This window comes from Carica papaya, chromosome 7 (assembly GCF_054855325.1).
Source record: "Carica papaya isolate Zhongbai chromosome 7, ASM5485532v1, whole genome shotgun sequence".
Taxonomy (NCBI): domain Eukaryota; kingdom Viridiplantae; phylum Streptophyta; class Magnoliopsida; order Brassicales; family Caricaceae; genus Carica; species Carica papaya.
The window spans coordinates 5475820-5547908 of NC_142315.1; the positions used below are offsets into that span (position 1 = coordinate 5475820).

Here is a 72089-nt window from a genome sequence, read left to right on the forward strand (position 1 = left end):
AAAAAATTAAAATTAAAATTAATTATTTTGATGCTTAAATTCTTTCATTTTTTTTAAATAAAAATGAAAATTATTGTTTCAATTATGAAAAAATAAAAATAAATATTTTTAATTAATATAAATTAATTATTTTAATTTAAGTCAAAACCTTAAATTGTTTCATTTTTTAAAATCTTTTAATCAAAACAAAAAAAAAAACTGATAAAGTACTCAACACTTAATTATATAGTAAAGTTTATGATGCTTTACACATATGTATATAATATATATATATATATAGTTGTTCATGTAACATTAACACTCTTTTTGATAGTGGTGAATGATAAAATTTTAATGTACGATAGTTTATGAGTGTAAAAAAATCATATTTGTTTCAACTTTCAATGGTATCAAACGATATTTGATTGACAAATTTGAGATGAATTTTAAAATCATCGAATCGGTTGTATGTGATTGATAGATTACTTTTTTTTTCCTTTATACTCTTATATAATATACTTAAATTTATTTTTATTTTTATAAATTATTATTTATTTTATTAAATATAAAATTTTAATTTAATTATATGTAATAATTATTTATTTAAATATAAATATAATTATACTAATAAATAATTTATTTTTTTTATTATATATAATTTATTATTACATATAATAGGTATAAGTAAATTAGTAATTTTATTGAAAATACGATCATATTATCCTATCATCAAAATAAAAATATATCATTAACATACATTAATATACAATCATCCAAATATAAATTTTTTTTGTTATTTACATCTTGTGTTATTGTTACATATTAATTAACTATCATTAAAATTTATCCAAACATAGTATAAACGTCTACTCTAGTATATGTATTTTTTCGTATCACCTACATTGTTTTATATTCTTTTTTAAATTAATTGTCGCTTTTGATCCCATTATTTAGGATTTATTTTTTTAAAGATAGATATTTGTTAAATAATTATACGACAGACAAATAATTTTCAGAAATTTTATTATTATATTTTTATCATTAAAATTCTGTGAACAACATATGTGTATGTATATATATATATATATATTCTCTAGATGGTAAAACGAGCATGAAATAGAGCATTGAATTATTGAACCTCCAAATTGAGACTTGTGGATAATTTTATTAATAATTTAAAAATTAAATTTAGTAAATACCCCCAAAACTACTAATATTTTTATCTTATAAATGAATTTTTTTTTTTTTTTGCTCCATTTTGTTCGAATCAAATGAAGCAGGGCATGGGGCGAAGTGATGCCTATTTTCTCAGGTAGAATTCCAGGCCGTTCGTTCTCCGTTTCAGGCGGAGTTGTTGGGATGCCGCAAGGCCTATACAACACATGCAAGATCCAGGCACTGTAGAGGTCGATGCCCAACTAGTCCAATACTGCCGAGAGAGGATGGCCGATCGGAGCTGGGCTTTGTGGTGGATGACTGTAGATAGATGCTGGATCGACCAAGGAATGTTTTCATCTGCATGCTTTATACCCCCAATTTTCACGTATGGGATTTTATTTAATTTATCTGATTTGAAATGAAATGTCGTCCATTTTCCAAAATAAAAGTTGTACTTTTATAAAAACATGTTTTATTAAAATAAACACTCAAAGAAATATGAACTGGATGTGTGAATGCTAATGAACTAATGGGTATAGGCCCATGAAATTATATACAACGACTCCATGCACATTCCACAAAATAATTCCCTTCTACTTGATTAAAACCGTACGAAATACCTAAGAAGAAAAAGAACAGTTTCGCAGATTGTGTTTGCGAAGAGAACAACTAAGAAAATTTGCAAAGAGAAAAAGCATGACAAGGGTGAGAATGTACATTCAGACCAGAGAATGGATCTCACCAGGCATAGCCACGGAGGAAATGTCAGTTTGATATTCCATTATACAAATAAACAAAACTACCTTACATATGCACATACATCCACGCACACACATATATATATATATATATATATACGTGTCTCATGAAATCTCGTCTGCAGGTTTTTGCCTGTTATCATCTCTGTCTTGGGTGGTAGCAGGAATAGCAGTTTGATCAATGATAGAGGTATTTCTAGACAAAGAATATGAAGCAGAAGATTTAGGGTGATAAGTAGTTATTCTTTTACCCTTTCCGTCATAAAGAACTGCATCGTCTTCATCTGCAGGTACTCTACATTTCTCTCCTAATATAATCGGCCTTATCAAAATCGAATCCTCTGCTTTCAACTTTCCTTTCTTTCTCTGAAACTGATCCTGAACTTTCCCCATCGACATTGTTCTCGGAACTTTCACGCTCAAAGACGAGCTAAGTTTTCTGGTCGACGATGAAAAGTTATTGCAGGAATTTGTTTCTCTTAATGTCTTCAATGCCGGCGGCAACGGCAACGTCGTCGTTTGATCTTTCGTTTCTTCCGATCTGTTTTTCGTGATACTCTCGTTTGCTTCTTCTGGTCCAGATCGAGCTTCGAGCTGCGGAGGAGGAGGAGGAGGAAGGATGGAGGGGTTCTCCGGAGGTGCAGGAAAGTTGAGGGGAGAATCGAGTGGTTTAATGGAAGGAGGAGAAGATGGATTGGAGGATTTCTTACGATAACCACATAAACCGGTGAGGATGGCGATGGCGGCAGCCATGGCAGCGGCTAATAGAGAAAATGGTAAAGGAATTGCAGGGTGTATTATTAATGGATTGTCTGTTAAAGGAATTGTTCTTGCCATTTTTGTTATTGTTTCGTACGAGTGCTGGTGGTTGATCTGGAAAACTGAATTTGACAGAACCCGGAACCGATTGCTTGAATTCAGGATTTGCAGAGGTGAGAACAGCTAGGGGTTCTTCTTTTTTCTGTTTTTTTTTTTTTTGTCTCTTTTCCGTTGAATTCCGAATTTAGTAATATTTCTTTAAATGGCAGTTACCATGTTAGTTAACCATGCACAAATTTAGTAATATTCCAAATTTAGTAATATTTTAATATAATTAATTAATTAATAGTATAAAAAATTTTGAAGATAACATATGAGCCACGCGAGTTTAAACTTTCATGTAGAGCTATAAAAATAACCACTATCTTTTAGTAAGGATAATCGGTTCATGCAAATCGATTTAATTCAATAAATATTTAGTTAGAGATAATATTTTGTACGTAAGCTTGTTTAATTTAATTTATTAGAACCTAATCCCATATTATTTTTCTATTAAAATGTGAATTTGAGTCCGAGTTAAGTCCAAGTTAGTTGAATTCGAAGTTACCCTTTTAATATTTGTATAAAAAAAATTATATTTTAATTATTTATTTATTTTTTGATATATTTATTTTATTTTATTTTAATTAAAAAAATAAGATATTTGTCAAAATTTAATTTGATTAAATATCAATAATGAAATTATAGGAATGGTTGACATTGTAACAACATATTAACTACATATAAATCTATTAGTAGATAAAAAATTTGTGTTAATAACAAGTTAAACCAATCTCAACAAAAAGTATGCAACAGTACAAAAAGTTATTGGTAGTTCTATAAAAACTAATATCTTATTGCTTCAAAAAATAAAGAAAAATTTATAAATAATATACTATTATTCTGTAAATATAAAAGAGCTTATTGAATTTATAACATTTGTCGAAATAGATATTATATAAAATTCGTAATAAGAAGAGTATTAAATATATGTGTATTATAAAAATTGTATATATTTAAAAAATCAGCACCATTTTTTTAAGTTTAACATTTATGTAATTGAAAGAAATTCAATAAAACAACATAATTTAGTGGGTCAAATACCTTTAAAGTCTAACTCATTCATCTACTATGTGAACATTTTATTATTTAAATTTATATATATATATATATATATGTTTGTTATCAACTCACAATTTGATATTTGCAAAGTATATGTTATAATTTATTAAACCCAAAACAAAATCAATTTAATTCTCAATCCCAAACTCTTATTTCGGCCACATTGAAGATTGTACAGCCCACATCAAATTACCCATTTGTAATCCATTCGGCCCAGCCATGCTCTGAAAACGACGTCGTTTTGTTAATGTTAACACGACACCGTTTAAGAGGACGTAAGCTAGGGTCTCTTCGCTTCTAGAAAGCTTGAGAGAGAGGCTTGAGCCGCCAGCGGCGGCTATGGAAGAGCACGCTCGTCCTTTCATTTCATTTTCTTTTTGTTTTTTTTTTCTTTCAAGAATTTGTTTTCTATTTTATTTTGTAATATAGTCTTTTGGAATTTTGCCAGTGATTACGAAATGATTAAAAAAAAAAAAACATGGGTTGGAAAAAATGGTTAGGGATTTTGCTTGAATTAATTTCAACTTATATTAGGTAGATTTCTATTTCTTGATTTGGGTGTGATTAGAATTTGAATTTGAAAAAAATTCATATGATCCGTCTCAAATTTTACGTGTTTAGTTATTTTAAGTAAATTAGATTTTTCTTTTTTGAGTTTGAATGTTTTCATTATGATAAATCAAAATGATTTAGAGATGGTATTTTAATAGAATTTAGATCGTGGTGGTTAAATAATTTTAAATTATTTATATTTTGAAATAATTATTTAAAAATAAATAAATACTTAATACGTTGGATCTTATTATGAATATTATTTTAATAATGTCGTCGTTTAAATAATTTTATAAAATTTATTATTTTTTTGGGATCTTATCAAATACAAAAAAAAAAAAAAAATAAGACAGTTGAATACTTGAAACACTAATTTTGAAATGAAAGATAATAGAAAATAATTTACTTGATTTACAAATTGAAGATTTAGTATATTGAATTGATATTTATTAATCTCTCTCTCTCTCTCTATATATATATATATATAAGATTTTAGAATGATTTTACATAAATTAAACGCATCCCTTAAGTATTTTAAAGATCATTTTCAATTTTATACAATTAATAAGGAATCACTTGATGATGGAGTACTCTATTTTATTGAAATAGAAACATTAATATAGTTTATTAATATTATTGAATATGATATAATATTTTTTTTGTAAATTTGTTAGTAAGATATAGTTTTTCTTCTACAAAAAGGTATTTACATGAGGTTACACATATTTTTATTTTTAAAAATTAATAAATAATGACTTATATAGATCAAAAGAATGAGTAATTCAAATAGAGTTATACCACAAAGAAGCTATTTATTCATATATGGTGGTACAAATATCATTATAATTTATGAAATAAATAATAATTATTACTTATTAAAATTACATGAAGTAAAACGAGAATATTTATGGTTAAAATTAATGATTCAATGTATTCGGGGTTGTATGTAATCTACCTTTAAAAAATATTTTACAAAAATAATGTTACATATATAACTCAACTGCCAGGAGAACACATTAACCATATAGAATAAAAGATATTTCGCTAAAGTTTTTTTTCATGAATAATTTTCATAAGAGAGATAATATTGAAGATAACCCGAGCCCGAGATCAATTTCAACATTTTAAATATATAAAAAATTTATTTTTAAATTAATTTATTTTAATTTTTATTGAATTTATGAAAAAAAAATAGATTATGGATAAAATTGAAGACAATTCTTAGAAAAATAAGTGAAAATTTAAGTTCAGATGATATTTTTGAAAGAAAAATTAGAAACTGGGAGTCAGAGTGAGTGTAAATAAGAAAAATTTTGCTACGTAGGACTGCTCAGTCAGCAACCCCGACGAACCAGAGCATGCCACGTGGCAAGGCGTGCCGATATCAATGCCACGCAGGTGATCCGAGTGCTTTGCGATCGAACGAAAGATTGATCCCTCGCGCGTGGATGACCCCGATTTGTTCATCCTTTAAACGTGATCGGATGGTCGAGATCAAATTGTGATGAACTGTTCGGATTTATTTTTTATTTAAACGCGATCGGACGATTGAGATTAAATGTGATGAACGGTCTAAATTAACGCGAGATAGATATAAATATTTCATATTACACTGAACTCAAACCCTAACTACTAGCTTCCCGCTAAAGAAGAAGAACCAGTCGCCGGAGAAGAGAGCCGACCGCCGACTACCGCCACACCGAAGCCATCTTCGACTGCCAAAAAAGATAAAAATTCTCCTACCAACTCGAAATTCGATTCTTAGCACCCCTATGGCCATATCGAAGCAAAACAAATAACTAGTGAGTTAGAAACTGCAGGTAAAGCTCGGTGACGCTACCGCGGGAAAAACCCACAACCTCCTCTGATGAGCCCTTTTCCGTTTTTCGTTTTCTGTTTCGTGCAATTTTTTCACTGTTGTGTTCACCATTCTGGTTTTTACAGGTTGACCAAAGAAAAACTCTCAACTGCGAAGGTGAGCCGGCAGAGCCGCCGCACTCGAAAAATTCCACCATTGGTAGGTTTTCGTTTTCTAATTTTTTCGACTAATCGAGTCTCATAACATATTTTTTTCCCAGAAAAATGTGTAAAACTGTTCGAAATCGGCCAAAACTAGCAAAAAACAGTTAGGCCGAAGCAAACCGTCGCTACAGGCAGTGGTGTCGTCGTGCCGGAACTCCACAATTGGCTGAAAAGGATTTTTTACACCAATTTTTGATTCCTAGAGTATTTTTAGGTACGTGACAAGTGTTTTGGACTATGCAAGGATAATTCAGGAAACCCAGGGATCGCCAGTAGGTACAGTAGAAAATTTAATAGTTCGGGCACCGATTCGGATAAAGATCTTTCACTATTTTCTCCGTTACGATAAACCGAGGCTTAATAATTTATAATTGAATGTTTTTATGAAAAATTAGAGAAACTTAAAAATAATTACAAGTCACTAGTGGAGTCAGAACCGATTAGTTCACGCTCATTTTGATTTTCTGTTCATTTTTCTGTATTACCTATATCTGTTTACTTTATATTGTGCATAACTAAATTGATTATTTTTAGGGTCTCTTTGGTTATTTTGTTATTTGTTTCCCTTGCATTGCCTACCAGTATCTCGGTTATTGGCTATTTGAATGTGTTAAGCTATATTATTATTTAAACGAACGGTCAATATAAAATGAGATATGATTATTACATGGTTGATTGTTATGCTGATGGAAATCTGTATAGGAAAGAATTAATGGGTACTCGAGAAAGGGCAGATAGGCTCGAAATACCGTGAACGTTATCTCAGTCAGACGAGGCTGTAAAGTCCCTTACCAGTAAGGTTTGTGAGATATGGTTCACCTTCATACTGGACAGGGTATCGAGGTAGTGAAATCTTTGGCACCCATTACCGAACGGGGTATGGAGGCGACCGATTAATTGCTTAATTGAATATTAGGTTCACGAGTAGGAGGACATCCCTATGAACCCCCAAGGGTACCAGTAAATAGGTAAAAATGTAAAATGATCATTTTTTTTATCATATTATATGTGATAAATAATAGGGCATGAGTATAAGTTTTCATAAGTTATTATTGGAAAAAGACTTGTTACACAATATAGAATAAATGACTTTTTTATAGTAAATGAATTTACATAAAATTAAGAGTTTCATTGGTTGTTTTTCTGATTTTTACCAATTTTTAATTTTCCATATCTGTGATTAGTGTGATATTCTTACTGAGTTAGTCTAACTTACCCATTTATTAATTATTTCAAATCAAGAGGAGTGAAATCTAAATTTTGATCAATGAAGGGGTTGCGAATAATTCACCACTCGGACTCCCTTCAAGAACTAGTGAAGGTTGTTTTAGAATTGGTTAGTTATTTGTCTTTCATTTATTTCTTTGATTTTCGTTTATTCTTTTAAAAGAGACATTTTCGTATCCTTATTGGGCATTCTAAAGTAGTGTGTAAAGAATATAAATCCCAACACTATTATACGCTTCCGTATTTAATTTATAACTTTATTTCTATTTAAGTTTCGGGCCTTTATAGTTGGTATCAGAGCCGCGTTTCTCATAACTATTCCTTACATAAAGACTTAAAAATACCAAATACGAACTATCGTCTAACCCTTCATTGTGAAAAATAAGTACAAAGACACGAGGAGATGAGGTCTCTTACTGAACAGGGTAGCGCAAGACAGGTCACTTCGAGAGGATGTCGATTAGCTTTTCGAGATTTTAGAGAGACTCATATCTTCCCAGTAGGAGAGAGAAGAGATGAGGGAACTGTCTGAACCTCTACCACTTCCACAATATGAGCCACCCCTACAACGAGAGGATCTAATGCCACCTCGATGCGACCCTGCTCCTCTATCATATCATCTGACACTGTCACAATACAATTCGGAGCCCCCAACCGTATCATTAGGCACCGTTGCAGGGCCACTCAGTCCCTCCTTAGCAACATCTAGCCCCTCTTCCATATGACTCGATTTCAACCATGATGGACCTAATAGAGATTAACATGGGGGACCCTGGTGTATTTTTAAGAATGAACTGGTTAGCAGTGTATCACGCCACCGTGGATTGTTTTCACGATAACAATTATATTTAAGCTTCCTAACGAAGAGTCATTTATAAATTAATAAAATATTTAAACATTATTCTCTCATGGCAATTTTTCTATTACAAAGTGCTTTAACTCAGATGTTTTCTCTAATTAGGCAAATCTAAGAAAGAAATTTACATTCGAGAGATTTCGATAGTCCGAGACTTCCCGAATGTGTTTCTTGATGAACTACCCGGGCTGCTAGTGGATAGAGAAGTTGAATTCACTATAAATCTTTAGTCATGCATCCAACCTATCTCAGTTGCCCTTTACCACATGAGTCGTGTTGAGATGGATGAGCTGAAGAAATAAATTAATGAATTACAGGATAGTGGGTTCATCTGACATAGTGTGTTCCCTTGGAGTGTTGGAGTCACATTTGTAAGGAATGGGGATGAGATGTTAAGGTTATGTATTGACTACAGAGGACTGAACAGGGTCACGATTAAGAACAAGTACCCCCTCTCCAGGATCGATGACCTTTTTGATTAATTGCAGGGTACCGAGGTCTTCTCTAAAATAGGTCTGCATTCAAGTTACCATCAAGTAAAGATCAATGAAGAAGATAATCTCAAAACAGTTTTTTAAATCAGGTACAAACATTATGAGTTCTTGATCATGCCATTTGGACTAACCAACACCCCAACCATCTTTATGGATTTGATGAACAGAGTTTTCAGATAATTCTTAGAAAAGTTCGTCATTATATTTATCGATGATATTCTGTTCTATTCAAAAAGTAGAGAGGAACATACTTACCATCTGACTCAGGTTTTGTAGGTTCTCAGATAAAAAAAGTTGTATGCAAAGTTGAGTAAATTTAGGTTCTGCCTCGAGTAGACTACCTTCATAAAGCACATCATATCAAGGGATGGAGTATTAGTGAACCCCGAAAAAGTTGAGGCAGTGCTTGATTGGGAGAAATTGACATCGGTTAAGAAGATTTGTAGCTTTCTGGGAATGACAGGTTATTGCTGCAGGTTTGTAGAAGGATTTTCTAACCTAACTACTCATTTGACTCGGCTCACAAAGAAGAACGTCTAGTTTGAGTGGAACAAGAACTATGAAAGGAGGTTTTCAGAACTAAAAAAGCGGTTGATTACCGCACCCGTGTTGACTTTGCCGAATGGTACAGGTCGATATACAGTTTATAGTAATGTCTCCTACTTGGGGTTGGGGTATGTTATGATGCAGTATGGGAAGGTCATACCCCATGAGTTTAGACCATTGATGAGTCATAAGAAAAACTATCTCACCTATAACTTAGAACTTGCTGCGATTATCCACGCCTTGAAGACTTTACGCCATTGCTTGTATGAGGAAACTTTTTAGATCTATACCAACCATAAGAGCTTGAAACACATATTCACTCAAAGATCTCAACTTACGTTAGAGACGATGGATAGAACTCCTCAAGGACTACAATTGCAATATTTTGTATCATCAGAGCGAGGGCAATGTACTAGTCGATGCACTCAATAGAAAAAATATAGGTATGTTAGCTCACCTAATGGTTTCAGAATGTATGATAATAGGTATCGCACAACAAATACGATTTTAAGACCTGAATAGAGTTACATGTTTGGCTCACCTGACTGTTCAACCAGAGTTAGTCTAGAGAATACAAGAAGTTCAATCCGCCGATTCTACCCGAGTAACTCTTAAGAAAGATGTAAAATAGGGAGTAAATTTAGAATTTCGAGTCTCTGCTGATGGGTTACTCAGATTTTAGGACATGGTATTTGTTCCGTGTGACAGTAAACTGAAAATGGACATCATGATAGAGGCTCATAGCTCACAGTTTGCCATGCATCCCGGAAGTGTTAAAATTTATCAAAGTACGTGACTCCCATTTTGGTAGAACATAATGAAAAAGGAGGTAGTCGACTTTATTTTCAAGTATCTAGTGTGTCAGCAGGTTAAGATAGAGCATCAGCACCTAAGCGGCCTACTTCAGCCATTACCGAGTTTGGAGTGAAAGTGGAAACATATCACAATAAATTTCGTGACAGGATTGCCTAAGGCACACTCGAGACATGATGTTATTTGGGTAATTATTGACCAGCTTACAAAGTCTTCTCACTTTTTGGCCATCAAGATGACTGACCCATTGGATAAACTTGCAAGAATGTATATCTGGGAGATATTTAGGTTACATGGAGTGTCAGTGACAATAGTATTCGACAGGGACCTCAGGTTCATTTCTTGATTTGGTCTAATTTCAGCAAGTCATGGGAACGAAACTGTTTCTTAGTACCGCATTCCACCCTTAGACTAATGGACAATCAGAAAGGACAATTCGCACACTGGAGGATATGCTCTGAGCTTGTGTTCTTAATTTTATGGGCCATTGGGATGATCATTTATCCTTAATAGAGTTCGCATACAATAATAGCTACCAAGAAAGTATCGCCATGGCTCTGTACGAGGCGTTATATGGCTGTTTATGCAGATCGCCGATCTGTTGGGAGGATGTGAGTGATAGAAAATTATTTAGTCCAGATCTTGTGGAGGAGACTACAACCAAAATAGTTAAGATCAGGAAGAACATCCAGATGGCTCAGAGCATGTAGAAGAATTATGCAGACACCCGAATGATGGATTTAGAGTTTGAGAAATGTGATCGAGTGTTCCTCAAGGTCATCCCTTTCAAGGGAATCAGTAGTTTTGGCAAGAGGGAGAAACTAAATTTTCGGTTTATTAGGTCATTTGAGATCTTAGACATAATTGATACTGTCGCCTACAGACTGACACTACATCCAGAACTATCCAGAGTCCATAATGTGTTTCATGTGTCATGCTAAGTAAGTATAACTCAGACTCCTCTTACATATTGGCCCACGAGCCCCTTTTACTCTAGGAGGATTTGTCATATGAGGAGGTACTAGTGGGCATTGTAGACTAAAAGAGCATAGTATTCTGCAACCAGAAAATTCTCTTTATTAAGATCCTATGACAAAATCACACACATAGAGAGACCACATAAGAGCTAGAATCAGACTTCAGATTCTAGTATCCCCGATTATTTGATTGAGTGAGAGGGAGATAAATTCGATGGACCAAATTTCTTTTAAGGGGAGAGAGTTGTAATACTCGAGCCTGGAATTTGGCTCAGGATTAATTTCAACATTTTAAATATGTAAAAAATTTATTTTTAAATTAATTTATTTTAATTTTTGTTGAATTTATGGAAAAAAATATGTTATGGATGAAATTGAAAATAATTTTAGAAAAAAAGGATGAAAATTTGGGTTTGTGTGGTGTTTTTGAAAGAAAAATCAGAAACTGAGGGTTAGAGTGCAAATAAAAAAAATTTTGCCATGTAGGACTGTCCAGTCAGCAACCTCGACGAACCAAAGTACACCACGTGGCAAGTCGCGCTGATATCAGTGCCACGCGGGATGTCATGTGGGCAATCCGTGTGCCCCACGATCTAATAGCCCAGGATCAATCTCGCGCACGTGGACGACCTGAATTTGTTCTTCTTTTAAACGTGATCGGATGGTCAATATCAAATCGCGATAAACGGTTCAGATTTATTTCATCTTTAAACGCGATTAGACGGTCGATATCAAATGTGATGAAGGGTACAAATTAACGTGAGATGGGTATAAATATTTTGCATCACACTGAACCCAAACCATAGCCGCCAGCCTCCTACCGGAGAAGAAGAACTAGTTGCCAAAAAAAGGAGTCGACTGTCGCGGCACCGAAGCTACCTCCGACCGCTAAAAAATGTAAATATTCTCCTACCCCCTCAAAATTCGATTTCAAGTACCCCTATGGCCATATTAGAGCAAAATGAATGACAGGTGAGCTAGAAACCATGGGCAAAGCTCGACGACGGTGCTATGGGCAAAGCTCGGCGACGGTGCCATGGGCAAAACTCGCAACCTCCTCCGATGAGCCCCTTCCCATTTTCTGTTTCGTAGGATTTTTTTATCGTTGTGTTCACCGTTCTATTTTTTACAGGTTTACCAAAAAAAACTCCAAGCTGCGAAGGTAAGCCAGCGAAGTCGCCACACCCAAAAAATCCTATCGCCTGTAGGTTATCGTTTTCTGATTTTTTCGGCCAACCGAGGCCCTTAATGTATTTTTTACAGAAATATGTATAAAGCCGGCTGAAACTAGCTCAAGTTGAGGCAAACCACCACGCGGCCGGTGGTGTCCTTGCCGGAGCACTACGCTGTCGCTGTGTCGGAATGCCAAAATTGGTTGGAAAGGATTTTTTACACTTATTTTTTATTCCTAGGGTATTTTTAGGTACATGACTAGTGTTTTGGATTTCGCATGGATAATTCAAGAAACCCGAGAACCGTCAATAGGTGCAGTAGAAAATTCAGTATTTTGGACACCGATTCGAGTAAGGATCCCTCACTCTTTTCTCTGTTACGGTAAATTAAGGCTTAATAATTAATAATTGTATATTTTTGTGAAAAACTAGAGAACTTAAAAATAATTATAGGTCAGTAGTGGAGACGGAACCGGTTGGTTCACGGTCGTCTCGATTTCCTGTTCATTTTTATGTATTACCTATATCTATTTACTATTATACTGTGCGTAATTCAATTGATAGTTTTTAGGGTCTCTTTAGTTATTTTGTTATCTGTTTCCCCTGCATTGTGTGTAAGTATTCCGGTCATTGGTTATTTGGCTGTGTTAAACTATATTGTTATTTAAATGAACGGTGAGTATAAAATGAGATATGATTATTTAATGGTTGATTGTTATGCTAATGAAAATCTATATATGAAAGACTTACTGGGTACCCAAGAAAGGGTGGACGAGCCCGGTACATAGGGAATCCTACCGTGAACGTTACTTCGATCGGATTGGGATGAAAATACCCTTACCAGTAAGGTTTGGGAGATATGGTTTACTTTCATATCGGACAGGGTATCGAGATGGTAGAATATTTGGCGTTCATTACCGAACGGGGTATGAGGACAGTCGGTTAATTGTTTAATTGGATATTGAGTTCACGAGTAGGAAGACATCTCGATGTACCCCCAGGGGTACCGGTAATTGGGTAGAAATATAAAATGATCGTTTCTTGTCATCTTATATATGATAAATAAGAGGACATGAATATGAGTTTTTATAAGTTATTGTTGGAGAAAGACTTGTTACACAATATGGAATAAGTGATTTTCTTTATAGTAAATGAATTTACATGAAATTAAGGACTCTATTGTTTGTTTTTCTGATTTTTATCAATCTTCAATTTTCCGTATCTGTTATTAGCGTGATATTCTTACTAGGCTAGTGTAGCTCACTCATTCATTAACTATTTCATATCAAGAGTACAAAGATCTAGATCCTGATCAACAAGGAGGTTGTGAATAATTCACTACCTGAACTCCCTTTAAGAACTAGTGAAGGTTGTCCTATGATTACTTGGTTATTTGTTTTTCGTTTATTTCTTTGATATTCGTTTGTTCTTTTAGAAGAGACATTTTCATAATCCTATTGAGTATTCTAAAGTAGTATGTAAGGAATGTAAACCCTAACGTTATTATACGTTTCCGCATTTGATTTATGACTTTATTTTCATTTAAGTTATGAATCTTTGCATAAATAAATTCATATTAACATCTTATATATTTTAGAAATTAATATATTATATTTGAAATATTATGTATGAAATAACTAATATGATATTTTTTATTAGTTATTATTTTGTTTTCTTGACCAAATTTTGTCCTACTTGGTTTTTTTGGTAAATTTTTTAACAATGTAAGTTTTTTTTTTTTTTTTCCCCTAAGAAATTATAAATTTCTATTATGTTTCTTAAAAAGGTTTTATAAGGTACATTTTTTATATAATAGACATCTAATAATGAGTATTATGAACTTATAAATTCAATAATTTATAGATATCAATATAACTTTTCCTTCCATAAGCTTTTAGTTTTTAATTTATTTCATATTTAATTCATGATATTATATGATCATATGTATATAAGATGGTTTGAAGTATTATTGAATTTAAAGAAAAATATTCATCCATTATATTATGTTATTTTGTAATTACTTTTGAGTTTCATATCATATTTTATTTAAAATAAAAAAAAATATTTCTGAATGAATATCATACATATTATTTATATATATATAAATTAAATTATTTTAAGAAATAAATCATTAATCCATATTACATTTTTATGAGTATTTTTTAGCACCTTATTTTTTTATTATTTCAACGATTATTTCATACCCAGAATATGAATTAAAACAAAAAAGAAAAGATTTGTGACAGTGACAAAAGAATCATCCTGTTTCTTTTTCTCAGCCATTTTCTCTGCAAGGCATATTTTTTAATTCTTCTAGTCTCCTCCCACTTTCAGAAGATAATATAATATAAATATATATTAATTTGGCAAATTGTGTTTGACTTGGGAAAACAAATAATTTCGCTTTCTAATATATATATTATATTTACTCACATATATATTACATATAAAGAATATTAAATCCAAAAGCCGACAGAGAGACGTTGGATTAGAAAGGGAATGGAGCATGTGGGCTTCTCATGTTTGCTTCTTCTGGTATATAAGACCCTTTTATTTCTGCAATTTGTATTTCCTTTTATCATTCAATTTAAGATCGACCACAGTCTGGTTTTCTATTTCCGTCTCTTTTATTTATTGATTAATCTTCCAAAATTTTTGGAGTAGTATCCGCAAACTATATATTTTCTCTGCAAGGTTTGTTTCCTTTTTCTGCTCGTGTGTGTGTGTGTGCGCGCGCGTGTGTGTGTAGATATATAAATTTTGTGGTTTGTGTTTTGATTTTTCTTGCAATGGTCTGCGACTGAATATTGCAAAACGATAGAGATTTTGAATGGAAGAAGACAAGACTCGAATCAAGTTCAAGAGGGTTTGTGTGTTCTGTGGAAGCAACTCCGGCCACAGGGAAGTCTTCAGTGATGCTGCTCTTGAATTAGGCAATGAACTGGTTTGTTATGCTATCTGGGTCTGGTTCACTTTATGGTTCTTCTTCTATTGGGACTATGAATTTTGCTCACGATGTTTGTTTTTTGTCCTGAGATGGTTTCACTGTGGTGCCTGACCCTACGGAGCCTTGCTTATAGGATGATGTGATATATATATATATATGTGTGTGTGTTTGTGTGGGTATTTGTTTAAACAAGATTAGCTTCTTAAAGACTTTTTGAATGCATCATTGAGTTTTATGACTTGCATTTGTTCTCTTTGGTAATCCTACTGCTTATGGGTTTGGGGTGCTCATTCTCAAAACTCTGGCCATTCTTGTATATATTTATCAGCTTCAATTGGGTATTCTATTATAAAATTTGTTATAACCTATTTACTGAAATGGATCATCAATGTGCCTTGGCTTCTCCTCTTAATTAAAATGGTTGCTTCTGGTGAAATTTGTTCCTGCCTTTTTTTTTTTTTGTTTAACTTTTGTTTAGTTTGGATTGCAGGTGAAGAGGAAGATAGACTTGGTCTATGGTGGTGGAAGTGTTGGGTTGATGGGTTTGATATCCCAGAGAGTGTATGATGGCGGTTGTCATGTTCTTGGGTAAATTGCAAACTTTAAAGCTCATTACTTTTTTTTTTCTTTTTGCCTTTTTTCAATATCAGATAAGGCAAAGAAAATATTTCCTTGGCCATCTTCACTAAGTTAACGGCCACTTTTCACATTCAGGATTATTCCAAAAGCTCTCATGCCTCTTGAGGTATTTATGTTCTTAATATATGGAACTTCTATTTATTTATTGATTTGTTTTCTATTTCCTTAAAAGCTGAGGGTCTGTCAATTGAAGTCACTATTGCTTGAGATTTATGTGATTCTGACATGCATTCAAATTTTTCTGTTCTATTAAATGATCTAGTATTATTCTTAACGATGCAGCACAAATGCTTGATGTTGCAAATTGATATTAATAGGTACTGTATCATTTTATCAAAAAAAGAAACTTATCAGCATTCAAGTTTCTAACGGGATAAATTTGGAGAAAAAATATTCCCTGCCCTCTACAGTGTTAGTTCTAGCCTCAATGGTTGAAATGCCTGCATACTTGAGTTGCAAATTTGGTGGGTCAATAAGTTTTAGTAATAAGCATTTGAAACTTGACAGATATCTGGCCAGACTGTTGGAGAAGTAAGAACAGTATCAGACATGCATGAGCGTAAAGCTGAGATGGCCCGAGAGGCTGATGCCTTTATTGCTCTTCCTGGTAATGTTCTTTTTGTGTTGTTCTATTCAATTCCTATTCAATTCTTACTATTTCTTTTTATTTAATTATTCGGATATCCTGGAGGTAGGAATATGCTGTAGTTTTCATGTATGTATACGTTCCACCCGGAGCTTGAAATCCTTGAAGATAAGAGTTCCATTCTAAAAGATTGAGGCCTGGGATGGAATTGATTTATGTCTGAAACTTATGATGCACTTCTATATATCAGGTATATGATAGTAATTAAAAGAAAATAGATGATATTTAAGTGAGAATTGAAGCAAAAGAATTATTAAAATTTTGGTTAATAGCTAAAAGAAAAATAAGTCTTAAACAAATATATCTGTAAATGTGTGTTTGGTTGTGTTTTTTAAGGTCAACAGTCTTCTAAACCCCAATAAGTAACAGAAATAATCTCCATTATATGCTTAGCACCAGTTTTTGGCTTTACTTGGTTAACATTAACATGAGTTTGTTGTTTCAGGAGGATACGGAACCATGGAAGAGCTACTGGAGATGATAACCTGGTCCCAACTTGGAATTCATAAGAAAACAGTAAAGTTCATCAATCTGCTAGGAAAAATAGTTATTAAGCTTGTCCTTTGAAGGAGTAGGCCAGGCAATACATATTAAGTTCATAATTTTCTACTACCATTTACAGGTGGGTCTGCTAAATGTAGATGGCTACTACAATAATTTGCTTGCATTATTTGATAATGGTGTTGCAGAAGGTTTTATCAAGCCTGGTGCTCGGCATATAGTAGTCTCTGCTCCAACAGCCAGAGAACTTTTGGAAAAAATGGAGGTATAAACTGTAGCAACCTTTTCATTCACTATCCTAATTAATTTCAGGTTAGCTTGTTCCCGGGAAGAAAACATGATTTGAATAAGGGTAAATGCATGGTCCACCGCCAGTTGCAAGCTTAACTGTCACATGTGCTTCACTGACGTATTGTTTCTTGAAAAAATGTTGACTGAAGTAGGCTACTGTTAGAAAATTATCCAATAAAACTTGGCTGAATTACCATTAAAGAGACATAAATCTGCTTGTTAGATTTGTTACCAGATGAACATTAAAATAATTAATTTAGAGGGGAATTTTTATCATTTTTTCTTCTCAAATGAACGTTAAAGAAAAGGGGACTTCTTATGTCCATGCAATCATTTCATGTCTGGTGCTCTGGCATTTCATATTGTTGCAGCAAGAGAGCAATAATTGAACATAATTTTTGTTTTGCCGCTTCCTCTGAGATGCTCTTTTTGGCCTGATTGTGTATATACATTCCATGACAAGCTAATGGATGAGAGTTTCACTAGTGGCTGGGGGGCAAATATTTTTCATGCTTTGCATAAAGATGTTTTCATTGTGAGAAATGGAGTCTTGCATAAATGAAATCTAAACTTTCCCCCCCTTTTTGCAGCAATACACTCCTTTCCATGAACACGTTGCTCCTCATGAAAGCTGGCAGATGGAGCAACTTGGTAATTATCCAAGGTAACAAAAAGGCGCTCTGAAGGGTTTGTGGTATCTCTCCTCAATTGCCTCCTGATGTGATTCATCATTATTTGAGTTGGTGTACGATGGTCTATTTGGATGGGGCCCCTTAATGTCTATTACCATGTACTTTTTCATTGTTTGTGGTTTGAATTCTATTTTAGATGTTTACCCCGTAGTCCCAATTTAGGAGCAATTGCTCAGTCAGTCATAATAACTAGTTACAACATAATAAAGGGCAAAGATACTCTGAATTGCAAATATATGCCAAATGTTCTAATGTTCAGTGAGGTGGCCCCAAACTCCTTTGGAAAAAACTGGGTTAGTTGGGGGCAACTCGGATTTTTAGCAGAAGCTATAGAATCCCAAGCAAATGATTTGAATTATTTTGTTGAGATTTTGTAATTGATGTTTTGTTTTATTTTTACCTAGAACCCCCTATCACAACCAACATGTTAAATGATCCAAGGAAATAATTAGGATCTCTTTCAAGGACTGTCTTGAAAGAGTATACTGCCATGGACCTACCTCTTTCAAGCTTGCAAGAAAATAAGAGAAAAAGGTGAAGGAAGGTAGAAGGAGAACTTGGAAATTGCGGCTGCTTGGTTCTATATCTTGGTACTTAGTCCACCTTTACAGGGGAATGGAAGTATGCTCTTCAAAGAGCTTTTCCTCTCAGCAATTATTCTAAAGTTAGTTTCAGAAGCTTACTTTATGCAGAACTGTATTTGTAAAAGGTTGCAGATGATAGTTTAGTTTCAGAAGCTTACTTCATTCATGCTATAAAAGAGAAAATATAGGCTTCCTCCTCTTTTTCATTTCAAATCAAAATACGTTCTTGACCAGCTAAGAGTAGGAGTGTCCCAACTGAACCATCTTGCCTGTAGGACAACCCTTGGAAGAAAGAAAATCAAGTTATTGCTGCCAAAAAAATAATGTTACAGAGGAATAGGACCTATATTCTTTTATTCAGAGGTTAGCATCTCCTTGTCTCTAATCTTCTGAATCAGACTGATCTGTCATTTTTGCATATGCGTAACTTTCTTGGGTAAGCTTTGGCCTTATTTGAAGGTGCCAACTGCAACTCACATGGAACTTTAGAGGGATAAGGTATTGAGGGGTCCTAATGCCTGTGGGGATGTTAATCATTGCCATGGCATGTCACCCATCAACTAACTAGTAATATTTTATGCAGTATATAGCATAAAAAATGAGAGTATTGTTGATGGAGGATGTTGCTTGTGAAATATAAATGATCGTATAATAGATAGTTATTGCACTTGTTTCCTTGACAATGGTTTTCAGCTCTTGAACTTCCATAACATCATTTACTTTAAAATGAAAAATAAATATTTAGAATTTTGTTTATATGATGAAACTTTGCTGCTGCTACTGCAGCAGGAGTGGTTCGTGTTGAAAATCATGGGATCCTCCTTTTTTCTTTTCTTTCTCATTTCATAAGAGGTTTTCTCTTTATTCTGCAAGCTCCTGGTAACACTTCCAGACACATTTTTATTAATCCAACTAAAATTTTCCATCGCACTGAGAAAGGCTTGTTTTTTAAGAGCTTTCACCTGGTTAGCGTTTTCCACTCTGTATACTTAATTCTTGAACAGGACTTTTTCATCTCATTAATGTAAGTCCTGCAATAGTAAATTTTAGATTTGAATGTTAAACATATTCATAATTATTGGAGTTTGTCGAATCTTCCAATAAGAAAAGCAACTAGAATGTGTAAAGAAAAGTATGATTTTCAAGTTGTGAGAATGAAAGTTTTTCTCCCGAGTTTGATCTCCGGATTATAGTCGTAAGAAAAGATGACACAATCCTTTTCGAGAAAATCCCAGCGTTCAACAAATCAAGCAACATATGAACCAATAGACCAAAAATTGGAAAGCTATATCATGTGTCCACTTACTAGTTCTTGAAGCAAGTTCTTATAAGTTGTTTACTTTTAAAAGATGCTAATATTACCGAATCCGATTTTCCCAAGCTTATGAAGTTGGTAGAGCAAAATGAGGCTTCATAGTCAGACATTTGAGGACCTCAAGTTGTTGACAAGATGATGACTACCTTGCCAAACATATGACTTGGAGAGAAAAAATCCATTCCAACTCTATCCTTTTGTATATCTATATTTATTTTTATTTAAAATGTAAAATATAAATATTTGAACTAGAAATCTTAAACCTATTTTCGTTTTTCTTCCATTTCAAATCAGTAGCCATTGGTAGTACACATCTGCTTCTCCTCCATCAACCACTGATGCATCACCTTCCTCTTATTCTCTTCTTCAACATCTCATCGGCTATCCTTGTCCTGTTTTCCTCCAATTAATTTCACTCTTCTGCAAATAACATTCATTAACTGTTTGATGCATCTCCTTCATCAACCATTACCTCCATCTTCTTCTGTTCTGAATACGACTGCAATTAAGATATGCATGCTCGAGAACCAAGTATTATACAGATGTTTTTGATGAGTTACGATGATCTGGAGACATTTCTTCTTATTCATAGTCTATGACGAAATCAACTTCTCTTCATGTTGTTAGTTGCAAATATGCTAACATGTAGCAAGAGAAAAAGAACACAAGGATAGCTATTAATTTCTGCATGAGGCATGTAGCTCTAGTGTTTCAATTGGCGCCAGCAGCTACCTCCTCTTCCTTTTCGTCTTCAACGGGGATGCTATCGGCTCCCCTTCCTCTTTGTCTTCAGTTCATCTTCGTCTGTTATTAACTCCTCTTCCTCTTTCGTCTCCAAATCTGCAGAAATATTTCTCTTCCTCTTCCTTTTGTTATACCCTTTGCATGGAGGAAAGAAATTCTGAAGCCAACTGATGCCTATTTTTATTTTCTACACCACAAGAGAAGGAATAAAGAAAAAACGTTCTTCATTGCCACTATTTTCAGTGGAAGTTTTACCCATGTTGTAAATTCTCATTTTGCCAATTTTTTTTTAATATAAATTTTAGCATACAAAATATGATATGATTTGATGATCAATAAAACCAATAGCATCCAGAAAATTCTTTTTAAAAAAATCAAATTCGCCGGAGATCTTGGGTTATTCTATGTGTTGCAGGTCAGAGTTAATTCTGAGTTTAGTAATATCCATTCTGAACCTATTCCAGTGTTATTTACAGATTTAATTGAATACAAAATTTACTAAAACTTTTATTTAATTATTTTAAATAATATAAAAATATTTTTTTAACTTAACTTACCTAAATTGTATCCATATACTAATTTTAGTACCTAATTATAATTAAAGAAAAATTAAACTAAGGCTATGATAATTGATGCAAGGATTTGAAAAATAACATACACAACAACATTATCAGTGTAGTAATAGAAAGAATCTAAATGAATGTAAACGAAAAAAAAGAAAGGACTAAGTATGGGCAGCTTCTCCAAAAACTTATCCTCAAGCTTTCTCCTTGGAGGGAGATGATAACAAATGATGCAACGTTGCTGCTTGAATAACCGCGCTTGCATCTGTATCCTTCGGTCTGGCAGAGACTGATAGTCTGCTGCTCAACCCTCGACCAACACCACTCCTAAAATATCGCAGTGAACGTGAAAGGTGGCGGACCAGCCGGGATGAACTCACAAGTAAAACCACGCCGAACATGATAAGTAGCCTGCAAGAATCTTTCATATGAACATTTTCATAGTCTAAATGTGAAGCCTAAGACTATTCCGCCCATCATATAACGTGTCTGGACTTCATTTTGTAAATGAAAAAGTTTTAAAGTTTTATTTCTAAATTCATGTATATACATGTTTTTATTCATTAATGTTAAGAGCATTATATTTATGTAATAATTTTCAAAAAAGTACTAAAAAACACTAGACCATTTAAAAACTTTCTAATTCCATAATCAAATTTATTACCATTCTCTTCACCGTTAACTTTGTATCATTTAGTGATAGAACACATATAAACTTCAAAAATGAGAATTAGAAAATATTTTCATACACCAAAAAACACTCTAGTTTCCCATAAAACCAAAAACTAGAGTTTATAGGCACATTATTTTGGACTATCACAAAGAATTTTACTCAAATATAAATTTCAATCAAGTTAATGACCTCCTGAAATCATATCATATAAGTTTGATAGGAAGCAAAGAGTAAAAGTGCGACAGTAAATTATATTGAGACATATATTACCATCCAAGCAGCAGGGAAAATCGTGCCAATGGTGATGAAGGCAACTTTTCACCTAAAGCAAGCATACCAGCAAGCACACCAGTTATAATTGATGCTACAGCGGCACATGTAGATACAACAATTGCCCTCCCATGTTTTAGTCCTCGAGTCTGTTTAAAGTCAACAAAAGTACGATAGTTACCCTACAGTTTGATGAATTCTACAGTTTATGTCCTGCATTTTGAAAATATACACTCATCCTCCCTTAAGATGCAAAACACTCTTAATTTACATAAGATTATTAATTTTTTAAGCTATTATTTTGTAATTTATTTGTTTGTTTACTCTTAAAAAGCCCAGACACATTTTGCTGTCTTTAATGAACTGAGGATTTTTCTTAAAAAATGACAGAAAGATGAAACTACAAGCTACTCAATTTTTCCTGAAAGGTATGGAAAATTTTATTGTATTTGCAGATTCAAAATCCTTTACCGCCCCTTATTACATTCACATGAGACACCAACAGTGATCTAATCATTAAAGATCAAACCATAGCCACTGAAGTAGAAAAAAGAAACAACAATGATTGAACTGTAGACTACATCACATGGGACGAAACGAAACCTTAAGGTTTATTATTTTTAAATTTTAATTATTAAATTACATGCCTAATACTATATAATTTAAGAAAAATAAACATTTACTTCTCTCCTATTGTGAGCTACTAGCTAGATTTAAGTGGTCGATTAGATACTTTCTTCGGTTTTTCTTTAAATTGTGATCCTAAATTTTTTAGTTTAATATACTGATGTTTTATGTAATAAAAATTTTAATATTAATTTATATTAATATAATCTATTAACAATTTATAATTAACATATCATCTATTTTTTATATATATTAACTTTTTGATTTTTTTGTTAAATTAACTTTAAAAAGAAGAAAGAATATGATATGTTAAAATTCTTAGAAAATATTTAAAGATATTTAAGTCTTTAACTCACTTTAATACATATATATATATATATTTAAGAGGAATAAATTATTCTATTTTAAAGTACGTATATATTTAATCAATCTTTATTATGTTAATGTAATTTTACAAGGGTTACTAAAATTTTCTCATTGAAATAGTTCAATAGTATCCCAAATGCCCACGAACCAAGCTCCAAAAAGGACCGATTTTCAAAGGTCGAACCAAGTCAATTGATATGTAATGTAGGACAAATAGGATTGATTTTTCCACTTGGGTGTTTAGGGACAAGAGCTTAGATATTAAACCCAAGTTTTCTTACATATCATATTTAAAAAGTTTTGAACATCATAATTAATAATTTGATTGTATCATAAAATTAGGAAATTGAGAAATTCCCGAAATATTTTACTGGATAACTAAATTCTGCTTAAAAAAAAAAAGGAATAACTGAATTCTGCTTTTCTCTATAAAAAAAAAAAAAAAAGAATAACTGAATTCTATCTAAAGAAAAGTAATTACAAAAATATTTATAATTTTTCCTAAATATTTTATACTGATGGAATTAAACTAAAAAAATACTAGAACTATTAAGATAGGGGATATTTCTAATAAGATTAGAAATATTACTTTTAATACAAATAGAAAAACTAAATATTAATAAGAATAAACTCCTTAACTTACTAAAAGTATAACAATAGATGCCTAAATAGTATACTAGTTTTATGTTTGAAAGAATTATGATTTATAACCTATATAGGCAATCTAAAGGTATTCTATTCTATATCATACTGTGCACTTGGTGCACAGGTGTAAAGTTTGAAAATTAAGTTTAAATGTCAGTACTGCAAACATGCTCTCTTCACACAAAAAATTTCACCAGCTTATAAATGACTAAAGAAGCTATTTCAAGTACATCGGCATAGATATGGGAGAAAAACTATAAGATGTTTGATACCTGGTAGTAAAATCCCGTTCCACTACAACATACACTGAAGGAGATGAATATTGGAATTAACATCTTGGAGAAGCCCTGCTCAACAAAGATAAATCCCATCTTCGATACTACAGCTGCCATCCTGCATTTGGAATAGTTTACGTTACACTTTGGGATATGTAAGACACGTAAACAACAGCAGAACTTTTGTGATTTTGCATTTAGAAATTTTATCACTGCATCTCAAAAAGAAATATATTTTTTTTTGAAATATCAAATAGAAATATTTTGAATACCTAATACCTGTAGTCGACAAATAATTGCATTAATTGGAACTCAACATTTGTGCACAATTTACGGCCCAATAGAGAGCCACTATGAGGTTGAGTTTTGACAGATTCAAAGAGCAGGCTATTAATCTTTTGAGGGCTACTGAATAGAAAAGAGGGGTAACATCAAGGTCTAAATGACCAAAGTCATAGGGAAGGAAGAAAGCTGCAGCAGATTAGATTCATCAAGTTGAGGAGATTGTAGAATTCTGTTAATTATGAAAACTGAAGCAGACCAGGGAGGTAGGGGAAATATTGAGTTCTTATGTTACTGAAAATAATTTGATTAAGTCTGAGGGGCTTGAATGACTTTAATATTGGAGCAGTCATCAAGGTTTGCTGTCCAAGGGAATCCAGATTTAGCATGCTTTCAAGAACTAAATTGGGTCCTCGTCAGACTCCATGGCGCATGGGTTGGGGAAACAAAAGAATGTTGGCTGGCAAAACCTTCCTGCAATGGGGGCTTCAGGAGGAGTTATTGTTACATGAGATAAATGCAGGTTTGAGTTGGTGGATTGGAAAATATAGAAGTGTTCAGTTACTTGTGTTTTGAAGTGCAAAACCTCCTGGTGGATGTGGATGTTATTGAGGGTGTATGGTACAGGGAAGGGGAGGGGAAGAAGAAAATATATTAAGCTCTTGCACCACCTCTCTTCCTGCAAGGTGGATCCCCCGGATGGGATAAACCTTCATGGACGTTGCGAAATACCCATTGCTCATCTACGTGAGGAATTTTTTCCATGGGTGAGATTTGGAAGAATAATGCTTTGGCTAGAATTGCCCTTTTAACCTATAGAAGCTATTAGAGGTTGTTATTCTCATTATTCATAATCATCCGGAGAGGGGGAAGGACCTACACAAGGATTGTTATTTGTGTCAAGGGAAAATCGAGATTCATCATCTGATATTGTGGTGTCCTTTCTGTTACTGCCTGCATGGCTTTTCATTTTCTTAACTTGAGTTGGGTTGGTGTTGGATCTGTTTAAGTTATTGGCTTGGTAGAGTTTCCAAGGCAATAATAGAATAAGGAAGCTAATTTTATCTCTTGTTCCCTTTGCTACTTTGTAAGTTATTTCGAATGAGAGATGTAGGTTTTTCTTCTGACAGACTGAGAGATGGTACCAAAACCTTTGTTGTTCGTTCGAGAGTCATCCTCTCTGTTCATGAGGGATTAGGAGATCTCAAGGATATACTGATTGACCTATAGATGTCTTACATATATGAGCAACCCCTTGGTACTTTGTTTATATTATCTTGTACTTTCCTTCCAAAAAAGAATCTTCAGTGCACTGATCGAATGAACATTTTCCAAGAAGCATACAGTAACAATATCAACAGCCTACAGAGCTCTGTCATAGACACTCGATTTGCCTCAGTCATTGCAAACCATGTTCTATTACCAGCTCAAAGTCTGGCATGTCAATAAATCCCCACCCAAAATTTAGTCCATAAGAAATCATAAATTTTAGCGGAGGAAAATTCCAGATAAAAGAGTTTTATGTGAAACATTACCCAAACAAAATGCCAGATTCCAAGCCATATATAATTTCTTCAACAACTTCATATTCTACCTGCACAGCAATGTAATTCAAAGAAGTGGGGTTGGTTGTGAAGCACAAAAAAGAAAAGGATAGTACTACCTATGCAAATGATATTAATAGAACATGGGACATAAGTGAACCAGAATTGTACCATCTCCTGTTCTCTTCGCTGCCGTTTGAAGATATGAAGCCACCCATTTAGGAGTACCTATTCAAAAAAATTAATAATAACTGAACAGTCAGAAGCATCACAATCACCATCCTTAAAAATAAAGCACAACTACTGAGGGATTCATCCGCATATGATAATAATTTCAGTAGCTAGGCAACTAGTGAATGCCAGTTTCAAGCCTAGTTCTTCCACACCAAAAGCCAATGTTAAGAAAATAAGATTTGCCCCCCTTCCATCAGGTCCTCAATATAGAAAAGAGTTCAATAGTTGATTATCCGCCAAACAGGTTCTGTTTTTAATTGAAGTACAACGAAATAGATCCTCCAAATTTACTTCCTCATTGTTTATGAATGTATTAATAAATTATACCAGGAGATGGAGAAGTGGGGGGCTGGGAAGTGGCAACAATCTAGATATAAACTAATTATATTACTAATCTTCATCAATAAAACATATTTCACAATAATATCCATGTCATGGAATTTGCAATGCCAGAGCTCCATGACATGGATATGATTGTGAAGTGTATTTGTATAGTAAGTAGGGCAAGGGATATATCAGTAATATATCCCTCTCATGTAATTAATAGTGTTTTCTTTTGTTGTTCAACAAACCTTTATACACTGGGCCCTATTATTCAAACAAATTCATAATTCATTATCCATTTTGAATAAAATCTCCCTATTATAAAAACCATAAACTCTTTTACAAACTCTATTCAACCTTTATTGCCAAAATAAGAAAGATTTTAGAGAGGCAAGGCTAGCCTTCATAGCCGGACACCTTAGTCCAGCTGCCAGCCATACCAGCCGCTGGCCACCAGCAGCCAAAACCAGCCTTCATCATCATCAGCAACGCTCTGCAATGCTGTCCTCTGCAGCCGCCACCAGCCGCAGGTCTGTCCCTCTGCTGATATACAGCCAGCCTTCACAATGCAGCTACCCTCTGTTGCACAAACCCTGACCAGCAGCTTCAGTCACTCGAGCAACCCCCAGCTACAACTACTCAGCCACACCACAGCCATTGACTAGCCGCTAAAACCCTTATTTTTAGCTTATTTAATAGGCCTTCACTGCCTCAAGCTTTTAAGATTATATCGGAAGTTACATCCCAAAGTACTGAAACAAATCTCCACATGGGAAACTCAGCATAGAACTATGGTGAATTTCAGCAAATCTAGGTCACCTACCACTTCAACGGCAAAGATTACTTGAGTTGGTCACAACTGATTCAAACCACTCTCAATGGCAGAGGAAAACTAAGCTATCTCTTTGCCATTGGATCAAAGCCAGAAGGTCTCACTTTCAATGCTTACGATGAGGAGGATTCTATGATTAAGGTCTAACTCTGGAAGTCTATGGCACCAAAATTTAGTAAACCAGTTATATGCCTACTTACAACAAAGGAAATTTGGGATTCAATCCGAGAAACATATTCCAAGGAAAAAGATACAGCCTAGATGTATGATCTAACCATCAAAATCTGGACAGCTAAATAGGATAACGAGATAGTCATAGCTTCTTATAGGCTTATGGTAAGAACATGATCAATATCACAGTATCACTATGAAGAATAGCAAAGGCGCAGCAAACTTAGAAAGATCCATTGAGAAAGATAGCACATACCAATCTGTGGCAGGAGTTAGTGAGGAACATGATCAGATGAGAGTTCGAGAAGGAAAAGATGTCATCCCTAAATGAAGTGATATCCTTAATTAGTGCAGAGGAAGAAAGCATATGTAGAGTTATGGTTGAATCTTGCACAACAGATGGCTCCATTATGATTATTAAGGGTTCCAAACCACACTAATTGGGGAAGGAACTAAGTCACAGTGCAACCTCAGCTACAGGCATGGAGAACAGGAAAAATCGCTGATGTACCTTCTACGAGAAACCAACATACACAAAAAAAATTATCGGAAACTTCATGAAAAGCTGACCACCTTTATCAAGGATTGGGAATACAAGAAAAATCAAGGACAGGTACATGTAACCTAGAAGAGAAGAATTCAGAAACCTGTGATTTCAATGCAGAAACTGAGCAATTGTGGACCAGACTTGAGCAACTTGAAAAACCTAAAGATAGATGTCTCATAACACATTCAAGTCCATTTCCTATTTCCCATGGTTTAAACGCCTCAATAAATCCTTTGCATTATCATATATTGTTGACTCAGGAACAATCGACCATAGGATCAACTCCTCTAAATTGTTTAACACTTATACTTCATGTCCTAGCAATAGGAAGATTACTATTGCTGATGGTTAACTAATTATAATTGCAGGAATTGGAACTATAAAACTTAATCTCCACCTAACTCTTAAGGATGTTTCCATTACCTAAATTGTGTATAGATCTTGTATCAATAACCAAATTATCTTATTAACTTAATTGTAAAGTGATTTTTTTCTCTTTTTTGTGAATTTTAGGACCAAAATTACGGCAATATGATTGAATGTGCTAAGGTTAGAGACAAGTTAATACCCACCAAATTCGGGCACTAACCAAATTATCTTTTGACCTTAATCCTCACCTTACTCTTGGGGATGTTCTCAATGTCTCTAAACTGTATAAATCTTATATCAGTAACCTAATTATCTCGTGACCTTAACTGCAAAGTAATTTCTTCTCCTCTTTGTAAACTTTAGAACCAAAAATTTGAGTAGGATGATTAGATGTACTAAGTCTCAAGACAAGTTATACTTCCCGAATACACTTGATGTACCTGGCTTCATTCTTCCTACCAACACATTAGATAAGCTACGATTGTATCACAAGAGACTAGAGCACTCTTCTTTTTTCACCTTCAAGGCCATGTTCCCTCTTTATTTTCTAATTGCAATAATGAAAATTTCCATTGCTATGTATGTGAACTAACTAAACATTGACTTGTAACCATTGTTCCTAGTAATAGAAAAAGTAATTTTTTTTTTCAACCAATTCATAGTGACATTTAGGATCTATCTAATATTCCTAACATCTCTAGGGTACTATGGCTTGTTTCTTTTATTGATGACTATACTCGGATTGTTTGGCTTTTCCTACTAAAATCGAAAACTAAATTTGATTGTATTGTTCCCTAGTTTCATATCATAATTTAAACACAATTCGGAGCCACAATTAAATGATTTATATTTGATAATATCCAAGATTATTTTAACCAAAACTTGACCTACTACTTTAAAAAAGAATAAATTGTTCATAAATCTTCTTGATTCCAAACTCCACAACAAAATAGAGTCAGTAGAATGAATTTACTCGTTTACTACTACAAGTGCCTTGTTGTTTCAAAACCATGTATCTAAACATTACTGGGGGGGAAGTCGTGTTTAACTACCATAAATGTTATCAACCAGTTACCATCTGGAGTACTAGACTTTCAAAGTCCGATGTCAGTTCTAACTATATTCTTTCCAAAGGCATAAGTCACTAATAACCTTATCTCTTGTGTCTTTGAGTCTATTACTTATGTTCACATGCATCAGTCTCAAAGAGGAAATTCTGACTCAAGAGTCATCAAGTGTGTCTTAATGGAATATTCATTCACTCAAAAAGAATACAAGTCTTACCACCCATCCACAAAGAAATTTTATGTATCTGATTGATGTAACCTTTGTTGATATGGAATTTTTCTTGGACTAATCTTATCTTCGAGGGAAGACTATACTGGAAAATACAAGAGACTCAAAAGACTCATCTTTTGACATTCCTTCCCTGCCCTTAAAGCATTTTGCTAATACTATTTAAGCTCATTATCTCACCAGAAGATCAGAACCCAGAAAATAATCTAAGCCTTAAGCCTCACATGATGAGCCTGAACCTCAATCCATACAGGACCCACATTTTACACAGGTGCATTCAAGAAAGAAAATCTTTGACTCTGGTCTAAAACAGGTTCAAGAATCTAAGCCAGGTGTTGGAAATGAGATAAACTTTGAGAATCACTATCCCTTTGGTAATGATGTCTATTGCACTTAAAAAAGGGACTAGAGAATGCACTAAGCATCCACCTTATCTAATTTCCTACTTCGTATCTTTGGAAATTTTTCTCCAACTCACAAAAAGTTTCTTATGAACTTGAATACAGTATCTATTCTCAAAATATTATATAAGATTTCAACTAATAAGGAATAGAAAAATGATGCAAATGTTGAAATGCAAGCAGTTGAAAAAACCAGACCTAGGAAGTGATGGATCTACTTAAAGGCAAAAGATCGTAGGCAACAAATGAGTGTTCACTATTAAATATAAGTATGAAAGAACTATTAAAAGATACAATGCAAAATTGGTGGTCAAAAGATATGCCCAAACCTACTAGTGACTATCAAGATATCTTTGCACACATTGCAAAGATGAATACGACATGTGATCCTACTATCCCTAACTGCTAACTTCAACTGGCAATTACAATAATTTAATATGAAGAATGTCTTTCTGCATAGAGAATTAGAAGAGGAAATTTATATGGAGACTTCCCCCAGGTTTGCTAAAGGAGAAGAGAAGAATAAGATATGCAAACTAAAAAAAAACACTATATGGACCTAAACAATCTTCTCGAGCATGGTTTGGGAGATTTGCCAAAGTGATGCTATCCATGAGCTACAAACAAAGTCAGAGAGATGACTTCCTATTTATCAAACACTTGGAGTTATGAGGAGTCACAGCTCTACTGAATGATATAACTGTTACAAAAAATGATGAATGGGAGAAGATGATCCAAGCAAAGACTAGCTAAAGAATTTGAGATTAAAGAATTGAGAAGATTAAAATTTTCTCGGGATAAAGATGGCCTACTCTAAGTGTAGAATACTAATATCTCAACAGAAATATATTCCAGATTTTTTGAAGGAAAGTGGCAAACTAAAATGCAAATATGCTAATACACCAATTATTCCTAATCACAAATTGAGACTTGCAGAGGAAAACCCAAAGGCGGAGAAGGAAATGTATCAAAGGATAGTGGGGAAGTTGATATACTTGTTATATACAAGGTTAGATATTGCAAATGCAGCGAATGTAGTGAGTTAGCTCATGCACAAGCCCAGAGAAATGCATAAATAAGTTGCCTATAAGATACTCTATTATTTAAAGGGTACTATAAAAAAGGAAATAATGTTCAAGATAAATAATGGGTTGCTCCTTAAAACATGTAACGATTCTAACTATGCAAGTTCCTTAGTCAATAAAAGGTCATCTGAATACCACATATTTCTTGGAGGTAACCAAGTGACTTAAGAAGTAAGAAGTAGAATGTAATATCCCAATCCAGTGCCAACTCAAAGTTTAAGACCATGGCTTAAGGGTATGTGAGATAATAGTTGAAGATGATTTTGGAAGACTTGAAGATTCAACGAGAGATACTTATGAGACTCTGTTGCGAAAATAAGTCAGCAATTAACATTACCCACAAACCCTGAACAACATGACAGGACGACTAAAATTAGTCGACACTTTATCAAGAAAAAGTTGGACAATTAATTAATATGCTCATTGTACATGCCTACTACTCTGCAACTCACGGATGTTTGACCAAAAGTTGAGTAATCCTAGGTTTCAAATTATTATTGGCAAGCTGGGAATTGATAATATCTATTCACCAACTTGAAGTAAAGTGTTGAGAAGTATATTTAAATAGTAAGTAGGGTAAAGGGTATAGTAAGAATGTACCTCTCTCATGTAGTCAAAAGTGTTTCCTTTTATTATTCTTAAAACCTATATATAATGCGACATTATTCAATAAAATTCATACTTCATTTTTTACAGATATCACTTCAAGATGATGAGCTTCCTAATCAATATGGGCAAACATTTTGCCCAAAGGTTTTATAACTACATCACAGAATATGCAATGTCAGAGTCGTAAAAAATTAATATTACATGTGCACTCAATAGATACCTATGAAATATTACAAAATATTATATGTCACGGTATCATTCTAGCAGATGGCACGTAGGAAAAGGTACCTACAAACAAGATGGCAACAAGCAATGCTAGCCACAGTAACTGGAAAATGGATATAGAAGATGCTTCTTGCTCCTCTCCACCAGCACCAACTCCTACAAAACAGAAAGAAAAAAGCAAATAAATTATAATTCCATATAGCCCAAAAAATTATTAGAGGAAACATTAGCAACTTGTCATTATGAGGCAGTTGTACTTTATTTTTTCTCTGAAGATCATACACTAAAAATATGCACAAGAAGACTTCCACCGGAGAAGAAGTCGACTGATCTCATTCATAACAAAGGATGGTTACTATCCTCCCTTTTGATTCAAATTTAAATTAAAATGGCAATATTTTGGATCAGTGAATACCTACAAGATGAATTCTGTGTATACTAATCAACAGCAAGAATCATGAGAAACTTACATTACCTATGGTGCCAATACCAGCCAAAGTAATTGCCATCCAGTCAACTGCATTCATGACCTCCTTAAGATAAAAATGGGAAAATACAGAAAGAATTGCAAGTCCACAGCCAGAAACTGGTTGGATAACAGATACCTGAGAGTAGTACACTTCCTAAGTTACAAATTATGCAGAAACAAACACAAGGCGGTGATAAAATAAGATCACCAATAAAATTTTCAGAATCATGACCAAGATTCTTGGTTGCTAACACCCATAAAATAGAAGTCAAAACTAGTCTTCCGCTGATACTCCAGTTCTCATTTCAAATGTTCGCATGTCAATTATTACAATATTTATAAAATTGACTGACAATAGAAATATGAAAGCTTTTGATGCTTGGGTTTACTTACAGGAGCTTGGGATAGTGCCCTCAACATCAACATGGCTCCAAAAATATCCATCAGGAACCCTATCACCCAAATTTTATTAACAGCATAAGCCCTGATCACCTGGGGGGAAAAGAGAAGCATGTTAAGTTGGCGAACCTTCACAGCAAAGATTTACTCTGTTCCTACCATAAAAACAATATAAATCGTTTATCTACTTTTACGGAAAAGTAAATCATTTCTCAACTGTAAGGAAGGAATCTTCAATCAATATCTCCACCAGTCAAGAGCAAAAATCTTCTAATTTATAATTAATATGTTGCTAATTAATTCCCCATCAATCTTCCCAATTATGTCCGTTATTTCTATATTCTGTCACGGAGTAATTCATGCAACGCTCCTTATGCTGTAAAATCCTATACAAATACCTAATCGACATTAAAGAAAATATAACTTCCTGCGAACGATACTGAAATTAGAATAAAGAGGAAAATCAGAATTTGGTTCAAACTTCAAACTTCCAACACATTCACAGTATGTAAAAGATAAATATAAAATTGGATATCCGGCTAAACTGTAAGATATACGATTGGATACAGAATATGCGTGATAAAAAAAAAAAAAAAGAAAGAAAGAAGAAAATAGGGAAAAAGAGATGCCTTTAGCTTGAAGGAGAGAGGAGGCAGGATTACGGTGCCTTTCTTCTGCAAAACTTTTCCGATGTTGTTACCGGCAGTTGCCGCCAGCGTCAAGCAGATCGATTCCCACATCTCTATTCCCCGAAACCTCCCTCCCCTTTCCCTTTTCTCTCTGTTGAAATCCAACGAGACAGAAGAAATTAAAAAGAAATACAAAGTTGATGAAGCTTTTTTTTTTTTTTTTTTGGGAGTGGAATGAAGCCAAATCAATTGTGGTTAATTGCTTATTTACGTTAAATTATCCCACGGTTAAAAAAAAAAAAGAAAAAAAAATGTTCTATTTTATTTTACACCATCAATAAAACAAGTTTTTTGAAAAAAAAATAAATAAAATAAGTTTAATAAAATTATTAAAATCTTAAAGTAAAAATTTAAACCAAATTAAATACTATTTTAATCTCTAGATAAGGTAAAAGTTATTATAATATTTTATTAATTAAATATCTCAACTAAAATAATTCGACTCTCATATTAATAATGTACATAAAAATAATAGTAAATTAGTGAATTTTTAAGTTTTAATATTTATCTTCAATGATTAATGTTAAATAAATAATTAAAGTATCACTGTTAATTTGTTCAGCACTTAATATTTTGATTTAATTTTAACACTAAAAATTATAATTTGATATCCATGGAATATAGACTATATTAATTGATATATTAGAGTTAAATGGACGAGAAAAATTAAGTGCAATCAACCTTAAGAGCTTAGGAAGCTCTCAGTCAATTTCTTGTAAAAAATAAATAATATCTAAAACTAATTTATATATTTCTTTTAGTTTTACTCTGCTAAATTTAACGTGATTCATACTTTTCTTTGAGTGTTTGTAAGTATCTCATAAGCTCTCTTTTCTTTAACACACTTATAGGATCATTTCGTCATAAATTTTAAGAAAGAACTCTCAAAACTAGGGTTAAAATCTAAATATTGCATGTGTAAGACTAGTGATATTTAATTTTAAATAGTTTTTTCAATAGAATAGAAACGAAGATCTTGTGTGTGAGTGATTTGGGATGAGGAAGATTCTTTTCAAAACTTGTGTATCAAAATCATATAAAGGGGAGGAGAAAAAGCAAAAAAAGAACTTGTCTTCTCTATAGGTTTTTCTTTCATAGGGTTTGGTTATATTAAGACACAAAAAATATAGATTTAGTTTTGTCTTTTAGATATATATTGATTTTATGTCTAGAAAATTATAATCACAAATTAGTTTGGCAGTTTAAATTTCAATTGAGTGTTAAAGTTTACTTTTAAATTGGTGGAGGAATGCTCGAACAAATATTAGGTGTCTCAATATAAAGGCTCGAAACCTTAAGAATATAGATATATATTAAAATAGCGGAAGTAAATAATAATTAGGATTTACATTCCTTACACTGTAACTTGGGATGCCCAATAAATTTATAGAAATGTTCTCTTTTTTATAAGAGTTAAAATAACAGAACAAAAATGAAACTAAAATCTTATGAGGTTAACCTCCACTAATAATTTTAATGGAATCTAGGAGGTAACCTTTATTTGCAACCCTCCTGCTGTTCAGGATCTGAATCTTAGTTTTCTTGATCTAAAATTGTTAAATAAGGGGATGAGTTATAGTAACCCAGTAAGAATATCATACTAATAACTGACATGAAAAATCAAATGTCAGTAAAAATTATAAAATAACTAATTGAGCCTTTAATTTTAGTAAATTCATTTAACATAAAATCATTTATTCTACACTTACCGTCACGAGTTTCTAAAATCGACCTATAAAGACAATAACTTAAATAACATTATGATTTCATATACAAATGAACAAGAAAAACGAATTTCTTTTTTACCTGCTTACTGGTACTTCTGGAGCACATAAAGATGTCCCCCTACGCGTGAACCTAATATCTAAATTTGTCAATTAACTGGTCGTCACCATACCCCATATAGTAATAGGCGCCAAATACTATCGTTTCAATACCCCGTCCAGTATGAGGGTGAGTCATATCTCCCAAACCCTTTTCAGTATGGGATTTCTCAGCCCCATCTGACTGAGAAAATATTCACAGTCTATGTACTAGGTCCGTTCACCATTTCTCAAGATATCCAGTAAGTCTTTCCTACATATATTCACACTATTAACTAATTACCAGTTAAGCACCAATATATCATATTTATATATCAACGGTAAATCATGCAAATAGGCGATACATACATAAAGAAAAATACGATTGAGACATTTATTGTAAAACGAATCAACAAATGAAGGCTATGCAGTTAGGTGAACTAAATAACCGAGAACACAATTAAAACTAGCAATTTAATGCAAACAACGTAATAATAAATATTTTAACCAGTACAATGGAAAGTAAACAGTAAAGTAGGACAAATATGAACTGACAGGTTTCAGCTCCACTAGTGACCTGAAAATATTTTTAGGATTTTCTAATTTTCATAAAATACAGTATTATCAATTGTTAAGCTTCAATTTACCGTAATAAGGAAAAGGGTGAGAGATTCTTACCTTGGATCGGTATCCAAAGCACTGTACTTTTCACTGCGCCTTTTGGCGGTCTTTAGATTTCTTGGATTTTTCTTGCGAAAATTAAAACACCCGTCACGTGCCCAAAAATACCAAAAGGCCAAAATAGGCGTTGAGAAACTTTTTCGGCCAATTTTAGAGTTCCGGCACGATAATGGTTCGCCTCGGCATGACCAATTTTGGCCGATTTTATACGTAAACCTACAAAAAAATAAGTTAGGAGGCCTTGGTTGGCCGAAAAAGACAAAAAGCCAAAACCTTACCAGTAGAAGGTCTCTGGGTGTGGCGACTCTGCCAGTCCTTCTTCGCGGCTGAAGTTCTCCTTCAACTAAACTGCACCAGAAAAAGATGGTGAACACGATGGTAAAAAAATTACACAAAACAAAAAACAGAAATGGTCTCATCAGAGAGGGTTTTGAGTTTTGGTTGCGGCGGCTCGGTCGAGCATTGCCCGCAGTTTCCAACTCATTCGTCAACCATTTTATTCTGATATGGTCATAGGGAGACTCATGATTGAATTCCAAGCAGGAAAGAGAAATGTTTACTTTTTGAGGCGGACGACAGTGGCTCCGGTGCAGCGGCGGTAGCGTCCCTCCGCCAACTAGTCTTCCCTTCAGTCGTCTTTTTCTTCTTCTTCTCCAGCTGAGTGTCGATTAGGATTTTTGTTCCCTATGAAGAGGAGTTTAAATACTCATCTCCATCTGATCCAAGCCGCTTGTTCGAGTCGACATGAAGTGAGGAGGACCATTCGATAATTTTTTATTTAGGTCGATGGCGTGGACGAATCTGGATCATCTATCACGATCAATCTCGCCAATTCGATCGCATCTAAAAAAGGAATGCATCTGGGTCGTTCGTGCGCGCGGAATGCGATCTGGGCTATCGGATCGCTTAGACACGCGGATCGCCCACGTGGAACAGATGCTAGTGTGCCCTCCACAGGCGTGTCCTGGTTCGCCGTAGCTGCTGATTAAGCTGTCCCATGTGGCCAAACTTTTTCTTTTTGCGATTTTACCCCTTATTTTTATTTTTTTTCGTCCTTAATATATTTTTTTCTCAAAAATTTAACAAAATTAAATTATAATAAATTTTAATTATTTATATATATATAAATAAATAAAAGATTATCCCGGGCTAAAATTTTGGCCCGAGTGTTATAACTCTCTCCCCCTTAAGAAGAAATTTGGTCTCTCAAATTTGTCACCCTCTCATTAGTTAAACAGCTAGGGGTATTGGGGTATGAAGTATGATTCTAGCTCCCAAGTAGCCTCTTCCTTTGCGTGATTCAGTCATAAGACCTTGACGAAGGAGATTTTTCTATTACGAAGTACTCTGCTATTCTGGTCCACGATGTTACCGGTACCTTCTCATAGAATAGATCCTCCTGCAGTAAAAGTGGCTTGTGAGATATGATATGTAAGAGGTCTAGGTTGTGCTTGCAACATAGACATATAAAACACGTTATAAACCATGGATAACTCTGAAGGTAGTGCTAGTCTGTAGGCGGATGTATTAACCCTGTCCAAGATTTCAAACGGTCCAATGAACTAGATATTTAATTTTTTCCTCTTACCAAACCTGCTGATTCCCTTGAAAGGGGTGACTTTAAGAAATACTTGATCGTCTTTCTCAAATTCTAAATCTCTCATCCGGGTGTTCACATAACTCTTTTACCTATTCTGAGTTGTCTGGATGTTCTTCCTAATTTTAACTATGTTGACTGTAGTCTCCTCTACAAGATCCGGGCCAATTTTTATCACCCAACTCGTCTCAGCAGATCAACGACCTACAGGATCGGCCATACAATATCTCATATGAGGTCATGTTGACACTTACTTGGTAGCTATTATTGTAAGCGAACTCTATCAAAGATAAGTGATCATTCCAATGGCCTCCAAAGTCTAGAACACAAACTCGGAGCATATCCTCCAGTGTGCGAATTATCCTTTCTGATTGTCCATTGGTTTGAGGGTGGAATGCAGTGCTGAGGGACAGTTTCGTTCCAATTGCTTGCTAAAAATAAGACCAAAATTGAGAGATAAACCTGGGGTCTTTATCATATACCACTGTCATTGGAACTCCATGTAGCCTGACCATCTCTCATATATAAATTTTTGCTAGCTTGTCTAAATGGTCGGTCATTTTGATAGCAAAAAAATGAGAGAACTTGGTGAACCGGTCGACAATTATCCAGATAGTATCATATCCTAAGCGTACCTTAGGCAACCCTGTCATAAAATTCATGGTGATATATTCTTATTTCTACTCCGGGATTGGTAATGGCTGAAGTAGTCCACCTAGACGTTGATGCTCTGTCTTAACTTGTTGACATATAAGGCACTTGGAGACGAAATCAACAATTTCTCTTTTCATCCTGCTCCACTAAAAATGGGGTCGCATACTTTAGTACATCTTAGTACTTTCGGGATGCATGGTGAACTTTGAGCTATGGGCCTCTGTAATGATGTTCCTTTTTAGTTCACAGTTATCTGGTACACACACCCTATCCTTGAACCTGAGTAACCCATTGGTATAGACTCAGAATTCTAGATTTACTCATTGTTCTGTATTCTTCCTGAGAGCTGCTAGAGTGGAATCGGTTAGTTGGACTTCTTTTATTCTCTGAATCAGTTCGGGTTAGACAGTTAGATGGGCCAGACATGTAACCCTCTTTAAATTTGAAAGTCGTATCTGTTGTGTAATCCCTATTATATTGCATTCAGAAACCATTAAGTGAACCAACATACCTGCACTTTTTATGCTGAACACGTCGGCTACCACATTACCCTTGCCCGAGTGATATAAAATCTTATAATCATAGTTCTTGATAAGCTCTATCCAACGCCTCTGATGCATGTTGAGCTCCTTCTGAGTGAATATATGCTTTAAGCTCTTATGATCTGTATAAATATAAAAAATCTCCCCATGCAAGTAGTGGCATAAGGCTTTCAAGGCGTGGATAATAACAACAAGTTTCGTGGGTGGGGTAATTCTTCTCATAACTCTTCAACTGCCTAGACCCATAAGTTATAACTTTTTCATGCTACATCAGAACATAACCCAAACCTAGGTATGAGGTATCACTATACACTGTATATCTACCTGTCCCACTAAGTAGAGCTAACACGGGTGCGATAGTCAATCGCTTCTTGAGTTCTATAAAGTTCTTTTCGTAATTCTCGTTCCACTCAAACTTGACGTTCTTTTTTGTAAGTTAGGTAAATAGAGCGGTTAGGCTAGAAAACTCTTTCACAAACATGCAGTAATATCATGTTATTCTCATAAAGTTATGGATCTTCTTAACTGAAGTCAATTTTTTTCCAACCAAGTACTGCCTCAACCTTTTTAGGATTCATTGACACCTCATCTTTTGATATTATGTGCTCCATAAAGGTAGTCTGCTTAACCTAAAATCCACACTTACTCAATTTTATATATAATTTTTTTTTCCTGAGAACTTATAAAATTTGAATCAGGTGATGAACATGTTCCTCTCTACTCTTTGAATAGATTAAGATATCCCACAATGATGTATTGATCTAGGAATTACCTAAAAATCATGTTCATCAAATCCATAAAAATAGTTAGCGCATTGGTTAGCCCAAATAGCATGACTAGGAACTCATAGTATCCGCACTTGGTTTTGAAGGTTGTTTTAGGAATATCTTCTGTCCTAATCTTTACCTGATTATAACTCGAATGCAAGTCTATTTTTGTGACGACCCCAAAAATATCCAAAGGAAATAAAAGATAATTAAAGTGCGAAAACGTAATAAATGTTCAGGGTTTATATTCCTTACACAAATAACTAAAAGTACCAAACAGTATTACAGAATTCACCCTTTGGAAAGAAACACAAGAAATAAAGAAATGAATAGAAAATAAAGAAATCTACCATCTACTCGCAATTCTCTTGCGGATCATGCTCTAGAACCTGGTCCTCTTAATCTGAAATAGTTAAATAAGGAATGAACTACACTAGCTCAGTAAGGATATCACACTATATCACCGACACAGAAGTAAAGGTTGGTATAAAATAAAAAAAATACTAATGGAGTACTAAATTTAGCAAACTCATTTATTAATCATAAAAATCATTTACCGTTCACTTACTATAGTGGAATTTATAAAAAAGTATCTATATAGATAATAATATTATACAGATCATGATTCTATATATAATTAGCAATCATAACATATATTATAAATCTATATCCATCATTAATAAATCAAATAATAACGGTCACTCTTTTTACCAGTTTGCTGGTATCTATGAGGGTTCCTAGGGATGTCCTTGCTACACGTGAATCCTTTCATTTAACATTCTCAATTACGGGTCATCCTCATATCTCGTCCGGTATGAGCGCCAATTTACCAAACCTCAATACTCCGTCCGGTATTATGGTAAAGTGGGCCGTCCCCATACCCCGTCTGGTATGAGCATGAAGCAGGTCGTCCCCATACGCCATCCAGTATGAATGCTAAATTATCAAGTCTCCATACCCCATTCGGTATGAGACAACGTTCACAGTAGGGTTCCCTATGTCCTCGATCCGTCCACCATCTCTCAGGATATCCAGTAAGGCTGTCGTTTCATCTATTTATTTCATCACACAATTTTTACTGTTTAACCTTCATTTTTTTCAATTCAGTAGTAAACATATAGAATAAACCATAAATGCATTCAAAGCTATAAAATCAATTAATAAGGTACTAACATGCATTTAAATTGTAAAACAATCAATAAAGCAACAGTAGAGAATTTTCGGTTCTGACTTCATTAGCAATCCGTAATTAATTACACACATTTTTTAAATTCACACAAACATTGTATTATTATTTATTTAAACTTCAATTATATGATAAGGAAATAGGGTGAGGGATTCTTACTTGATTCGATGCCAAAAAAGCTAAGCTGTTCAACTGCGCCTACGGGCAATTCTCGGGTTCCCTGAATTTTTCTTTAGGAATTGAAACACGCCAATAGTACCTACAAATATCCTAAACAAACAAAAAATTAGTCCCAGTGCCCACTTGGCCAATTTTGAAGTTCTAGCATGGCGGCTTCGCCGTGCTTCAGCGACAGTGCCGCCACCCGCGACAGCAGTCAATCTCAGGTAAGCTATTTTTAGCCGATTCTGCATTAATCCCTATGAAAAAACATGTTAAAGGGCTTCGGTTGGCTGCAAAAACACACAAAACCTAAATTCAATGGCGGCATGGCTCTCCAGTGCAGTAGCTCCGCCGGCTCATGTTGCAGTTGAGTGTTTTGCTCCGGTCAACCTGTAGAGAAGGACACGATGATTACAACGGTGGAAAAATTACACATAATGGAAAATGGAAGGGGCCTCATCGGAGACGTTTTGTGAAATTTCTCGCAGCGGCACCGCCGGGCTTCGCCTACATTTTTCAGCCAATTGGCTGGTCTTTTTACTCTGATTTGGCCACGAATGTGCTTAAAATTGAATTTCGAGTAAATAAAATTTTTTTTACTCCGATGCAGTGGCGGGTGACGGCAGTCTCCTTCTCAGCGGTCGGGTCTTCTTCTCCAGTGAGAGATTCTAGCAGCTAGGGTTAGGGTTTGATGTGAATGGGGGTTATTTATATCTGTTCGCTTTTGATCTAGACCGTCCATCACGTTTGATCTGGACCGTCCAATCGCGATTAAATAGAGAGTGAATATGAGCCGTTCATCGCGATCCAATCTGGAACGTCCATCATGATCTAATTTGGATCGTCCGATCGCGTTCAAATTTGGCTATCCGATTGTGTTTGGGGAGGGAACACATCTGGGCCATCCGTGCGCACAGGAACGGATCTGCACCGTTCGATCGCGGGCACGCGGATCGCCCGCGTGGCACCGCATCAGCGTCTGCTGCCACGCCACACGTCCTGATTGATCGGAGCTGCTGACTGAGCGTCCCACATGGAAAAACTTTTTTGAATTGCAATTTGACATCTGATTTTCGATTTTTCTTTCAAAAATACCCCTAAAATCCAAATTTTTACTCCTTTTCTCCAAAATTATTTTCGATTTCATCGTCCTTCAATTTTTACTTCATTTTTATCCTAAATTAAATGAAAAATAAATTAAAAAATTATATTTATTAATTTTAAATTAGACACAATTTTATTTTGGGGTGTTACAACTATTTTTTTTGTGTTAAAATTTTGGAGAAAACTTAGGCACCCTATAACTGATCGAAAAGATCATCAATTTGAAAGATAGGGTACTTGTTCTTGATTGTGATTCTGTTCAATCTCCTGTAGTCAATACACAATCTCAAGGACCCGTTCCCCTTCCTTGCAAACATAACTCCAGCACCACAAGGAGATATACTGTGTCAGTTGAACCTACTATCTTGTAATTCTTCTATCAGTTTTCTCAGCCTTCCATCTCTACTAGACTCATGCGGTAAGGGACAATTGAGATGGTCTGGGTGCCAGACTGAAGATCTATGGTAAATGAGACTTCTCTATCTACTGACAGTTCGGATAGTTCATCAGAAAACACATTCAAAAATTTTCGAACCACAGAGATCTCTTGAATACAAATTTCTTTCTTAACTTTGCATAATGTAGAAAAGACAATCGTGTTAAACGTCATATAATGATGTAATTTCTATGAGGGAAAAAATATCTAACGCTTTCATTAATTTGTGAATGGTTCTTCATTGGGAAGATTGAATATAAGCCTCTTATGAAAATAGTCTACGGTAGCGTAAAACGCCATTAACCAGATCATTTACAGAATTATATTAAAATCTCCTGTGTCTATTTTTATTAGGTATTCAATTCTCTATAAGTTATCTCTATGATACAAGCTTTGTACATAACCTCCCCTAGTAGTGTCCCATGCCAAGGATTAGACACAAATAACACATAATCAAGATTTCAAGATAACACATTCAATTTTTTTATAAAAACATGTGAGACAAAAGAATGTAAAGTACTAGTATCAATCAAAACATGTTCAAAGTGGTTACAGATAATGTACATACTCTGTATCACATCTGGGTTGACTTCAGCATCCTGCTGGGTGAGGGTGTAAGCTATGCCCTGAATGGGAGGTTTAGCCTGATTCTGATTTCATGGGCACTCTCTCGCATATTGTTGAACACTTCCACGTATGCAGCAGGTATTGTTAAGGTGATAGCAGGATCGATCTCCATTATCTTTGCCACAGCGCTGGTAAATCCTACCGCGTCCTACTATTGGGGCTTGAGTCATAGGCCTAGATCTCTTATTCTGTTGGATCGATGTAGTAGGTGCTGGTTTGCAGTGTGGAACCGTAGGTTTGAAATTACCCACTGTTTGAGGAAAGATACGAAGTTTCATCTCTATTAGTTGTGCCTTGGCCAGAACTGTTGAGTATGTGTTGAGCTCGAACACATACAACTGTTGCCTGATCTCAAGACAGAGGCCCCACTCAAACTTTTTTACCTTTCTGCCTTCATCCATCATACTCTCAGGGGAATACCAGCCCAACTCTAGGAATCTTCGGGCATACTCTAACACTGTCATATCGTCATTGACTAGGTGTGCAAACTTTATTTTTTTTAAATGCCAAAGATACTCTGAAATGTACATTGCATTGAAGGCTACCAAGAACTATTCCTAAGTGACTGGAATAGGCAAGGTGGCCTGCTTCAACTGCCACCAATGACCTACCTCACCCACGAGTATATAGGTGGCAAATACAACATTCTGTTCGGAAACTACTCCAAGAGTTACGAAAGCCTCTGTCTCTGTTAACCAATATTTGACCTCTTCGAAGGAGGACGCCCTTACAAAGGTAGATGAGTTTAGTCTTTTGTACCTCTCAATATAACATGCGTCCATCATTGGAGGAACTGGATTATGCTGGGAAGGGGCCGAACGCACCTATGGCGGCACCTGGTTTTATGGTGAGGGCACCGAATTGTACTATGACAGTGCTGGATGATATGATGGAGGAGCAGGGCTATACAGGGGTGGCACAGGATCTTTTCATTGCAGGGGTGGCTCAAACTGTGGCAGGGGTAGGGGGGTCAGACAACTCTCTCATTTTTTTCTGGGCCTACTGGACGGAGATAAGTCTCTCTAGCATCTCAAAGAGTCGATCAACATCCTCTCGAAGCGACCCATCTCGGACTGCTCAATTTAGTGGGGGTCTTCCTCTCCTCATATCCTTGTACCAATATTTCATAAGAGAGGGTTGAGTGTCGAGTTGTATTCTAGTATTTTTAAATCTCTGTGCAAGGAATGGTTCTAAGGAATGCAACTCTGATACCAACTGTAAATGCCCAAAACCTTAATGAAATGGATATGTATTAAAATAGTGGAAGCAAATAATATAAAACTGTTTATTCCACACTTATCGTTATGAGTTTTCAAAATCGACTTATAAAGACAATAACTCTAATAACAGTATAATTTCATATTAAGTGAACAGGAATATCAACTTTCCTTTTTACCTACTTACTGGTACCTCTGGGGGCACATAAGGATGTTCCCATACGCATGAACCTAATATCTAAATTTGTCAATTAACTAGTCGTCCCCATACCCCGTTCGATAATGGGTGCAAAAAATCATCGCCTCGATATCCTATCCGATATGAGGATAAGCAATATCTCCCAAACCCTTTCCAATATAGAACTTCTCAGCCTTGTTCAGCTGAGAAAATGTTCACAGTAGGATTCCTTATATACCAGGTCCGTTCCCTATGTACCGGGTCTATCCACCCTTTTCCAAGGTATCCAGTAAGTATTTTATACATAGATTCACACTATTAATCAATTACGAGTTACGCACCAATATCTCATATTTACATATCAACAGTAAATCATGCAAGTAGGCGATACATACATAAAAAAAGACACGATTGAGATATTTATTGCAAAATGAATCAACAAATGAGAGCTATGCAATTAGGTGAACTAAATAACCAAGAAAGCAATTAAAACTAGCAATTTAATGCACAAAATATAATAGTATGAACTGAACGATTCTGACTCCACTAATAACCTGTAATTATTTTTAAATTTTTTTTAATTTTTTATAAAATACAGTATCATCAATCGTTAAGCTTCAATTTACCGTAATAGAAAAAAATGTGAGAGATTTTTACCCTGAATCGGTGTCCAAAATACCGTATTTTCCACTGCGTCTCCCAACGATCCGTGGGTTTCTTGTATTTTTTTTTTGTAGAAACTAAAACACTCGTCACGTATCTAAATATACCCTAAAAGGCCAAAATAAGCGTTGAAAAATCTTTTCGACCAATTTTAACGTTTCGACACGGCGCCGACTTCGCCGCCCATAACGGCAGTTCACCTCGACCTAGTCAATTTTTGTCGATTTAGGCCGATTTAGGCCAGTTTTACACGTAAACTTGCAAAAAAATGAGTTAAAAGGTCTAGGTTGGCTGGAAAAGGCAAAAAAATCGAAACTCTACTGGTAGAAGGTCTCCGAGTATGGCAGCTCTACCGATCCTCATTCATGATTGAAGTTCTCCATCGTCTAACCTGCACTAGAAAAAGACAGTAAACATAGCGGTAAAAGAATCACGCAAAACGAGAAATAGAAAGGGGTTCATCGGAGAGGGTTTTGAGTTTTGGCCACGGCCGCTTGGCTAAACTTTTCTGCGATTTTTGGTTCACCCATCGACCCTTTTGCTCCGATATGACTATAGGGGAGACTTAAGATTGAATTCTGAGTAAGAAATTTTTTTTTTTACTTTTTTTGACGGTTGGGAGTGGCTCTAGTGCTGCAGCGACGGTGTCACTCTGGCAGTTGGTCTTCCCTTCGGCTGCCTTCTTATTCTTCTTTTTATTCGGCTGGTTGTCGGCTAGTGTTTTAGTTACTTGCGAAAAAGTGTTTAAATACTTATCTCCATCCAATCCAGGCCGCTCGTTCGAGTCAACATGGAGTGAGGAGGATCGTTCGATGATTTCTCGTTTAGGTCGATGGCGTGGAGGAATATGGACCATCCATCATAATCAATCTCGTCCGTCCGATCACGTCTAAATAGGGAATACATTTGGGCTATTCGTGTGTATGAGATGCGATCTGGACCATCAGATCGCCCAGACATGCAGATCGCCCGTGTGGCCTCCTGCATGGAGCCAGTGTCAACGTGCCCGCCTTGTAGCGTCTCCTAATTCACAGTGGCTACTAACTGAGCCATCCCACGTGGGCAAACTTTCTTTTTTTTTTTTGTAATTTTACCCACTGTTTTCAATTTTTTTTTTCACAAATACCCATTGTATTTACACTTTCGCCAATTTTCCCTATATTTGTTTTCAATTTCGTGTCCTTAATTCATTTTTTTCTCAAAAATTTAATAAAATTAAATTAGAATGAATTTTAATTATATATATATTTTATAAATAAAAAAAAATATTCCATGCCAAATTTTCAGCTTGGGTGTTACATTCAATGCCCAAATTTAGGAGTCCCAACACCACTCGATGCCCCACAATAAAAGGAAGTGACTGCCTAAAAACCAATATGACATCTTCTTTTTTTACTCTTTTCTCAATCTAAACCCTAGCTTGTCTTTCTAAACTCAAAACCATCATTATTAAAGCTTAAGAACATCAACTCTTCACAAATTTTTCCATCATCTCCATCATTGAAAAATATATTTCCTTTTCATTGAGTTTAAACTTAAAAATCTATTTTTTGTGATAATTGCTTTTAAATCTTATTTTTTTAAGTATTTGAAGTTTGAAAATAAAGATTTATTATAAAAGATGTTCTTAAGTAAAATCACTTGGAAATCAAATCGTCTAGCATCAAATATTGAAAAATTCTTTTTATAGCTTATTGAATTTCATATTATAATTTTTAACTTTAAAGATAAAATTAAACACTTGTAAGAGTTTGAGAAGATAGTGAAAATACTCGTGACTAAGCTGATAAGAGGACGTAAGTGCACGTAGATAGCCAAATCTTTATAAAAATCAAGTTTACAATTTCTTTTCTCTTATTTTTTAAATTTACACATTGCATTTAAACTTTTAAGTCGTAAATTAACTTTTATTTGTTTAATGTGCTCTTTATATTAAATTATCCATTAAATACACTTAATGCTTTAATTATTTGTTATCTTTAATTCACTACCATTAATTCACTACCATAACATTTATGAAAGTATTGGAAGCATTAATTCTTGCATAACCTTTTTGCATATTAATAAGTTTATTAAATTAAGAATTTGTAAATCATGTTATTAATTTAATGAAAACATATTTATTAATCTTTATTTTATGTATTCTCTTAATAATTCAGTAACTATCAAATCACATTCACTAACATAATAATAGTAATAATAAGCTGTCAAAAACAATAGGGCTGCTAAAAACATCAATATATTTAAATGTGACATGTTCGCTAAAAAAATATATTTTATAACAAATCATTTTATAAAAATAAATAAATTTAATAAAAAAAAAATAATAATAATAATAACTCAATTTGGGGCATCAGCCATATTTTAGTATTAAATATTAATTAAAATGTAAAATTAATTGAGAATTGAACCTGCGCTTGATGAATTCACAATTCACTACCTTGATCCTAAGTAAAACCGAGAAAAAAAATAAATCAAGACAAAAAAAAATAAACACTAACACTAATATGATATGTATAATACCCGGATCGAAAATTTAGTTCGAAATTAATTTTAACATTCTAAAATATATAAAAATTTATTTTTAAAATTAATAAATTTTAATATAATGTGAAATTATGGAAAAAAATATTATGGATGAAATTAAAAATAATTTTGAGAAAATGGAGTGAAAATTTGGGTTCGAAAGATATTTTTTTAAAAAAAAATCGAAAACTGGATGTCAAAATGCAAATAAAGAAAATTTGGCCACGTAGAATCGCCCAGTCAGCAGCCTCGACGAATTGGAGTGCGCCGTGTGGCAAGACACGTTGACTCGGTGCCATGTGGTAGATCATGTAACGACCCCGTAAATCCAAAATGAAATATATAATAATTTAAGTGCGGAAACGAAATAAAAGGTTAAGGTTTACATCCCTTACACAATAACTTAAAAGTACTAAACAAACATTACGGAATGAATCATCTGAAAGAAACACGAAAAATATGAAAGATAATGGAAAATAGAAAGTATCTAGCATCTGCTCGCAATCTTCTTGTGGATCGGGCTCTGGAACCTGGTCCTCTTGATCTGAAATTTTTAGATAAGAGATGAGCTACACTAGCCCAGTAAAGATATCACACTATAACACCAATACAGAAATGAAGGTTGGTAGAAAATCAAAACAACTAATGGAGCACTAAATTTGACAAATTCGTTTATCAATCGTAAAATCATTTACAGTTCACTTACAACTGTGGAATTTGTAAAAACAATCTATAGAGACAATAACATCATACAGATTATAACTTCATGCACAATCAGTAACTTAAAACATATTATAAATTCATATTCATTAACAATAACTAAATTATAACCGTTTCTTGTTTCACCAGCCTACTAGTATCTATGGGGATCCATAGGGATGTTCCCGCTACACGTGAACTCTTTTCCTTAACAATCTTAATTATAAAGTCGTTCCCATACCCCGTCCGGTATGAGCGCCAAAACATTAAACATCAATACACCGTTCGGTATGAGGGTGAAACAGCTGTCCCCGTACCTCGTTCGGTATGAGCACCAAATGACCAAGTCTCCATATCCCGTCCAGTATGAGACAACATTCACGGTAGGGTTCCCTATGAACCCGATCTATTTACCATCTCTCAAGATATCTAGTGAGGCTGTCGTCTTATCTGTTTATTTGATCACGCCCCTTTCTTGTTTTTCCTTAGTCCCCGTTACCAAATCAAACATAATCACATAAATAAATGAACATGCATCCAGTAATGCAATCATATCTTAATTTCCAAAATCACATAATGGCCAAGTAAGGCAGTAATACATGCATTTAAAATCATAAAATAGATAAACCAGATACTATGATGCTTTTAGACTGTAAAATAAATCAACAGAAATCAATAGAGAATAATGTTTGATTTTGGGCTCCATTAGCAGCCCGTAATTAATTATGCATATCTATTTAATTTGTATAAAGACCGTATTATTATTTATTCAAACTTCAAATCTATGATAGGAAATAGGGTGAGGGGTCTTTACTTGATTTGACACCAAAAATCTAAATGGTTTACTACACCTACGGGCGGTCCTTGGGTTTCCTAAATTTTATTCAGGAACTGAAATGCGCTTACGGTACCTATAAATGTCTAAAATAACCCAAAAATCAGTCCTAGGGCGTACTTAGCCAATTTCAGAAATCCGGCATGGCGGCTCTGCCGTGCTCTGGCGATGGCATCGCTGCTTGCAGCGGTGATCCGCCTCGGGTTGGCTATTTTTGGCCGTTTTTGGCCGAATTCAGCCAAATTTGCATCAGTTCTTACGAGAAAACACACTTACGGCCTTTTATTGGCTGAAAAATATAAAAAACCAAAACTCACCGGTGGCGAGGCTCTCTAGTGCGGTGGCTCTACCGGCTCACGTTGCAATTGGATCTTTCATTGGCTAACCTGTAGAGAAGGAAACAGTGATCACAAGGGTGAAAAAATCACATCGAATGAGAATCGGGAAGGGGCTCATCATAGGCGTTTTCCAAAATACCCTACGGCGCTGCCGGCGGGCTTTGGTAGCATTTTTCGGCCAATTGGCCGGTCCTTTTGCTCCGATTTAGTCATGGGTGTATTTAAATTAAATTCTAAGCAAATAATAAATTTTTTACCTCGTTTGGCGGTCGAAAATTGCTCCGATGCGGCGGTGGGTGGCATCGGTCGGCTCCCTGGTGGCTGGGTTGTATTTTCCGACGAGGGGTTCTGGCTGCTAAGGTTTGGGTTTGGGTGTGGATGGAATTATTTATATCCACCCGTTTTTGATCTGGGTCGTCCATCACTTTTGATCTGAACCGTCTGATCGTGATTAAATAGGGATTGAATTTGTGCCATTCCTCGCGATTCAATATGGGTCGTCCGTACGCGATTCAATTTGGGTCGTCCGTGTGCGATTCAATTAGGATCGTCCGTGCGCGATTCAATTTGGACCGTCCGTGCGCGATTCAATTAGGATCGTCCGTGCGCGATTTCAATCTGGGCCGTTCGTGCGTACGGGAACGGATCTTAGCCGTTCGATCGTGCGCATGCGGATCGCCCACGCGGCTCCCCCCTGCGTGGCCTCCTGCGTTAGCGCCTCTACCACCTAGAGCATCCTGGTTGGTCGGAACTGCTGACCAGGCATTTGACGTGACGTAATTTTTTTAAATTATATTTTGACCCCCGGTTTCTGATTTTTCTTTCAAAAATACTCACAGATCACAAATTTTCACCCATTTTTTTCAAAATTATTTTCAATTTAATCCTTAACAAATTTTTACTCCTTTTTTATTAAAATAAAATTAAATAAATTAATAATTATATTTAAAAAAATAAAAATAAAAATAAAAGCAAGTGTCGGGTGTTACAACTCTCCCTCACTTAAAAAAAATTTGGTCCCTCAAATTTGTCTCTCACTCTCAATCGAACAGCTGGGGATACTGAGTTCTAAAGTCTGATTCTAGCTCCCATGTAGCCTCCATCGGTGTGTGGTTCTGCCATACAACCTTTACAAAGGGAATTTTCCAATTGCGGAGTAATCTGCTCTTTCAATCCACAATGCCGACTGGTACTTCCTCATAGGATAAATCCTCATAGAGTGGAAGAGGCTCGTGGGCCAAGAAATGATAGGGATCCAGGTTGTACTTGCGTAGCATGGATACATGAAACACATTGTGAACCTTAGAAAGTTCTGGAGGCAGTGCTAGTCTTTAGGCGGCAGTACCAATCTTGTCTAAGATTTCAAATAGTCCAATAAATCGGGGGTTCAGTTTCCTCCTCCTGCCGAACATACTAATTTTCTTGAAAGGAGTGACCTTAACGAACACCCGGTTGCCTTCCTTAAATTCTAAATCTCACCTCCGGGTGTCCGCATAACTCTTCTGCCTACTATGAATCGTCTGAATGTTCTTCCTGATCTTAACTATTTTGGATGTAGTCTCCTCTACCAGCTCTGGGCCGAACAGTTTTCTATCGCCCACTTCTTCTCAACAAATTGGTGATCTGCATGGGCACCCAGATAACGCCTCATACGGAGCCATATCAATACTTGCTTAGTAGTTGTTATTGTAGGCGAACTCTATCAGGGGTAAATGGTCGTTCCAATGGCCCCCGGAGTCAAGGACACAAGCTCAGAGCATATCCTCAAGTATAAGGATTTTCCTTTCTGACTGTCCATCAGTCTGAGGGTCGAATGCAGTACTGAAGGACAGCTTCGTTCCCATGGCTTACTGAAAGCTACTCTAAAACCGAAAAGTGAACCTGGAATCCCTGTCGGACACCACTGTCACTAGGACTCCATACAATCTAACTATTTTCTGGATATACATTCTTGCTAACTTGTTCAAGGGATCCGTCATCCTGATGGCTAAGAAGTAGGAAGACTTGGTAAGCTGGTCAACAATTACCCATATGACATCATGTCTTGAGTGTGCCTTAAGTAACCCTATCACGAAGTCCATGGTGATATGTTCCCACTTTCATTCTGGGATCGGTAATGGCTGAAGTAGCCCGCCTAGGCACTGATGCTCTGGCTTGACTTGCTAACATACCAAACACTTAGACACAAAGTCGGCTATATCTCTTTTCATCCCGTTCCACCAAAATTGGGATCGCATACTTTGGTACATTTTAGTACTTCCGGGATGTATGTCAAACTTTGAGCTATAGGCCTCTGTCATGATGTCTCTCTTTAACTCACTGTCACCTAGAACACACACCATGTCCTGGAATTGGAGCAACCCATATGCGAAGACTCGAAATTTTGAACTAACTCCTTGTTCTGCATCTTTCTTGAGGGCTACTAGAGCGGGATCGGCTGATTGAGTTTTCTTTATTCTCTGGATTAACTCAGGCTTAACGGTCAGATGATGACCCCAATCTGCCTGCATTCTGAAACCATCAAATGGCCTAATATACCTACACTTTTTCTGCTGAGTGCATCGGTTATTACGTTGCCCTTACCCGGATGATACAAAATGTCACAATCATAGTTCTTAAGAAATTCTATCTACCTTCTTTGACGCATGTTGAGATCCTTTTGAGTGAATATGTGTTTCAAACTCTTGTTATCGGTATAAATTTGAAAGGTCTCTTTATATAAATAATGGTGTCAAGTCTTCAAAGCGTGTATAATTGCAGCAAGTTCTAAGTCATGGTGGGATAGTTTTTCTCATGACTATTTAACTGTCTGAACCCATAGGCTATGATCTTCTCATGTTGTATTAAAACACAACCCATGTTTAGATAGGAGGCATCACTGTAAACTGTATATCCCCCTGACCCACTTGGTAAGGCCAACATGGGTGCAGTAGTCAGCCGCTTCTTTAGTTCTGAAAAACTTCTTTCATAGTCCTCATTCCATTCAAACTTGATATTCTTATTTATGAGCCAGGTCAGGGGAGAAGCTAGACTTGAAGATCGTTCAACAAACCTGCGGTAATAGCCCGCCATTCCCAGAAAGCTACGGATATCTTTAACTGATGTCAATTTCTCCCAGCCGAGCACTGGTTCAACATTTTCAGGGTTTACTGATACTCCATCCTTTGATATGATGTGTCCTAGAAAGGTAGTCTGCTCAAGCCAAAATCCACACTTACTCAACTTTGCATACAACTTCTTTCCTCTAAGAACCTGTAAAACCTGAGCTAGATGGTGAACATGTTCATCTCTATTTTTTGAATAAATCAGGATATTGTCGATGAACACGATAACAAATTGATCCAAAAATTGTCTGAAGACCCTGTTCATCAGATCCATTAAGATGGTTGAGGTATTGGTTAGCCCAAATGGCATGACCAGGAACTCATAGTGTCCGTACCTGGTTTGAAAAGTTGTCTTAAGGATGTATTGTGTCCTGATTTTCACCTGATGGTAACCTGAACTCAGGTCTTTTTGGAGAAGACCTGTGCACCCTGCAACTGATCGAAGAGATCATCAATCTTGGGAAGGGGATACTTGTTCTTAATTGTGACTCTGTTCAATCCTCTATAATCAATATATAACCTCAACGTTTCATCTCCCTTTCAGAAAAAAGTGACTCTGGCACCCCAAGGGAACACATTATGTCTGATAAAACCACTGTCCTGCAATTCAATGATTTGTTTTATCAGTTCCTCCATCTCGACACGGCTCATGCGGTAAGGAGCAACCGAAATAGGCTAGGTACCTGGCTGTAAGTCTATGGTGAATTCGACTTCCCTATCCATTGACAGTCTGGGTAGTTCATCCAGAAACATATTTGGAAAGTCTCGAACTACCAGAATCTCTTAAATATAATTCTCTTTCTTGGGTTTACCCTGTACCACGTTCGGGTTTGCTTCAGCATCCTGTTGGGTGAGATTGTAAGCCCTGCCCTAGATAGGAGGTCTGTCTTGATTCTGGTTCCTTGGGCACTTTCTCGCATAATATTGAGCACTACTACATATGCGACATGTGTTGTTGAGGCAGTAGCAGGGTCAATCCCCATGATCCCCACCTCAATGCTGACAGATCTTACCACGTCCTGCCACTGGAGCCTAAGGGGGAGCTTGGATCACCAGGCTGGGGTGGTCTGCGGGGTAGAGTTGAGGGTCTGAGGTTCCCTGCTGCCTGGGGGAGGGTGTGGAAGCTCCTCTCCACCAGTTGTGCCTTGGCCAGAACAGCCAAATAAGTGTTGAGCTCTAGCACGAATAAATGCTGCCTAATCTCTGGGCGGAGGCCCCACTGGAACCTCCTAGCCTTCATGCCCTCATCCAACAATGTCTCAGGGGAGTATCGGCCCAACTCCAGGAACTTATGAGCATACTCTGACACAGTCATGTTCCCCTGGACCAACTGAACGAACTCCATCTCCTCCAGATGTCGGAGATGCTCTAGGAGGTACTTTGCATGAAAGGCTGGTAGGAACTGTTCCCAAGTAACTAAAATAGGCATGGTGGTCTGTTTGAGTTCCCACTAGCAGTCTGCTTCTCCTACTAGCATGTAGGTATCAAGGGTGACCTCCTGCTCAGAAGTCACCCCTAGGATCTTGAAGGCCTTCTCTATCTCTACCAACCAGTACTCAGCATCTTCAAAAAGGATTCCCTTGTAAAAGTAGATGAGTTTAGTCTCTTGTACCTCTCTATGTAGCCTGGGTCAATCGTGGGAGGAACTAGATCCCGTGGAAGAGGGATCTGGCCAAGTTGAGGATAGACTGGGGGGCCTTGTAGTGGTACTTGCTAATACAGTGGGGGCACCGGATTGTATTGTGGCGGTGCCGGGTGGTACTGTGGCTGGGGCACCGGATCGTATTGCGGTGGTGCCGGTGGTACTGTGGAGGAGCAGGGTTGTACTAGGGTAGTTCGGGATCCCCTTATTGTAGAGGTGGCTCAACTTGTGGCAGCGGAGGAGGGTCAGGTAGCTCCCTCATCTCCTCTCATCTTGGCCCTGCTGGGCAGCAATGAGTCTCTCCAGTATCTCAAATATCCGGTCAACATCTTTCATAAGTAAACCATCCTGGGCTGCTCGGTTTAGTGGGGGTCTTCCTCTCCTCATCTCTCTGTACCTGCATTTCACAAGGAAGGGTTGAGTGGTAATTCATTGGTTTGGTGTTTCTCTAAGTATCATTGTGTAAGGGACGAGTCTGAAGAACGCGGCTCTGATACCAACTGTAACGACCCTGAAAATCAAAAAAAAAAATATATAATAATTTAAGTGCAGAAGCGAAATAAAAGGTTAAGGTTTACATTCCTTACACAATGATTTAAAAGTACTAAACAAACATTACGGAATGAATCCTCTAAAAGAAACACCAGAAATACGAAAGATAATGGAAAATAGAAAGTATCTAACATCTACTTGCAATCTTCCTGCAGATCGGGCTCTAGAACCAGGTCTTCTTGATCTGAAATGGTTACATAAGGGATGAGTTATACTAACCCAGTAAGGATATCACACTATAACACCAGCACAGAAATGAAGGTTGGTAGAAAATCAAAACAACTAACGGAGCACTAAATTTGGCAAATTCGTTTATCAATCGTAAAATCATTTACAGTTCACTTACCATTGTGAAATTTATGAAAACAAGCTATAGAGACAATAACATCATATAGATAATAACTTCATGCACAATCAGTAACTTAGAACATATCATAAATTTATATTCATTAACAATAACTAAATCATAACTGTTTTTTATTTCACCAGCCTACTAGTATCCATGGGGATCCATAGGGATATCCCCGCTGCACATGAACCATTTTCCTTAACAATCTTAATTACAAAGCTGTCCCCATACCCCGTCCGGTATGAGTGCCAAGACATTAAACCTCAATACCCCGTCTGGTATGAGGTAAAGCGGCCATCCCCATACCCCGTTCGGTATGAGTGCCAAATGACAAAGTCTCCATACCCCGTCCGATATGAGACAACATTCACGGTAGGGTTCCCTATGAACCCGATCCGTCCACTATCTCCCAAGATATCTAGTGAAGCAGTCTTCTTATCTGTTTATTTGATCACACCCATTTTTTATTGTTCCTTAGTCTCCGTTACCAAATCAAACATAATCACATAAATAAATGACCATGCATCTAGTAATGCAATCATATCTTAATTCTCAAAATCACACAGTGGCCAAGTAAGGCAGTAATACATGCATTTAAAACCATAAAATAGATAAACCAGATACCATCATACTTTTAAACTATAAAATAAATCAACAGAAATTAATATAGAATAATATCTGATTTCGAGCTCCATTAGCAACCCGTAATTAATTATGCATATCTATTTAATTTTTACAAAGACCATATTATCATTTATTCAAACTTTAAATCTATGATAGGAAATAGGGTGAGGGTCCTTACTTGGTTTGATGTCGAAAAACTAAATAGTTTACTGCGCTTATGAGCGATTCTTAGGTTCTCTGAATTTCTCTTCGGGAACTGAAACGCTCTTACGGTACCTACAAATGTCCTAAATAACCCAAAAATCAATCCCGGGGCGTACTCAGCCAATTTTAAAAATCCGGTACGGCGACTCCTTCATGCTACGGCGACGGTGCTGCTGCTTGCAGCGACGATCCACTTCGGGTTGGTAGTTTTCGGTCGAATTCAGCCAAATTTGCATCAGTTCCTGCAAGAACATACACTTACAGCCCTCGATTAGCTGAAAAAACATAGAAAATCGAAACTTACCGGCGACGGGGCTCTATGGTGCGGCGGCTCCTCCGGCTCACGTTGCTGTTAGGTGTTTCACTCCAGTCAACCTGTAAAGAAGGAAACAATGATCACAACGGTGGAAAAATCACATCGAATGGGAATTAGGAAGGGCCCCATCAGAGGCTTTTTTCAAAATACCCTGCGGCGCCGCCTCCGGGCTTTGCCAGCATTTTCTAGTCAATCGACTAGTCCTTTTGCTCCGATTTTATCATGGGTGTGTTTAAAATTAAATTATGAGCAAAAAGTAAATTTTTTATCTCGTTTGGCAGTCAAAAATTACTTTGGTGCGGCGACGGGTGGCGGCGGTCGGCTCCCCAGCGACTGGGTTGTCTTATTCGGCTAGGGGTTCTGGCGGCTATGGTTAGGGTTTGGGTGCAGATGAGATTATTTATACCCATCTGCTTTTGATTTGAACCATCCGATCACGATTAAATAGGGAGTAAATCTAGATCGTTCATCGCGATTCAATCTAAATCGTCTGTGCGCGATTAAATCTGGACCGTCCATGCGCGATTCAATCTGGACCGTCCGTGCACGATTTCAATCTGAGCCGTCCGTGCATGCGGGAACGGAACTCAGCCGTTCGATCGCCCGCATGCAGATTGCCCACGTGGCTCCCCCCCGCATGGCCTCCCACGTCAACGCCTCTATCACTTGGCGCGTCTTGGTTGGTTGGAGCTGCTGACCAGGCATCTGACGTGGTACCATTTTTTTAAATTGTGTTTTGACTCTCGATTTCTGATTATTCATTCAAAAATATCTCCAGAACCCAAATTTTCACTCATTTTTTCCAAAATTATTTTTAATTTAATCCTTAAAAATTTTTACCCATTTTTTTATTAAATTAAAACAAAATAAATAAATAAATAAATAAATAACTATATTTAAAAAAAATAAAACCAAAAATAAAAGCAAATGTTGGGTGTTACAGACCACAATGGCGATCCGCATGCCCTATGATCGGATGGCCCAGAAGGGATCCCGTGTGCGTGGACGGTCTGGATCCGTTTCTTTCTTAGTCGTAATCAGACAATTGAGATCAAACGCGATGAAAGATCTAGATTCATTTTCTGGTTAAGGGCGATCGAAAGGTCGAGATTAAACGCGATGAACGACCTAGATTAATGTGAGATGAGTAGAAATAGTTCACATCACCCTAAATCCGAACTCTAACTGTAAGCCTCCTACCGAAGAAAAAGAACCAGATGATAGAGAAAAGGAGCCGACCGCCGACCCTGTCGCACCAAAACCACCTCTGACCGCCAAAAAAGGTAAAAATTCTCTTACATGTTCAGAATTCAATTCCGAGCACCCCTGTGGCCATATCGAGCAAAACGAACAACGAATGAGCCAGAAACTGTGGAGAAAGCCTAGCAAAGCCGTCGTGGACAAAACTCACAACCTCCTCCGATGAGTCCTTTCTCGTTTCATGTTTTGTGCAATTTTTTCATCATTGTGTTCACCGTTCTGTTTTCTACAAGTTGAACAAAGAAGAAATTCAAACCGCAAAGGTGAGCCGACGGAGCCGCCGCACCCGGAAAACTCCACCACTGGTAAGTTTCTGTTTTCTTATTTTTTTTTTGGCTAACTTAAGCCCCTTAACGTGTTTTTTCGTAGCGATATGTATAAAGTCGGTCAAAAACAACCAGATCGAGATAAATTATTGTCGCGGGCGGTGGTGCCGTCACCGGAGCATGGCGGTTTCGTCGTGCCAGAATTTCAAAATTAGGCAAAGAGTATTTTTAACACCGATTTTAGATTTTTGGGATATTTTTTGGTATGTGAAGTGTGTTTAATCTCCACATGATAATTTAGGAAATCTGAGTACCGCCAGTAGGTGCAGTAGAAAGTTCAGTATTTCTACACTGATTCAGGAAAGAAGCCCTTACCTTATGTTCTGTTATGGAATTAAAGCTCAATAATCAATAATATAGTATTTTGTGAAATTTAAAAAAAAAATTAGAATAAATACAGATCACTAATGGAGCCGGAATCAGTTAATTATTTATTTGTCATATTTAACTGATTATTTAATTTTACAGCTTTAAATACATGATAATATATTGGAATAGTTAAATAATTCATTTGTGCTTTCTTGATGTATATATCACTTGTCTTAAGTGATTTAAGGTTGATTTGTGAAATTTAAAATTAATATGCAAATTAAACATTGCTTGGTTATGTGAATTAATGAATGATTGTCTTACTGGATATCTTGGGAGATGGTGGATGACCGGGTACATAGAAAATCCTACCGTGAACATTATCTCATATCGAACGGGGTATCGAGGAATGGTATTTTTGGTGTTAATACCGGACGAGGTATGTAGACGATCCGATTCACCCTCATACGAACCAGGGTATCGAGGGATGATATTTTTGGTGTTCACACCAGACGGGGTATGAGGACGGCCGGTTAGTTGATAAATTTAGATATTAGGTGCACGCATAGTGGGACATTCCTATAGAACCCAGGGATAACAGTAAGCAAATAAAAAGGAAAAATTGTTGTTATTTCTTATTTGAATATAAGATCATAATGTTATTTGAGTTATTGTCTCTACGAATCAATTTTGGAAATCTTGCAACGGCAAGTATGTAATAAATGGTTTTCTTTATGATAAATAAATTTACTTAAATTAAGAGCTCTATTGGTTGTTTTTATAATTTTTACCAACCTTCAGCTTCTGTATCGGTGAGTAGTGTGATATTCTTATTGGGCTAGTATACCTCACTTCATCCCTTATTAACCATTTCATATCAAAAAAATCAAGATCTAGATCCTGATCAGCAGGAGGGCTGTGAGTAGGTGTTCTCCCGGATCCTATCAAGAACTAGTGGAGGTTAACCTCCCTATAATATTTATTTACTGTTTTCATATGTTATTACGTTTTTTTTATGAATCGCTGTAAAAGAGATATTTCTGTAGCCATATTGGGCATGCTAATTTATGTGTAAGGAATGTAAACTCTAATGTTATTATACGCTTTCACATTTAATTTATGACCTTATTTCTATTTAACTTCTGGGTCTTTACAGTTGGTATCAGAGTCGCGTTCTTCGGAACCATTCCTTACATAAAGACCCAAGGAAAAACCAAAAAAATGAATTATCGTTCAACAATTCATTGTGAAATATAGGTACAGATAGATGAGAAGAGAAAGACCTCCACTAAACCGAACAGCTCGGGAGGGTTCCTTTTGAGAGGATGTTGACCAACTATTTAAAATTTTGGACAGACTCATTGTTGCTTAGCAGGTCCCAGAGGAAAGAAGTGAGCTACCTGACCCTCATCCGCTGCTGTAATTTGAGCCAACCCTGCAGCGGGAGAATCCTAAGCCACCCTAGTACAACTTTGCTCTTCCATAGTACCATCCGACACCACCACAGTATAGTGCGGTGCCCCCACTACATCACCTGACACCACTATAGTACAATCCGGTGCCTCCACCGTATCATCCAGTACCACCACAGGGCCATCTGGTTCCTCTCCAACACAATCCAGTCCCTCTTCCATGGGACCCAATTTCACCCATGATGGACTTAGCCTACATTGAGAGGTACAAAAGACTAGACCCATCTACTTTTGCAGAAGTATCCTCCTTTGAAGATGCTGAGTACTGGTTAGCTGAGACAAAGAAGGCTTTCAAGACTCTTGGGATGGTCCCCGAACAGAGAGTTATACTTGCCACTTACATGTTTGTGGAAGAAGCAGGTCGCTGGTGGCAGCTCAAGCATGCCACCTTGCCCGTTCCAGTCACTTGAGAACAATTCTTGATGGCCTTCAATCCAAAGTACCTCCCAGAGCACCTCCAACATCTGAAGAAAATGGAGTTTGCACACCTAATCTAGGGTGATATAACTATGTCAGAGTATACCCGAAAGTTCCTAAATTTGGGCTGGTATTCCCTTGAGAGCATGATAGATGAAGGTAGAAAGGTAAGGAAGTTTGAGTGGGGCTCCTATCCTGATATTAGACAACAGTTGTATGTGTTCGAACTAAGTACTTACTCAACCGTTCTGGCCAAGGCACAGGTAGTGGAGAGGAATCTTCACATTTTTCCTCCAGTAATGGGGAACCTCAGGCCCCTAATTTCACACTGTAAACCAGCACCCACTACAACTGTTCAGCAGAACAAGAGATCTAGGCCAGTAACTCAGGCTTATCCTCAGATTCTGGTAACAGAACGCGGTAGAACTTAGTAGTACTATGGTAAAAATCATAGGGACTGACCTTACTATCGCTTCAACAATACTTACCATATATGTGGGAGTGCCTAGCACTACACGAGAGAGTGCCTAAGGAATCAAAACCAAACCAAACCTTATATTCAGGGTAGAGCTTACAACCTCACTCAGTAAGATGCAGAAGTCAGCCCAGACTTGATATAGGGTACGTACACTATCTGTAATCATCTTACACATGTTTTGATTGATACTGGTGCCTCACATTCATTTGTCTCACATGTTTCTCATCAAATTTGAATGTATTACCTGAAAGACTTAATTCTATGTTATTTGTGTCTACTCCTAAGAGTATGATACTATTAAAGGAGGGTATATACAGAGATTGTATCATAGATATAGCAGATAAAAAATTGAGTATGGACCTGATAAAGATTGACACTGGAGACTTTGATGTAATCCTAGGAATGAACTAGCTAGCGGTGTATTACGCCACCGTAGATTATTTTTATAAGAAACTTGTATTCAATCCCTCCTAATGAAGAGTCATTTACAAATTAATAAAAATTTTAAACATCATTCCTCATGGTAATTTTCCTAATACAAAGTGGTTTAGCTTGGCTGTTTTCTCTAACTAGATAAACCTAATAAAAAAATTTACATTCAAGAGATTCCAGTAGTCCGAGACTTCCCGAATGTATTTGCTAATGAACTATCCAAACTGCCAGTGGATAGAGAAGTTGATTTCATAATAAATCTTTAACCAGGCACCCAGTCTATCTCGATTGCCCCTTACCGCATGAGCCGTGTTGAGATTAAAAAGTTAAGGAAACAGATCAATGAATTGCAGGATAGTGGGTTCATCTGACATAGTGTGTCCCCTTTGGGTGTTGGAGTCATATTTACAAGGAAGGGTAATGGGACGTTAAGGTTATTTATTGACTAAAACAGAGTGAACGTGGTCATGATCAAGAACAAGTACCCCCCTTCAGGATCGATAATCTTTTAGATCAGTTACAGGGTGCCCAGATCTTCTCCAAAATAGACCTGCGTTCAATTTACTATCAAGTAAAGATCAAGGCAAAGGACATTCTCAAAACAGTTTTTTGAATCAGGTACGAATACTATGAGTTATTGGTCATGCCATTTATACTAACCAACGCACCAGCCATCTTTATGGATTTGATGAACAGGGTTTTCAGACAATTTCTGGATCAGTTCATCATTGTATTTATCAATGATATCTTGATTTATTCAAAAAGTAGAGAGGAACATGCTCACCATCTGACTCAGATTTTGCAGGTTCTCAGAGAAAAAAAATTGTATGCAAAGTTTAGTAAGTGTAGATTCTGATTCGAACATACTACCTTCATTGGGCACATCATATCAAGGGATAAAGTATCAGTAAACCCCGAAAAAGTTGATGCAGTGCTTGATTGGAAGAAATTGACATCGATCAAAGAGATTCGTACCTTTATGGGAATGACAGGTTATTACCACAGGTTTGTAGAAGAATTTTCTAGCCTAACTGCACCTTTGACCCGACTCACAAAGAAAAACGTCAAACTTGAGTGGAACGAGGACTATGAAAAGAGCTTTTCAGAACTAAAGAAGCGGTTGACTACTGCACTTGTGTTGGTCTTGCCGAGTGGGATAGGTAGATACATAGTTTATAGTGATACCTCCTACCTAGGGGTAGGTTGTGTTCTAATGCAGCATGAGAAGGTCATAACCTATGGGTTCAGGCAGTTGAAGAGTCATGGAAAAAACTACCCCAGTTACGACTTAGAACTTGTCGCGATTATTCACACCTTGAAGACTTAGCGTTATTACTTGTATAGAAAGACTTTTCAGATCTATATCGACCATAAGACCTTAAAACACATATTCGTTTAAAAGGATTTCAACATGCATCAGAGACGATGGATAAAACTCCTCAAGGACTATGATTGCAATATTTTGTATCACCCGGGTAAGGGCAATGTGATAACCGACGCACTCAATAGAAAAAGTACAAGTATGTTAACTTATCTAATAGTTTCAAAATGCAGGGTAATAAGGGTCGCACAATAGATACGACTTCAGGACTTGAAAAGAGTTACATGGTTGGCCCATCTTACTATTCAACCTGAATTGATCTAGAGAATAAAAAAAGCTCAGTTCGCCGATTCCCCCCTATTAGCTCTCAGAAAAGATGTAGAACATGAAGTAAATTCAGAACATCGAGTCTCTGCCGATGGATTACTCAGATTTCAAGACAGGGTGTGTGTTCCATATAACAGTGAGGTGTAAATAGATATTATGACAGAGGCTCATAGCTCAAAGTTTGTCAAACATCCTGAAAGTATTAAAATATATCAAAGTATGCGACTCCAGTTTTGGTAGAACGAGATGACAAGAGAGGTAGCCGACTTTGTTTCTAAGTGTCTAGTGTGTCAGCAGGTCAAGACAGAATATCAACGCCCAGACGGACTACTTCAACCATTACTAATTCTATAGTGGAAGTAGGAACACATCACAATGAATTTTGTGACAAGATTAGCTAGGGCACGCTCGGGATATGATGCCATTTGGGTAATTATTAATCGGCTCACCAAATCTTCTCACTTCTTGGCCATCAAGATAACAGACCCCTTGAATAAGCTAGCAAGAATGTATATACTGGAGATAGTCAGGTTACATGGAGTACCGATGACAATAGTATCCAATAGGGACCCCAGATTCACTTCTCAGTTCTGCTCTAGTTTTCAGCAAGGCATGAGAACGAAATTGTCTCTTACTACTGCATTCCACTATCAGACCAATGGACAATTAAAAAGGATGATCCGCATATTTAAGGATATGCTCAGAGCCTGTGTTACCTCTAATAGAGTTTGCATACAATAACAGCTACCAAACAAGTATCAACATGGCTCCGTATGAGGCGATATATGGTCGTCCATGCAGATTGTCGATCTGTTGGGAGGAGGTGAGTGAGAGAAAATTATTTGGTCAAGATTTTGTGGAGGAGACTACAACCAAAATAGTTAAGATCAGAAAGAACATTCAGACGACTCAGAGCAGACAAAAGAGTTATGTGGATACTAGAAGGAGAGATTTGGAATTTGAAAAAGATGATCGAGTGTTCCTCAATGTCACCCATTTCAAGGGAATCAGTAGGTTTGGCAAGCGATGGAAACTAAATCTCCGGTTTATTGGGCCATTTGAGATCTTAGACAGAATTGGTACCGCTGTCTTCAGACTAGCATTACCTCCAAAACTATCTAGAGTTCATAATATTTTTCATGTGTCCATGCTAAGTAAGTACAATTCGGACCCCTTTCACATCTTAGCTCACGGGCCCCTTTCACTCAAGGAGGATCTGTCCTATGAGGAGGTACTAGTGGGCATTGTAGACCAAAAGAATATAGTACTCCGTAAATGAGAAATTCTCTTTATTAAGATCCTATGACAGAATCACACACGCAGAGAGACTACATGGGAGCTAGAATCAGACTTTAGAGTCCAGTATCCCTAACTTTTTGATTAAGTGAGAGAGAAACAAATTTGAGGGATCAAATTTCTTTTAAGGATGGGAGAGTTATAATACCCAGACCCAAAATTTGGCCCGAGATTAATTTTAACATTTTAAAATGTAAAAAAATAGGTTAGGGATAAAATTGAAAACAATTTTGAAAAAAAAAAGGTAAAAATTTGGGTTCATAGGGTGTTTTTAAAAGAAAAATAAAAAACTAGAAGTCAGAATGCAAATAAAAAATATTTGACCACGTAGAACTGCTTAGTCAGCAGTCTTAACGAATCGGAGCGAGCCGCGTGGCAAGGCACGCTAACTCAGTGTCACGTAGGACGCCACGCTGGCAACCCACGTGCCCTACGATCGCATGACCCAGAAGCGATTCCACACGTGTGGATGGCCAGGATCCATTTTCCCTTTAGGCGCGATCGGATGGTCGAGATCAAACGTGATGAATGACCCAGATTTGTTTCTTCCTTAGGAGCGATCAAACAGTTGAGATCAAACATAATGAACGATCCAGATTAATGCGATATGAGTATAAATATTTCGCATCACACTAAAACTAAACCCTAGCTATAAGCCTCCCGCCCGAGAATAAGAACTAGACGCTGGAGAAGAGAGCCGACCACCGACCCTGCCGCACCGAAGCTACATCTGAAAGCCAAAAAAGGTAAAAATTCTCTTACCCGCTTGGAATTTGATTTCGAGCACCCTTGTCGCCATATCAGAGCAAAACAAACAGCGAATGAGATAGAAACTGTGGGCAAAGCCCAGTAGAGCCGTCACGGGCAAAACTCGCAACCTCCTCCGATAAGCCCATTCCCATTTTTTGTTTCGTGTGATTTTTCTATCGTTGTGTTCACTGTTTTATTTTCTACAAGTTAACTGAAGAAAAAATCCCAGCCACGAAGGTGAGCCAGCGGAGCCGCCACACCCGGAAAACTCCACCATCGGTAAGTTTTCATTTTCTAATTTTTTTGCCCAATCGAGACCCCCTAACATGTTTTTTCGCAGAGATATGTATAAAGTCGGCCAAAATCGATCGAAAACGACTAGGCTGAGGCAAACCGTCGCTGCGGGTGGGGGTGTCATCGCACCGCCGTGTTGGAATCCCGAAAGTGGCCAGAAAGGATTTTTGGGGTATTTTTAGGTACGTGAAGTGTGTTTAATCTCCGCAGAAAAATTCAAAAAATCCGAGGCCCGCCAGTAGGCGCAGTAGAAAATTCGGTGTTTCAGATATTAATTCGGATAAGAATCTCTCACCCTATTCCCTGTTATGAAATTGAAGCTCAATAATTAATAATATGGTATTTTGTGAAATTTAGAAAACTTTGAGAATAATTACAGGTCACTAATGAAGACAAAACCTGTTAGTTATTTATTTGTCATGTCTAACTAGTTATTTAATTTTATATTTTTAAATATATAATAATATATTAGAATGATTAAATAATTCAGTTATGTTTACTTTATGCATATATCACTTGTCTTGCATGGTTTACTGTTGATTTGTGAAATTTGAAATTAATATACAAATGAGAAATTACTTAGTTATGTAAATTAATAAATGATTGTCTTACTGGATATTCTGAGAGATGGTGGACGAACTGGTTACATAGAAAATCCTACCGCGAACATTACCTTATACCGGATGGGGTATCGATATATGATATTTTTGGTACTCATACCGGACGGGATATGGGATGACCGGTTAGTTGACAAATTTAGATTTAGGTTCACGCGTAGCGGGACATTCTTATGGACCCTCAGAGATACCAGTAAGCAAATAAAAAGGGAAAGTTGTTATTCTTACTCACTTAAATATAAGATCATAATGTTATTTGAGTTATTGTCTCTATAGATCAATTTTGAAAATCTTGCAACGGTAAGTATGCGATAAATAATTTTCCTTATGATAAATGAATTTACTAAAATTAAGAGCTCCATCGATTATTTTTATGATTTTTACTAACCTTTAATTTTTGTATCAGTAAATAGTGTCATATTCTTATTGTACTAGTATATCTCACCCCCTCCCCTATTAACAATTTCAGATAAAAAAGATCAAGATCCTGATCCTAATTAACAGGAGGGCTGTTAGTAGGTGTCATCCCAGATCTTATCAAGAGCTAGTGGAGGTTAACATCTCTACAATATTTATTTACCATTTTCATATGTTATTACATTTTTTTTATGAACTGCTGTGAAAGAAACATTTCTATAATCCTATTGTACATGATAATTTATGTGTAAGGAATATAAATCCTAACGTTATTATACACTTCTACATTTAATTTATGACCTTATTTTTATTTAAGTTTCAAGTCTTTACAACATGAACGTAGTAGCATAAACACATCAACAATTTTCAGACCAATCAACTCAAAGTGACACATCAATATAGCTTTAAACTTGTAATGATATAACTTACAACGATATATCAATATAAAAATATAAAATCGACGCAAAAATGCAACCACAACATTAAGAAATTTCAAATTGTAGACCATGTTAGCCAAAAAGAGAACATCACATCAACTCATGCACAATAGCTCGAACAAAGAACATAACAAAATATGCAGCTTACCGGCAATAGTAATTCCCATTATAAGGGCAAAAATGATCCAAGAACTGTCCAAATTTATTTTTTTAAAATTAAAAAATTAACCACATTCTCTGTATTTTTAAAATTATTTTTATCATTTTAAATATAAAAATAACTTTATAAATAAGTACAATAATTATTTATTTAAATTTATAAGAATAAAAATAAAAATTAATTTTTAATTAACTATAATTTATTTATTATATAATTAATTTCTAAAATTATAATCCATCTGAATATATAAATATATTATATTTAAGAAAGTGAAAAATATATTTAATTAATATTAAAAATTTATAGAAAATTTTGCCGCTTCTAAATTTGACCCGAAACTAATCGCAGCGATTGCGTTGGAATCCATCGCCAACCCTCCATAGGAATAATTCTAAAATTAGGAAAATCTCAAATACGAAAAAGAAGGATCACGTGGCCAAGTATCTGAAGAACAGCGAGATTCACATGGGAGCAGGGAGATTAATCCAACGACAGTTGCACCAGCTCACGCTTCTAGAATTGGTCTCCATTTCAAACGCTTCTTACGAGGGATTTCTTCCTTCCCTCACCAAAGAGAACGGGTACGTCATGGTCGTCCTCTTTCAGAGAAAATCGCCTTCATCAATGTAAAACTCCCTATAGGTTTTTTCTTCTCCTTCTTTGACCTCTCAATCCACGGCTCCACCTAAAATTCGGTATCCACAATTTGACGTGGATTTTATTTGGTTTTGAATTTTGATTGAATCTTTTTTTTCTATATGTGGATCTTATCCCAGATTTCGCATCATTTGGGTTAGATTTATGTAAAACATTGTTATAATTTGAGGTGGTTTTGGATTATCCATCTTCGTAGTCTGCTAATTCTCTATATCTGTGGATGTATCTTGGTGTTGTCAAGGAAGCAGTTAAGCTTGTGAATTTGCCCAATTTATCTCTGGATGTTCTCAGGCTACAGGATTTTCCTCTCGAACAAAAGGTCTTTTCGTTTTCTATTCCGAGAGAGAGATGGACTAAAGAGTTGTTTAAGCTACAAGGTGGATAGTCCTAATTCCTTGAATTAACAGAGTTTGTTTATAGTGGAATCGGGGTTTGAGGTCAGTATTTATAGATGGGTTCTTCACAAGGATCTACCTTGTCACCAAACGTGGCGGGACTTGTTGATGGTTCAACGAAAAGAGAGATTTCGTATGTTGATTCTTTGCCTATTTATGTTAAGGAGCTCATTGCTGGAGGGGCTGCTGGGGCCTTTGCTAAGACTGCTGTCGCACCCTTGGAACGGATAAAAATACTCTTACAGGTAAACAATTCTATTTCTCTGCATTTGCTTATGCAACATTTTACGAATATTTCATTTGTTGTACGTAGTTTTCTTTTTAGGATACTTTTGATGTACTAGTCATGATGTCGCCTGAGTGAATATTAATATGGACACTGTTTCATTCGCTCATAGATAGTCTAGAGAATATATATTCTGAGACTGGTGCATTATGAAAGAATAAGTAATTGCTTAGTTCTAGATTATAAATTTTCTTTCTGCTTTTGATTTTTTTGGAAAATGTGTTTAGTTGCTAAGTCGTAAAAATGGCTTTTACAGATAGAAAATTGGAAAATAAATTTAGTTTTGAAAATACATTATTTTTTTTATCAAATAACACTCAAATTAATATCATGTGCATTTAAATTTATTATATATGATAATTAAATATGTAGATAAACAACTACTTCTTTAATTTTCAATAAAATTTCAACATCACTTATTAGTAAAACATTTAGATACAATTTCTATTCTTAAAAAGTACTCTTCTATACCAATAATAATAATAATAATAATAAATGCTAGTGTGAAGTTCAATGATCCTTAACATGCTAGGCAGTTCTTCAGGCAACAATCCTTCAATGTTAAAGTTGGTAATATTCAATGGAGATAGTAAAAGTTCTGTACAGGAGTAACAGAATCAATATCTGTGCCTTAGAATGTAAGAGTATTTATAAGGGAATTCTTGGAGAGACACATAGCTTGTTGGGAGGAAGTTTTGAGAGATCCAATAAGTGAGGAGAGAGACATCGTTGTGTAAGGAGTTTGTTGAATAGGAATATTGGTCTAACTTGTTTGAGTGGCTTTGACACCAACATGTAAGGAGACTCCTGTTTAGGTAGGTATTGAGAATGCTTGTTGCCTTCACAAGGTTCTGTGTGGAATGTCTTGCATGGTCATTAGTTCCCGCATTACCTTCTAAATATATGTCAGTGAGATAGTTGCATAGGAAGATGAAGCAATTGCGTGGTGGTTTGCATCTGGTAGAACAAGTGAGTTAGGTCATTTGTGCTGAAGGACACATGGCGCTTCTTGCGTGTTCCGGCCTAATAGTCTTGTCATTGGTCCTAATGAGGTTCAGCGCTTATCTGGGGAGATGATAAGCTTAGATCAATATATGGTTATAAGATGTAAATACACATAAACATGTATATTAAAAATTATGTTTATAATTTATCTTTATGATTTTTAATGATAAGTGACTTATTTAATTGGTTGAAAACAACAATGATGATAATAACAATGACAATACTAATAATTCAAAATATCAGTTTATATTTTAAGATGAAGTCAAAATAATTTTTTAAGAAGAAATTAGAAAAATAAAATAAAATATTGAAAAAAAATAAAAGTTATTGAAGAACTAATAAAGATTACATGAGCTGACTTGGATTGTTGAAAGAGAGGAAGTGGTGGTTAGTATAAATTAAAATTATAAAGAAACGATGATGTAAGATATAATGGTACATGAAATGGTAAGAGAAAGTTGATGAAATGAGGTAAAGTTAAACATAAAACTTTGGTGAATAAAGTTATTTTGTAAACAATTTTACACCAAAAACAAATATAAGGAGGACGATGTAAGGTAGAGGTTGGGTGCTTGGACTGTTAGGATATATATGGAATTGCATAACTTCTGTACTTTGAGATGGAAAACACAAAATTTGTGTCTTCAACATTCTATACAACCGAAAAATAAAATTTCATACAAAACATTTTCAGTTTTGATCAAAGTAAACACATTTTAAGTTATTTCCAAAAATAAAAAAACTAAACAGCTCCTTGTTTTTTTTTCTCTTTTCTTGGTTCTTGATTGTTTACCACTATTCATTCTTTAAAATAATTTTTTTTTCCAGAATGCATTTTTCTGAACTACCCTTTTGGGTTTTTCACTAAATAAAAAATAAAACAACGGAGTGCTACTGGGATTGCTCATAAATGATGCATTTTACGTGCTTGCTTGATATGTTCTTTTCTGCTATGTTCTTGAGAGCTAATGATTAATGTTTGATACCATATTTGTTTTCCCAACTCTCTCTCTCTTTGTCTCTCTCTCTCTCTCTCCCTCACCTTTTCATTTTGCAGACAAGAACTGAAGGGTTTCAATCTCTTGGGGTTTATCAATCCTTAAGGAAGTTACTCAAGTATGAAGGTGTTCTTGGGTTTTATAAGTAAGTATGCAATTAGTTGACCCATTCTGTACAAAGGTACTTCTGTTACAAAGTTACTAATATATGGTTACTGATTTTTTTTAGAGGGAATGGAGCTAGTGTTATCCGGATCATTCCTTATGCAGCATTACATTTCATGACATATGAGCAGTATCGCAATTGGATTCTGAATAACTACTCTTCTTTAGGATCAGGGCCTGTGGTCGATCTATTGGCTGGTTCAGTTGCTGGAGGAACAGCAGTTCTATGCACATATCCTTTGGATTTGGCTCGAGCTAAACTTGCTTATCAGGTAAATTGTTTGCACTAACTCTGCTGGTTTCTTTGCTAGGTAATGGTGGCTTTATAAGTTTATTCTCTGTATGTCAACAAATTCATAGGCTATTCAAACTTCTGTTTTAGGAATAGGGACAAATCTTTGGTAGTGTATAGGTTTCTCGGTTAATTCACCAAGGTTGTTTGAGAGATGAGAGACTGCGGGATTTGCGTTTGGGTAGATTTTAGATTTAAATTTAACTGGATTTGGAGCAGGAATAAATGTTGAGGTAATTACTAAACTTTGCCTTTCAGAAGTATATTTTTCTTGAAGGAATCTTCATGTTCTTTAAATTTTTGTAAGGGATAGTCCAAAAATCCAATTATTTGTGATTTGATCCAAGTACCCTTTCTCACTAGTGTTTAATGGTTCTATAGATCGGGGGCACTAGAGGAACTTTTGGTTGCCAATTGAAAAGTATTTATCCTCGACCTCCATACAGTGGCATAAGTGGTACACTCTTAAATGTATACAAAGAAGGAGGAGCACGTGCACTATATCGGGGCATAGGTGTGTATGCACTTACAAATTTATAGATTTTGGTGCTCACTGGCTGAAGGATAACAAAGATCGGGTCCTAACCGTGTTTCTTCATGCAGGTCCAACACTCACTGGAATTCTTCCTTATGCTGGCCTAAAGTTCTATATATATGAGGAATTGAAGAGGCATGTTCCTGAAGAACATCAAAAGTCCATTTTGATGCGTCTTTCTTGTGGAGGCCTTGCAGGGTTATTTGGGCAAACCTTTACCTATCCATTAGATGTAGTTAGGAGACAAATGCAGGTAACTATAAATTTTCTGTTGTTCTCTCTTTTACTGTTTATCTGTGTAGTGCTATGTAAAGCATCAAACTATCAATTTTGCTTCCTCTTTAAGTGAAGATTGGGGTTGCTGAAGTCCATCTTGTTCTGGACTGCAAGTGCTGTATAAACCTTTACACTATGTTCGAAACAATTTAGTTCCACAAAAGATAAAATAGGATTCATTTACAAAATATTTTCATTCAGTTTCTATGACTTGTAGATAAATACTCAAATTCTAAGTATGAAATATTTTTGACTTGTAGATAAATTCTACATTCCTTTTGGAATTAATTTGTTCCAAGCATATATGTATTTATGCTCACCCATTAATATGCTATTTACATACAGGACGACTAATTCCAAGCCTATGGATCATTATGTGGTTAATCTGTCAAGTTTACAATCACATCTTATACAGTTTCAACATATTTTTTGTGTTAGCTTGATGTTGTAACAGGAATTATACTGACCTGGTGTTTACAGGTTGAAAATCTGCAACCTTCAACTCAAGGCAGTGTGAGATACAGAAACACAATTGAGGGGCTTACCACTATTGTCCGTAATCAGGGATGGCGTCAGCTATTTGCTGGGCTGAGCATTAATTATATCAAGGTAGTTATGATATGTTGCTTAGCTA

The 72089-nt window shown here is 35.8% G+C and overlaps 3 protein-coding genes across 7 annotated transcripts in view; 2 read left to right on the forward strand and 1 right to left on the reverse strand.

Annotated features, from left to right (window-relative positions):
• The first annotated feature begins 14836 nt into the window (after positions 1-14836).
• Positions 14837-18548, forward strand: LOG8 (Putative lysine decarboxylase family protein). 5 transcript variants are annotated; one of them, XM_022052132.2, is made up of 8 exons: positions 14837-15009; positions 15296-15418; positions 15912-16009; positions 16136-16166; positions 16568-16667; positions 17152-17222; positions 17329-17472; positions 18089-18548. In XM_022052132.2, the coding sequence occupies exons 2-8, from the start codon at positions 15305-15307 to the stop codon at positions 18164-18166; spliced, it is 636 nt and encodes a 211-aa protein (XP_021907824.1). In that variant the 5' UTR covers positions 14837-15009; positions 15296-15304; the 3' UTR covers positions 18167-18548. The 5 variants fall into 5 exon arrangements, with proteins under 5 accessions (XP_021907824.1, XP_021907825.1, XP_021907823.1 ...); XM_022052131.2 differs by lacking the exon at positions 14837-15009 and adding an exon at positions 15016-15168; XM_022052133.2 differs by lacking the exon at positions 15296-15418 and having other exon boundaries at positions 14845-15009.
• Positions 18549-21442: 2894 nt separating this feature from the next.
• On the reverse strand, positions 21443-33871 carry LOC110821892 (magnesium transporter, putative (DUF803)). Its single transcript, XM_022051852.2, has 9 exons — positions 33669-33871; positions 33034-33132; positions 32647-32776; positions 32239-32327; positions 26250-26306; positions 26070-26128; positions 24250-24370; positions 22340-22488; positions 21443-21807 (listed from the first exon to the last, which is right to left on the reverse strand). The coding sequence occupies exons 1-9, from the start codon at positions 33777-33779 to the stop codon at positions 21591-21593; spliced, it is 1032 nt and encodes a 343-aa protein (XP_021907544.1). The 5' UTR covers positions 33780-33871; the 3' UTR covers positions 21443-21590.
• A 33321-nt stretch (positions 33872-67192) lies between these two features.
• Positions 67193-72089, forward strand: part of LOC110821943 (Mitochondrial substrate carrier family protein) — a 6835-nt gene continuing 1938 nt past the window's right edge. The window contains exons 1-6 of the mRNA XM_088207851.1: positions 67193-68143; positions 70247-70332; positions 70417-70624; positions 71026-71158; positions 71248-71432; positions 71936-72064. Of these exons, the coding sequence (XP_088063977.1) occupies positions 67955-68143; positions 70247-70332; positions 70417-70624; positions 71026-71158; positions 71248-71432; positions 71936-72064 (930 nt within the window). The 5' untranslated portion in view covers positions 67193-67954. The remainder of the gene's footprint in view (positions 68144-70246; positions 70333-70416; positions 70625-71025; positions 71159-71247; positions 71433-71935; positions 72065-72089) is intronic.

Bases quoted from the DNA above. Each gene is read 5' to 3' on its own strand.
- LOG8 (XM_022052132.2), top strand. From the start codon at position 15,305: ATGGAAGAAGACAAGACTCGAATCAAGTTCAAGAGGGTTTGTGTGTTC. The intron at 16,668-17,151 runs GTAATGTTCTTT...TTGTTGTTTCAG, and splicing joins TGCCTTTATTGCTCTTCCTG to GAGGATACGGAACCATGGAA. The intron at 17,473-18,088 runs GTATAAACTGTA...CCCTTTTTGCAG, and splicing joins AACTTTTGGAAAAAATGGAG to CAATACACTCCTTTCCATGA.
- LOC110821892 (XM_022051852.2), bottom strand. From the start codon at position 33,779: ATGTGGGAATCGATCTGCTTGACGCTGGCGGCAACTGCCGGTAACAAC. The intron at 33,133-33,668 runs GCATCTCTTTTT...TTTTCCCCCCAG, and splicing joins CTCTCTCCTTCAAGCTAAAG to GTGATCAGGGCTTATGCTGT. The intron at 32,777-33,033 runs GTAAGTAAACCC...TACTACTCTCAG, and splicing joins GGGCACTATCCCAAGCTCCT to GTATCTGTTATCCAACCAGT.